This window comes from Saccopteryx leptura, chromosome 1 (assembly GCF_036850995.1).
Source record: "Saccopteryx leptura isolate mSacLep1 chromosome 1, mSacLep1_pri_phased_curated, whole genome shotgun sequence".
Taxonomy (NCBI): domain Eukaryota; kingdom Metazoa; phylum Chordata; class Mammalia; order Chiroptera; family Emballonuridae; genus Saccopteryx; species Saccopteryx leptura.
The window spans coordinates 246,194,872-246,261,767 of NC_089503.1; the positions used below are offsets into that span (position 1 = coordinate 246,194,872).

Below are 66,896 nucleotides of genomic sequence, written 5' to 3' on the forward strand. Positions count from 1 at the left end.
AGGGAAGGCCAGGAGGCCTGTGTGACTGCAGCAGAGTGAGCAAGGGGGAGAGAGGGAGGGCATGACGGCAGAGAGGGGATGGAGGCAGGTCGTGTAGGACATTGAGGACTGCACAGAGGACCCAGATTTAATTTTAGAAAAAATTTTGGAGAGTTTTAAGCAGAAGTGACATGATGTCCATAGAGTTCTTGGTCCAAATGCATCAATATCTTCTGAAATATTTCGAACACTGTGTGCACATAACAAATATGACCAAAAAATGTTACTTCTGGTTGATATTGATGTAACGCAATTGCTATTTCTATTCAGTAAGTTATAAATTTAAAAGTGCTGAGCACAGTGCTTGGTACATAGTATTATCAAGTGCTCTTTTGTTGTTGTTACTACTACTACTGATGAGGTTTTTTGTTTGTTTTTGTGAGAGAGGCAGGAAGACAGAGACAGGAATATCTAGCTGCTTCTGTATGTGCCCTGACTGGGGAATCAAACCAGCAACCTCCTCACTCTGGGACAACGCTCCAATTAAACGAGCCATCCGGCTAGGGCTTACTTTATTCATAGAGACAGAGAGAGGAGGGGAGAGAGAGGGGAGGGAGAAGGGAAGCATTCATTTGTTGTTCTACTCAGTCATGCATTCATTGGTTGCTTCTCATGTGTGCCCTGATGGGGGATCGAACCCACAACCTTGTCATTTCCTACCATGCTCTTAATCGACTGAGCTAACCCGGCAGGGCCGAGTTGTATTCTTAAAGTGCCAAGAGCAGCCCTGTAAATGCCTGGCTCTGCTTTTAGAGATTTTCCTGTTGTCATCAGTGGGAGGAGCCAGTGACACCTAGAAGTCAGGTCTGTTCTGCTCCAGGCTCCACCGTCACCTACCCAAAAGGTGGGGTTTGAGGGCCCGTTGGCCTCAGTTTCCCCGCCTGGACTGGGCGCTGGACACGGATGTGGAATGAGGAATGAAGAGTGCAGAATGCGTGCGGGAGGCGAGAAGCGGGATGGTTATGAGAGCGCCGGTCGCCAGGGGCCGCTGCGGAGCCGCCCTTTTGTGGTCCTGATGCTGGAGCGAGCGGGCGCGGAGGAGGGAGGAGGGCGCGGGGACCCGGCGAGAGGGAGGCGGGAGGCGGCGTCCGTCGCTCTAGCTGCGAGTCAGCCCGCCGCCCGCCGCCGCCGGCTCGGTCCCGCGCCCGCCGCCCGCCTTCGCCCACCATGGCCCGCCTCACGGAGAGCGAGGCGCGTCGGCAGCAGCAGCAGCTCCTGCAGCCGCGGCCCTCACCGGTGGGCAGCAGCGGGCCCGAGCCCCCCGGGGGACAGCCCGACGGCATGAAAGACCTGGACGCCATCAAGCTCTTCGTGGGCCAGATCCCGCGCAACCTGGACGAGAAGGACCTCAAGCCGCTATTCGAGCAGTTCGGCCGCATCTATGAGCTCACGGTGCTCAAAGATCCCTACACGGGCATGCACAAAGGTGGGCGCCCCGACCCCCTCCCTCCCCTCTCCTCTCTTCCCCATCCCACCTTCTGGCATCTTCTCTCCCCCAACCCTCCTCTCCTAACCTCCTCCCTCTACTTGCCTCTGCTACTGCATCATTCCTCCCCCTTTCCACCCACCCTCTCCTCCCCCCTCTGGGGGTGCAGCTGACAGATCCGATCTGGCCCCCTCCCCTCCTCCGCCCCCACTCTCTCTCTCTCCACCTTCAGGCATCCTCTCTCTCTCTCTCTCTCTCTCTCTCCCCCTCTCCCTTTCTCTACTCTCCCATCTCCCTTTACCTCCTATTCTCCACACCCCCAGCATCTCTCTCTCTCTCTCTCCCCCTTCTCTCCCATTCCTCCAGACCCTCACCCCTTCCTCCCTCCCTCACCCACTTTCCTGCCCCTTTGCTGGGGTAGCTACCTGAACACTGCTACCCTCCCTGTGGCCCCCCCCCAATTCATTTGGCTCCCCCAGGCCCCGTCGGGGAATTTTGCACCTCTGGACTCCATTGCTTTGGTCATTTTCACAAAGCCAGGCCGGTGGGGGCAGGTCCAGCTGGCCTCCGGGGACACACGGATGCCCAGGACCCCGGGCTAATCGGTAACTACAAAGAAAGCAGGAGGGGGGTTGGGGGGCACAGGGAGCTGAGCCAGGCTGAGGGGGGAGCACCAGCCTTGGGTGGCTCAAATGCTACCATTCACCCTTCCCCCTGCCCACCCTCTCTGTTTGGATTGTTTGGATTAGCATCCCCCCTCCATTTCTCGGTACTCCCCCTCCCTGCCTCCACCTTGGCTCAAGTTAAAACTGGCCGATCCTGTTAGCAATGTGTTGAGGTCTGAGGCCAATGATGATGAGCCTGGGCTGTCCATCTGGTAAAGCCCAGATCCTGAGGTGGACAGGGGAGGCGTGGGTGTCCTGCAAACCCAGCAGGGAAGCAGGTGGGGTGGAGAGGCCTGCCTGTCCCCCTCCCACTTGGTTTTCTCTGATGGCATGCTGGGAGCAGGTGCCCAGGGACTGTGGCCCCAGCCCTGGGCTCTGATCTTGAGCCCAGTCTGAATTGGGGTTGCTTTGACAGCTCTCCTGTTGGGTGTTGGAGACTGGGGCTCTCCTGTTGGGTGTTGGAGACTGGGATAGCAAAGGCATTGCGTTGGACACCCATGGAAAGACCCTGGAAGGGCCTTAGGGGTGGGCCAGGGCCCATGACCTATTTCAGACCCATTTATTCCCATCCTCCCGTCAGTGTTGTAGGCATGGTAATTAATACACGTTTGTTGAATGAATGAATGAATGAATGAATGAATGAATAGGAGTCTGGTAGGGTGGAGCTCAGGCCAGTCACTTCAGCTAGATTCTCAGCTGGTACTCTTGAGAGGAAAGAAACCTCTCCCACCCTTAACCAGTTTTTAAAAATTCTACCACTACAAAAAAAGGGGGGGGGAGGGGAAGCCTGGAAAATCTAACTCCTCCATGTGGCCTAGGAGGGCAGAGGGCTCACTCTTGCCCATGAATCCAGCTCAGGTATCCATGGCTGTTCTGAGAGCTCTGCCTACACACCCCCAACCTTTGGTATGTCTTAAGGGCCTAGAGATATTCTGATGGGAGTCAGGGTGTCCATGTGGCCTGCCAGACGTTGAATTGGAAGGCTGCTGGTGAGCTCTGGGTCAGGGAATAAAATGGGTTGCAGAGGTGCCCCTTCCCCATTTTTAAATTTCCCTTGGATATCTCCGCCCAAAGGAGAAGAGATTACAAGGACTGTGGCTGAGTGTTCACCTGGGCCAGAACCTCAGTTTCCCCATTGTCAGCAAACCAGGACCCTATGAATGGGGGGTTATTGTTTTATAGCTGGAGAATGTTGAGATTGGGAGATGTCTCAGAGTCTTTCCCACTTCGCATCTTTCATTGGAGGCTTAAAATTAGAAAGCAGCATGTCCATGACACTCAGTCCTCACCCTCCTCTTTGCAGGGGCCCTGGGCTGGTCTGAACCCTGGAATCAGGGCCTGAGGGCAACAAGGGAGTGAGGGGCTTTCCTTGTGTCTGCTTTCACCCGAAACCCTCAGGTCAAGAATAGATTCCCCTCCTAGTCTCACCTTTGCCGGGCCTGGAGGGACCTCACCTGTGGGAGGCAAGCTGGAATAGGGGTGTCATGAGGGCCAGCAGCTGGATAGAAGCCTGTGTGACCTCTGGCCAGTAGTTGCCCTCTCTGGTCCTTAAGCAAAAGGAGGTGGAATGATAAATAGAAAGTGGGGGGCAGGTACCTCCTGGACAACACTTATCTGATGTAATTTCTGGGGAGCCAACTAAACAGGGTGGCTGCTGTTGGTGCTTAAGGAGTTAAGGAGAGTGGAGGGGTGGAAGGTCTGGGTCCCAGGGGTGGAGAGAACCCCCCCCCAGAGCCTTCTGGGCCCCTGGGTGCTGGGGAAAATCCCATGAGGCTGGGCACCAAGGCAGGTGAAAGGACCATAATTGGGTAAAGTAAAAACACCATGTGGTCACTGTGCTTCCCTCCTCAGAATTGTCATTTTCGTCATGACCACCTCATCCTTAATTGTTATATTCACGGGCCTGTTTGATTTTTCATCAAAGGGATTTCCAGTGAGAAAGGCTTATGAACATCATCACATTTTATATAAAAGGGGAAAATGAGGCTCAGAGGGCCAACTACTTGGTCATAAGAACCAACCGGGACTGCCCTCCCCACCATCACCCACCTGTCTTGCTCCCAGGCTGGGGAAGCAGAAGCATATGTGAGTGATGAAGAGGTGACAGGTTCCCCCAAGCTGAGAATGAGACTCCCCAAAGATGGCATGGGGGAGGTGGCTGTGACATTTGATGGTCACAGCCAGTGGTGGGACAGGGCATTCCAATTCCTAAGGGCCTATGCGGTACGGGATCTTGCTGGGACCAAGAGAAAGGCAGGGAGATCAGCAAATCCCCAGGTTCTAGGAATTGAACAGGGCTTAGGGGAGAGGGCAGAAAGTGAAGGGTCCTCAGAAAGAGGACAGGCCTATGGGTGCTGAGTATTTTTTCTTTTAAGAGAGATGGAGACAAAAAAGAGAGAGAGAGATGGCGATAGAGACAGAGAGAGGGGAAGAGAAGGAGAGAGGGAGAGAGAGGGAGCCCTATCCTCCACCACACACACACACACACACACACACACACACACACACAGAGGCAGAGAGAGGATGGGAGTCAGGGAGAGAGATGGAGAAGGGGGAGTAGGAGGCCACAAGGCTGCTTCCAACCCCATCCCCCAGATCTGTGCCCCATTCAGAGGAAGGGGACCTCCTCCAGTGCCCCCAGAGCAGCCAGCAGCTCAGGCCAGGAACTGAGGGCTGGGATGGGGCTTACAGTGGCCAGTGGCTAGTCATCACTCCTTCCAGTCCTCTGCTGGGGGACAGGCTCTCCAAGGACCCTTGCTCTGAGGTGACTGGGTTCCTGTAAGGACCCTGAGGTGCCCTATCCCCTGATCAAGGCTGAATATTAATGCCCATTCTGCCGTTAGGGTTCGCTGTAATCGCATATGCATTTGCATGTTAATGACAATATTTATCTTAAAGCTGAGATTGTGAGGGGGGCCTGGAGCTGGTGCAGGTGGGGGGTTGGGGGTGCTGTGGTTTCCATGGGAGCACCAGCTGCTCCACTCAGTGGCAGGAGGGGAGGCTGGAGCACACTGAGCTCTGAGGCATGAGATTCCGAGTGTGATGTGCCAGCCCCAGGGAGACAAGGGCTGGGCAGCCGGCAGGCACTGCCTGGGGCAGGGGACTGAGGGAGGAGTCAGTCTCCCTGAGGTGTCAGAGAGGACAGTGGCTGGGGGCAGAGGTTAAGCAGGAGCCACTGTGGTTGGCTCTGTGGCTTTGAGCCAGACACACTGCTGTGTGCCTCAGTTTCCCCAGATGCCCATTCATTGATTTTTTTCAGGCTTTTATGAGGTCCCTGGAGCCTTAAAAGTAACTGTGACATCTCTTCTGCCCTCCTTTAGGCAGAGGACATTGATTTAATACCTACTGTGTGCCTGCATTTGAGCAGAACTGAAATGTCATGCAATCAGGAAGCTCTGTGAGAGTGAGCAATATGTGAATCCATATTCCAATATGACCAACATTTATTGAACTGCTGTGTACCAATCCCTGGTCTAGGCCTGGGATACAATGATAGACAAAACAGATAGATACATTCCCCCCACCCCCAGACCCTTCTAAGTTCAGAACCTGTCTGGTGGGGAGACACAGTGACAAACCAGAAGGTTACAGGTATTAATGTCAAGACTATGATGGCAGAAACACACACCGGCAAAGACAACCTAGAGGAGGCTTTGTCCTTGCTTGTGTGGAGGCCAAGAGGGTTTTCCTGGAAGGGGCGGACAGTGTGGGAGAGTGGTTAAGAGCTTAGTGTTGATATGAGTTTGGTTTCTCTGCACCTTATTGGCTATGTGGACTTGGGCAGGCACCTTCGTCTCTCCAAGCCCCAGTGTTGTCATCTATAGAATCAGGAGGCCAGAGGAGCCTCCCATCTCAGAGGGGGTAGGGGAAGGTGAGGATGGGGTTAGAAGTTCAAGTTTTTGGCACAAAGTTCCTGCTTGGTCAGTGGGAGTTGGGTCTACTATGTGACTAAGCTGAGACCTGAGGGTAAGAAGGATTTGTTGTCAGGGGAAGGTATTCCTGGTGGAGAGAATAGCATGTGTGAAGGCCCAAAGGAGTGCTAATGCTGGAAGCTTCAGTTAAGGGAGGATAGAACTTTTGCCCTGACAGAAAAAGATCAAAGGGTCTTGGGAGCCCCCAGTCCCCTTCTGATGTGGGGCTTATCTGACAGATCTGTTTGAGAATTTCTGGCATTGTAGTTGGAACTTGGGACTATCTCTGAATTAGGCTCGTGTCTCTCTCTTTCACCCCTGATATTGGCAGATGAGAACCTGGCCATAAGAAACACTCAGTAAGGCTCTGGTTGGAGAGCTTGGTTGGTTGGAGCACTATCCTGAAGAATAGAGATTGCCAGATTCGGTCCCCGGATGGGGCACATGCAGGGGTGGTTCGATGTTCCTCTCTCTGTCTCTCCCTTCCTAAATTGCTAAAATAAATAAATAATTAATTAAAATTTTTAAAAAAGAAACAGTAAGACCACACTCATTAATTCACTCATCCAGTCAATCAACACTTCCTAAAAGCCTTTTGAAGACTTGCCTTATACTGGGGTAGTGAGGTTCAAGGGTCCTCTGATGGATAGAGGCAGACATTGGCATCTATAGCCATAGTGCTCAGTGTTGGATCTGAGGAAGGGATGCAATGTTGAGAGAACTAGATAAGGAATCAGGGATTCTGCTTGGGGAATCCTGCTGCATAGAAGAGGAGCGTTAGCACTGGGGCTCTGAAGGATGAACAGGAGCTTGGCAGGTGGAGAAAACATTTCATTTATTTGTTAACAGAAGTATTTTCTGTGTTATGGGCCCTATGATGGGTGTGAAATGCAGCAGTGATTCAGCTAGATGGATGTCTCTGACCTTATAGATATGGGCAGAAGGAACTGGGTTTGCAAAGTCCTGGAGGTATGAAGGGGCACAGCTGAAGTTGATAAAGAATTAGGTGAGACATGGGAGATGAGCCCAGTGAATCAGCAGGAGCTAGAGCATGAAGATCCTCTGAGGCTAGACTGAGAGCAGTTGGGAGCCATTAAAGAATTTAGAGCAAGAGAGGATCTCAGTTAGACCTCCATGGAAAGGGAACTTTATGTCTTGTTACCTGCCACTGTCACCACCAGCCTCTTTCTAGCCTCCCAGGATTATTCAGAAAAGACCCATTTCCTACTCACCCGCATGGATGAAGTGGGAGCTTCCCCATGGCATGAGGTCCACAGCATGGGAAGAGAGGCATGGAAAGGAGCAGTCATGTGTTCAGGTTACAGTAGTTCTTAGACAGCCAGATTTCGCTTGGCCACATTGATCAGGTGAAGAATTGGGGCTCAGAGAGTGCCAACACCCAGCCCCAAGTCACAAACCATCACACCTCCCAGCCTGAGTCTTGACCCACTTTGGAAGAATAATAGAGGAGGTAGAGAAAGATGTGATTGTGAGATGTAGACTCAGGGTGAAAGCCATCCAGAGAGGTTGGTTGTCCTTTGACTGAGGGTGACCAAAGCCAGAGGGAAGGGCTGCTAGATTTGAGAAACACTGACCTAGCAATAGTCTTGTTGGTCTGAAGTTGTGGTAATCATCACTGAGACAGAAGGGAGCAGGGACTGCATCTTGTTTGCCATGTTGAAGTGGAGCATGTAGATGAATGAGGACATGAAAGGATGGGGGTATGGGGAAGATATGAAATGTGGGAGGGTGGACTGGCTAACACATAGATAGATAGATAAGTGAGAAGATGAATGTAGGCATGAATGAATGGATGGATAACAATGACTCAGTGGATGTATAAATGAATTGGGTGAAAAAAGTAGGTGGATGAATAGAATGCTGAATAGATTGATGGATGGGTCAGTGAGTGGATAAATGGGTGGATGAATATATATATAAATGGATGGTTGGAGGAATATATGGATGGATGAAGTAATGGATAAATAGATGGAAAGATGAATGAATGGATGGATGGATGGATAGATGGATGGATGGATGGATGGATGGATGGATGGATGGATGGATGGATGAACAAGTAAGTGAGTGGCTGAATGAACAGATGGACGAGTGGATTGAAGAATGGAAGATGAATGCCTCCCCAACATTTACCACCTTCCTCCTCAGCTGGAGAATGGGAATGGCCCCCAGCTTTGCAGCCTGACAAACTTGATTTCCATTCCTGGCTCTACTTTTTGTTTCTGTATGATCTTGGACAAGCCACCTCATTTTTTCTTAGCTTCTTCATTTGTAAGAAAGAAAGAATATTGATAGCTGTCTTTTTTTTTAATATTTTATTTATTTTTTTAACAGAGACAGAGAGAGAGTCAGAGAGAGGGACAGATAAGGACAGACAGACAGGAACGGAGAGAGATGAGAAGCATCAATCAGTAGTTTTTCATTGTGACACCTTAGTTGTTCACCGACCACCCTCTCATACGTGCCTTGACAGTGGGGCTACAGCAGACCGAGTAACCCCTTGCTCAAGTTGGTGACCTCGGGGTCTCGAACCTGGGTCCTCCACATCCCAGTCCAATGCTCTATCCACTGCGCCACCGCCTGGTCAGGCTATTGATAGCTGTCTTACAGAGTAGTTGTAAAAATTAGAATTCACTTATATAATGTGATTAATGTAATTATTCTGAGTAAAAGTCTTGCACACTGTTGGTGTCAATACATAGTCAGGCAGTTAGATAATCAACAATTGTTTACCAAGTCTCTATGATGTGCTAAGCACTGAACTAGGCCCTGGGGACACCAAGAAATCCAGCAGGAATGAAGAACTGACAATAAACTTTAAATACATAAATAAGATTTAGAGAGGAATGAATTGCTATGAAGGAAAGAAAACCAGATGTGTGTTAGGGGATGACAGCTTACCTTGGGTGGCCAAAGATGGCCTCTCTGAGGTGACATTTGGGGTGAAACCTGAATGACAGATGGGAAAGCTGTTATTCCAAATCCAAGAAAAATGCTTTATAGGAGGTGGACACAGTACGTGCTAAGGCCCTGAGGTCAGAATGAGTGACATGTTGCAAAAACAGTGAGGACAATTATGTGACTGAAGCAAAGTGAACAAGGGTAAGAGAGAGAAGGGAGGGCAGGGAGGTGATGGGAGCAGGTCGTGCAGAGCCGTGTGGGTATTGGGAGGACTTGAGGTTCTACCCCAAGGGAGGTGGGAACCGTGGAGGGCTGTGGGCAGGGGAAAGATAGGATCCCTTAGGGAGATCATTCCTCAGAATCTATAGAATGTAGATTACTGATCTTCCATTTACTAGATGGGAAAATTAAGGCACAGAGTCCTAGAACATAGCTAGATATCAGGCATCTAGAGGCATGAAGGGGGCAACCAGTGTGTCTGGGAAATTACAAGAGGATTGAATTTAAGGGCATTGGAGGGAAGTGTTGAGAAAACAGGTCAGAAGACAACAGTAATTAGGTTGGGAGGGCTGTAAGGACTGACAATCTTGGCTTTGACCTGAGGGCACTGGGGAGCCATGACATGACTGAAAGTTAGGGAGGAACATAGTTCACAGCTGACTGCGGGGATATTCCTTTGGTGGCTTGTGTGGAGGAAGGATGGAGGGAGGATGGGAGGCCAAAGACCAGAGAGGCAGCCAAGCCACTCGGGTGGGAGAGGTTGAGGCCTGAGCTGGGCCTGGGCTTTAGGCGTGGAGAGAGGGGATTGCTGGAGACGTATTTAAGATGTCAAATTATTAGTTCTTGGCAGGGGAGGGTGGGAGATGAGGAAGAGGGAGGGTTCTTGTGAAGTGGGTGTCACCTAGGCTGACCCTGCTCCCAAGGGTCACTGGATGATGTCTGGAGACATCTGTGATTGTCACAACATAGGATGCTCCTGGCATTGAGTGGGTGGGGCTAGGGATGCTGCTCAACACTCTGAAGTGCTCCGGATGGCCCCACAGAAGTGAGCTAGCCCCAGTGTTAGCAGTGCCAAGGGGAGAGACCCTGCTCTAGGATGAATGAGTAGCAGATAGATGGATGAATAGATGTATGCATACATGCATGGGTGCATGGGTGCGTGGGTGGCTGGCTGGCTGGCTCGCTGGCTGGCTGGCTGGACAAGTGAAAGGGTGGGTGCAAGGATGGATGAATCACTGGTGCAGCAATGATGACTAAAACCTGGGAGGACTCAAGACGACTGTGGGCAGGAGATTGGGGAAGGGGGGTCCAGAAGAGCTCTGAGAAACCCTGATATGGAAGGCTGGGGCAGAGGAGAAGGCAACAAAAAAGTTTGAGAAGTGGTAGCCAGGGAGGTGAGAGGACAGCCTGGAAACAGTGCACCCAATGGAGGGGTCCAGGAGTGTAATCTCTGAGCCTAGGGCATTGCCCTCTTGGACAGGAACTGGTGAGTTTATAAATGTAGGGAGGAATAGTGAATAGGGGAGAGGGCTCATCAGCCCCATTGTTTTCTGTGAAGTGGGTGACAGCCTCAGGATGAGAGGAGTAGTGGAGAGGGTGGCCAGGAGCATTTGGGTGATGGAGAGGTAGTCCCACAGCAGAAGGGATGTCTCTTATAATCCTAAATAAATAGTATTGTGACTCATGTTTTATGAATGATAAAGTGGGGGCTCAGAGAGGTTAAGTGGTTGGCCAAAGATCACACAGTAGAAAGGCATTGGGCCTAGATTAGCCACTAGATTACAGAGCTGAAGTTAAGGACCAAGAATGTGAGGTATCAATGTGCAGGGGGTTTGGGATCAAAGGGGTTTAGAATGAGGGGTTCACATGATTGGTTATGGTTTAGGTCCTGGCCTGGGAGAGAGGGAGATGTTGGGGATCAAATAAAAGATGAACAAGGTTCTTTCCTGCATTTGTTACCCCAGCAAAGCTGGCACACAATAGGTGCTCAAAAAATAGTGACCGGCAGGGGGAAGGTAAGGGATAAAAATGAATCAAATGTGGTCATTGACCTCAAGGAGATGGTTTTGATATTAGCAGATCAGTTCAGAAACAAAATAAATCCATTCAGTTAGTCAAAAAGCATTTATTGAGCACCTGCTGCATACCCAACAGTATTTAGGTCTTGGGGATGCTGAAAAACGTAAAAACTTCTGTCATTGTGGAAGCTACATTTCAGTGGGGGAGACAGAGATAAACAAATAGAATATATGGCATGTGAGATGGTTATAAGGGCACTAGAAAAAAAAGAACAGGGTGGGAGATGGTTGAGGTACTCAAACAGGGTTTCACTACGGGGATGACATTTGAGTCAATACCTGAAGGAAGCAAGAGTGAGGAGACCTGGTGAGGAGCACATTTCAGAACAGCATGTACAAAGGTTGTGGGGCAGGACCATGCCTGGCCTGGTGGAGTAATGAGGAGGCCCGTGCGGCTTGAGCAAAGTAAGTGAGGGAGCAAGGGAGGGGATGAGGGCTGGGAGTGGGCGGTGGAAGGTTGTGTAAGGCCATGGGGGCTTAGGGAGGACTTGGCCTTTTACCTTAAAGGAGGTGGGAGCCCTGGTGGGCTGTGGGCAGCGGGGGGCAGAACCTGACTCAGGTGTACACAGTTGCCTTCTTGTGGCTTCAGTGGGGAGGACACTCTGGGGGGTCAGATAGAAGTTGGCAGACTAGGGCAGAAGCAACTGCCCTGGTCCAGGTGAGAGATGATGGACCTGGACCAGGATGATGGCCATGATCAGTGGCCAGATTCTTACTGAGCACACACTGTGTTCTGGGCCCAATGCTGGGCACTGGGGACATGTCAGTGACTGGGATACACCCTGTTCTGACCCTCAAGTACTGAGGGGGCAAATAACACATGACTAGGCAGCTACAGCACGAGTAAGCATAACTGTGGTGGGGGAAATACAGGCACAGAAAAAGCCCATGAGATGCCTTATCCACCATTGGTTGGGGGTGGAAAGGCTTCCCAGAGAAGGGGTCAACTTAGATGGGACCTAAGGTTGAGGAGAAGTGAACCAGAGCTGAGAATTAAGGTGTGTGGACCAAGGAAATATGGTTTTCAACGATGGTCAGTGAAAAACCGAGCATGGGTGTGGCCAGGGTCAGTGCAGCCAGGGACATGGCCAGCCAGGGTCAGTCCCCAAGCTTCCCAATAAGTGACAACAATTCCAGACTTATGCATGAGAATAAATATTATAAATATTAAGAAGGAAAAGCCAATGTTTTTTTATTCATCAAAAAAATTTTAGGCCATCTAATCAGTGTAACAAGCTTCAGCAACTTAAGTAGTCCCCAGTGTGTTGGAATTTTCTGTAACTCAGAAACTGCTGGCCCCTTTAGCTCGGTGACATCAAACAGATGACTCAATAGCTGATGTCTCAGTTTTCCCATCTGTAAAATGGGGATAATAATAATAATATCATTTTCTTAGGCTAGTCTCAGGATTCAGTTGATATGGGTGACATGCCCCGTAAGATGCCTGATGCTCAGTGGACATCGACTATTATTGTTATTACGATTTCAACATAAAATCCCAAATGACCCCAGAGCAGAGATCAGAGGATCTTGACATGAGGAGGGACCCTAAAAATTCCCTGACGTATAAATTTCCTCTATGTGGAGCTGCTTACTTACTTTCAGGAACGGGGAGCCCTCTCCTCATCAAGAGAGCCGTAATGAGGCAGATCTAGTTATTAGGAAACTTTCATACATGGAGAAATCTCTTGCTCCCCAGAGATCCCCCCATTAGTGCCACTCTGTCTTTGGGTCTTGAGACATCTGTGGGCACTGTCCACCCCTAAGCTAAGTCCTGGTCTGAACTTTAGATGTACAGGAAACCATAGGATTGTTGAGTGCTAAGCATTCTGTCTACTGGTTCTTGAAGGAGGGACTGCCCTCTCTACTTGCCCCACCCATCAGTTAACCCCTCAGGGTTCAGCCAGTTTGGGGAGGAGCTTATGGACACCCATCCCAAGCTCCCGTGTTATCAATGGGGCTGGTGTGTGGTGTGGTGTGGAATCAGGATGAGAGACTTGCCTGATGTGGGCATCGGGTGGGGTGAGGTTTCCCACAGAGAGTACAGTTATGGAGGTTGGAAGTGTGATATCATGATATCAGTTGAGTTGGTTCCTTCTGAGACTGTGGGGGAGAACCTGGTCCAGGCCCCCCTTCCAGCTTCCAGTGCTGCTGGCAATCCTCACTGTTCCTTGGCTTGATGATACATGCCTTTGTTTTCACATGGCCTTCTCCCTGTGTGTGTGTGTACGTCTCTGTGTCCAGATTCCTTCTCTCTTCTGAGTACAATTCTATTGCATTAGGCTCACCTTAATCTAGTATGACCTCTTCTTAACTAATTACATCTGCAATGACTCTATTTCCAAATAAGGGCACATTCTGAGGTCCTGGGAGTTAGGAAAGCAACGTATGAATTGGGGGGGGGGGGGAATCCAATCCTACTAGGAACTGAAAACTCTGTTTACCCAGAAGGCTCTATTTATCCAGACACGGGTAAACATCACACATTTTCAGCACCAGGGATAGCGGCCCGCGATTTGTTCCTCCTGCAACAAAACTTCCAGATGTAGAGGCTGATGGTTTATATGGGAGGGTGCTCCAGGGTCTTTCTCTACCCTCCCAGAGTCAGCACATTTCATGTTCTGCAGGGAGGACTCCACAAGCAAGAATGGACCCAAGGAGGAACCTTGGGGGAGTAAATTCAGAAAATAGAAACATACATACAGAAAAAGAATAGAAAGATAATGGATTGAGAGAAAATGTTTGCATCATCCATAACCAAAAACAGATAAATACACACAATATATAAAGAACTTTTACAGAGCAACAATGTGCCTGGCTTCATTAATAACTCTAGGAATGTATGTCAAAATTTCAAGGAAATGCAATGGCACACGCATCATAATGACTAACATTTAAAAGCCTGGAAAAACCAATTTGGTGAGAAAGAAGCACTAATAAGATTCTCAGACCCTGTTGGTGGAAGTATACATTATACATGGGTGCAACCCACTTTGGAAAACTGAAAGAATTAATTAAACTTAAACATACACCAACCTATAACCAGCAATCCCATTATTGGATATGCATTTGTGCATCAAAATATGTATATATGCAAGAATGTTCCATAGCAGCTTTATTCATGATAGTCCCAAACAATGAACAGGCTAAATGCCTTCCACGGACAATGGATAACCATTTTTAGTGTATTCATGAGATAAAATATTACATAGAAACAAAAAGAAATGAATCCCTGAGACACACAACCACCCCTTGTTGAATGGAAGAAACCAGACACAAAAGAGAACATGGGCTCTGATTCCACTTATGTAAGTTCAACACAGGGAAGCACTCAACTACATTGAGTAGTGATGCATGTGGTGTGGAAAGCCATATGAAAGCAATGACCTGGTTATCACAAGGGCCAGGGGAATGGTCACTTTTGGGGGAAGAAAGATTGTCGTAGAGTAGGAGGAACATTGGGGCTTCTGGTATGTTCTATTTCTGGACCTGTGAAATGGTCACATGACTTTATAATTATTTGTTACATTGTATCCTTATATGTTCTGAACTTCTTTTTGGGGGGAGGGAGAGAGGAGGTTTGTAATATATATATATATCAATTATGATTTTTTTATTGTGGTAAAATTCACCATTTTACAGTGTACAGCCCAGTGGCATTAAGTACACTCACATTGTTGTGCAACCATCACCACCATCCATCTCCAGAACATTCTCATCTTCCCAAACTGACACTCTGTCCCCTTTAAACATGGATTCCCCATCCTCCTCCCCCTGGCTCCCACCATTCTACTGTCTGTCTCTGTGGATCTGATTCCTTTTGGAACCTCAGAAAGTGATATTATATAGTATTTGGCCTTTTGTGTCTGGCTTATTTCACTGAATATAATGTCCCTAGGTTCATTCAAGTTGTAACATGGGTCAGAATTTCCTTCTTGGCCCTGGCCAGTTGGCTCAGTGGTAGAACGTTGGCCTGGCGTGCAGGAGTCCCGGGTTCGATTCCTGGCCAGGGCATACAGGAGAAGCGCCCATCTGCTTCTCCACCCCTCCTTCCTCTCTGTCTCTCTCTTCCCCTCCCACAGCTGAGGCTCCATTGAAGCAAAGTTGGCCCGGGAGCTGGGGATGGCTCTGTGGCCTCTGCCTCAGGCGCTAGAATGGCTCTGGTTGCAGCGGAGCAATGCCGCAGATGGGCAGAGCATCGCCCCCTGGTGGGCATGCCGGGTGGAGCTCGGTCGGGCACATGCGGGAGTCTGACTGTCTCCCCGTTTCCAATTTCAGAAAAATACAGAAAAAAAAAAAAGAATTTCCTTCTTTTCTAAGGTTGAATAATACTTTATTGTACATACATCTCACATTTCATTTATCCATTCATCTGTTGATCAATATTTGGGTTGTTTCTACCTTTTGGCTATTGTGAATAATGGTGCTGTGAGCATGTGTGTGCAAATATTTCTTGAGTCCCTGCTTTCAATTCTTTTGGGTATCTGCCCAGAAGTGGAATTGCTGGATCATATGATAATTCTACATCTAAGTTCTTTTTGAAGAACCACCAAACTGTTCTCCACAGTGGCTGTAGTATTTTACATTTTACAAATTTTTTTTTAAAATGCTATGAACTCTCATCAGCTCTCCTGGTGCCCCCCTCCTCAGGATTCTGGTAGATGTCTCAGGCCTGGGGCAGGGACCCCACCCCATCACCCAGCCAGCTGGTAGGAGCAGCCATTGTGGTGAGCATAGCCTATCAAAACTCAGCTTTAATTAGCTCCTGCCTGGGACAGAAGTGGGCACCCTAGAGCTCCTCTGCACAGGAGGCCAGGAGTGAAGGGAGGCAGAGAGATAGGGACCATAAATGGGAGGAGGTGGGGATGAGGAACTCAGAGACCAACAGCATCAGAGCAGCAAATGATGGTCTTATTTCACAGGCATTGAAAACAAGGCCCACAGATGTTAGAGAGGTAAACCCCAGCTCTGGGCCCAGACCTCTGTGTCCATCCCAGGGTACCTGACACCTGCCTGCAACCCTCACCCCCTCCTCCTGCAAACATCTTTCAAAATACCTTTGGTCTATTGGTCTTTCTCTGGGTGCTTCTTTCTCATTGCTTATTTTTGTTTCTGTCTCTCAGTGTTTCTTGCCTCTGTCACTTCCAATGCCTCACACTGCCTCCCACCCTTATACCCCACCCCCTGCCCCAATCCCAGGTGGTCATCCATTCACACCCTGGCTTTGGACCCCTTCAGGGCTAGCCCTGACCCGTGCCTCTCCTGATGGACCCTGCTTTTTGCCACCGACCTATGCACCATCTCACTCCGCTGATGCCTTTTGGTTGGTCCATTTCATGGTGCTCTCAGATCATTCTCTCTGATTGGGGACACTGAGGCAAAGATGGAGCAGTGTCTCATTCAAGATCAAAAGCAAATCAGTGGCAGTGCCCATTGCTTCTCATCCCAGTGCTGGGACCTCTTCTGGCTTCTTGGAGCTGCTGGTGCCCTCCCCACTGTCTTCCCACCACCCCTTCCCCAGGACACAGCTCTGCCCACTCCCCTGACCCCACATCACCCAGCCCACAGTTCTGAGCATCTCTTTATCAGTGTGAGCCATGGACTTCATTAATAGCTGGGGCTCCTCTCATCCCTTCCCTGTTTCACTCTATGAGAAGAGGCAGTAGGGGGCACTGAATCATTGCTACTACCTTCCCAAAAGGTGGTCTCAGGGTCCTCTTTTTATTATTTTAATTGTAGTAAATTACACACAACATAAAACCTACCACTTTAACCATTTTTCTCCTTTCTTCTATTTTTTTTTTTTACTATAGTAAACTGCACAATATTAAATTGACCAGCTTAACCATTGTTAAGTGCACAGCTCGGTGGCATTCGGCACAGTCACATTGTGTGCAGCCATCACCACCATCCATCTCCAGGACTTTCCCACCTTCCCAAACTGACACTCTCTCCCCATTAAACACTAACTCTTCAGCCTCCTCCCTCAGCCCGTGGCACCCACCATTCTAATTTCTGTCTCCATGGATTTGACTCCTCTGGCCACCTCCTATGAGTGGAATTATACATTATTTGTCTATTTGTGTTTGGTTTATTTCACTGAGCAAAATATCCTTAATGTCCATCAATGCTGTAGCAGGTGTCAGAATTTCTTCTTTACAGACTGAATAATATTCCACTGTATGGCTGGACTACATTGGGTTTATCCATCCATCCATCCATGGGCACTAGGGGGTGTTTCCATCTCTTGGCTATTGTAAATTATGCTGCTGTAACCATGGGTATACAGAATCCTCTGCTTTTAACACCTCCATTCTCTCACCTCCAGGCTGTGCCTTTCTCACTTACTGTGCCAGGGATTCTGCCATCAAAGCTCAGACTGCTCTACACGAACAGAAGACCTTGCCCGGGGTGAGTCTGGATGCTGTCCAGGGGGCTGGGGGAATAAAGGGGCTTCTCTCAGCCCTGGAAGGCTGAAGGCTTTTTTGGGATCAGCTGTGAAGGCCATTGTATCTGGACTCAAAAAGAGGCATAAGGTTCAGAGGGACAGAAATGATCACCAGAGTGAGTATTCATTGAGTGCTTACTGAATATCTGGCCCTATGCATCATACCAGAGTGGTTGTGAGTGGTAATGCAGATGGCACCTGGCCCAGGGTATGAATGTCATTGGCCTGAGACATGAAGATGAGGAAGCATAAGCAGGTAGAAGGAGTAACATGTGCAAAGGCCCTGAGACAGAACTGTGCCTGGTGTGTTGCAGGAACATAGAACCAAATAGAGCTACAGCACCTTGATGCAGGGGTTGCTTGGAAATATTTCCATCTCCAGGGGAGGCCAGCACAGGCTGTGCTCCTGCCACGTGTTTCTTGCCAGCCCTGTCCTCTTTAGGTAAGCAAGAGGTCCCTGCCCCAGTGAAGAATAGGGGTCACCTAAACCAAGTGAGGCTTGGCCCCCAGGCAGCGCCTTCTGATGGAAAGTGAAGGAACCATAATGAGATTTGTGGCACTGGGAGTGGGGAATTCCTTCTGGAATTCTCAGGGACCCATCAGCATCAAAAGCATTCAGGTACTGCTTGGGGCATCTGTGGCCATCAATGCTGGGAACATGAGCACAGCACAGCCGATAGTGGGAAGTCGGGGGTGTGCCTGCCAAGTGGGTTCTAGATAAACCGGGTGGTTAGGGAAGGCCTTCCTCTCTGAGGAAGTGACCTGATGGGAGGGAGCCAAGCACTATCTGCAGGAAGGGCATTCCTGACAGAGGACACAGCCAGTACAAAAGCCTTGAGGCTGGACCAAGCTCGATACATTTGAGGAGCAGCGAGGTCAGCAGAGTGAAGAGTAAAGCCATGGGAGTAGGGAAAGGTGGAAGGAGGATGGGGAAGGAGAAAAGGGCAGGACCACGTGAGGAGTTTAGATTTTATTCCAAGGGTGGCTGGGCCATGGGACAGTGGCAGGCAGAGGAATGACCTGGTCTGATTTTCATTTTCAAAACCCCCTTCCAACTACTGGAGTCCCGGGGCTGCTTAACAAAGAAATGCAAGCTGGGGGGTTTAAAGCAATAGAAACATATTATCTCACAGTTCTGTAGGCCAGAAGTCTGAAATCAAGGTGACAGCAGGGCTGCACTCCCTCTGGGAGAATCTTTTCGATGACTCTCTCCTGGCTTCTGGTGGCTGCCAGAAGTTCCTTGGCTTGGAGATTGATTCATCACTTCACTAACTCCTGCCTCTACTGTCACGTGGCTGTCTCCTCTGTGTCTACATCTTTCCAATATCCCTCTGCCTTTCTCTTATAAGAACATCTATCATTAGATTTAAGGATCACCTTAATTCCAGGATGACGTCATCTCGATATCCGTTGATTAATTCCACCCATAAAGACCCCCTTTCGAAATAAGGTCCTGTTTCATTCACAGATTACAGAGGTTAGGACTTGGACATATTTTAGAGGAGCCACCATTCAACCCACTACAAAGGGCTACCACAAAATGAATGGCCAGATGTAAGGCCGACCCGGGTCAGCATCGCCAGGGAGAACCAGCTGGCCTGCATAGAGGACTTAGTAGAGAGCAAACAGGATGGCTTCTTGGGAAAGGGTTCGTTTGAGCTGAGTCTTGAGAGATGGGGAAGATAGCAGGTGGAGATGAAGATGGGGGTGGTGTGAGGACAGAGTGTACCAAGACTTGGAAACTTGCCTGGCGTGTTGTTGAGAACACACAAGAGTCTCTGTCATCTAATGGAAGAGTTTACATTAGGTTAGGAGGAGTTTAAAACTCAGGGCAATTCTGTTCCCAGGGGGACATTTGTCATTGTCAAAACTGGAAGATGCTGTGGGTAGAGGCCAGTGATGCTGCTCAACACTCTATAGGGCACAAGACAGTCCCCTGCAACAAAGAATTATCCACCCCAAATCAATAGTGCCCGGGTGGATAAATCCTCATCAGGAGACTAAGGAGCTGGTGAGCAGCACTAATAGAAATACAATGCAAACCACTTAGAGTAGTTAAAATTTCTACCAGCAACATTTAAAAAGGAAGAAGGGCCCTGGCCAGTTGGCTCAGTGGTAGAGCGTCGACCTGGTGTGCAGAAGTCCCAGGTTCGATTCCCGGCCAGGACACACAGGAGAAGCACCTATCTGCTTCTCCACCCCTCCCCCTCTCTTTCCTCTCTGTCTCTCTCTTCCCCTCCGGCAGCCGAGGCTCCACTGGAGCAAAGATGGCCCAGGTGCTGGGGATGGCTCCTCGGCCTCTGCTGCAGGCACTAGAGTGGCTCTGGTCGCAACAGAGCGACGCCCCGGAGGGGCAGAGCATCGCCCCCTGGTGGGCAGAGCGTCGCCCCCTGGTGGGCGTGCCGGGTGGATCCCGGTCGGGCGCGTGTGGGAGTCTGTCTGTCTCTCCCCGTTTCCGGTTTCAGAAAAATACAGAAAAAAAAGAAAAAAAAAAGTAAAAAGGAAGAAGGAACAGCTAAAGTGAATTTTAACACCATATTTTATTTTAACACATCTGTGAAATCTTACCATTTCAACAGTCAACATAGTTTATTAATTAGAATTAAACAAAATTTAAAATTCCATTCCCTAGTCACACAAGCCCCATTTCAAGGGCTCAGCAGCCATATGTGGCTGGTAGCTACTATATTGAACAGTATAGTTCCAAAATGTTCTGAGTCCAGGATCAGCAAAGTTATTTATTTAATTAATTATTTGTTTATTTATTTATTTTATAGAGAGAAAGGTGGGGTGGGGAGCAAGAAGTATAAGCTCATAGTTGCTTCACTTTAGTTGTTCATTGATTGCTTGTCATATGTTCCTTGACTGGGCAAGCCCAGGTTTTAAAACCAGGGACTTTAGCATTGCAGGTTGACATTTTATCCACTGTGCCACCACAGGTTGGGCAGGATCTGCAAAATTTTTCATTTAAAGGATCAAAAAGTATATCTTTTTGGCTTTACCAGCCAGATGGCAACATAAAACCTCAGACAACATATAAATGAATGGGTATGGCTGTGTGCTAATAAAACTTTATTTACAAAAACAGACAGGGGATCAGAATAATCAGGCTATAATTTGCCAAACCTCATTCTAGACCAGGCTTCCCCAAACTACGGCCCGCGGGCCACATACGGCCCCCTGAGGCCATTTATCCGGCCCCCCACCACACTTCCAGAAGGGGCACCTCTTTCACTGGTGGTCAGAGAGAGGAGCACTGTATGTGGCGGCCCTCCAATGGTCTGAGGGACAGTGAACTGGTCCCCTGTGTAAAAAGTTTGGGGACCCCTGATTGCTATCCAATAGAACTTTCTCCAATGATGGACATGTCCTGTCTGTGCTGTTCACTAGTTATATGTGACTTTTAAGCCTTTACAATGCAGCAAATAGCCCTGGCTGGTTGGCTCAGTGGTAAAATGTCAGCCTAGCATGTGGAAGTCCTGGGTTCGATTTTGAGTCAGGGTACACAGGAGAAACAACCATCTGCTTCTCCACCCCTCCCCTCACCCCTCTCTCTCTCTCTTCCCCTCTGGCAGCCATGGGTCTAAAGGTTCTAGCAAAATTAGCCCCGGGTGCTGAGGATGGCTACATGGCCTCAGCCTCAGGTGCTAAAATAGCTCTGTTGCTCGGCAACAGCGCAGCTGGGCAGATCATCACGTTGTAGGGGCTTGCTGGGTGGATCCCCTGTCAGGATGCATGCGAGAGTTTATCTCTGCCTCGTTATCTTTCACTTAATTTTAAAAAATGCAGCAAGTATGACTCAGGAACTGAATTTTAATGTTATTTAATTTTAATAAATTTAAACTTAAATAGCTATGTATGGCCAGTGGTTACCACATTGGACAGCTCAAATCTAGAATGTTCTATATCAGGAGTCAGCTACCATGTTAGACAGTACAGACCTAGAATGTTCTAGACCCAGGAACATGATGCAGTGTCATCATATGTCTAGATAGCAGAGTTCAAGGTCTCTCTTTGATACCAGCTTACAGTTGGGTGGTGAGGAGTATCAGGCAATACCCTTGCCTCTCTGGGCCTCAGTTTCCCCAGTCTCCACACAAGGCCCGGAGAGTAAATTGTCACCATTGTTGGGCACTGCTAGGGTCCCTCATCTAGATGCCATGTCCACTACAGGGGCTAGGGCTGCTGCCAGTCCTATTCGACAGAGGGGGAGACTGTGGGTAAGACAGAAGGGACTCATGCGAGGTTACCCAGCAGGTGAGGACTGCAGCTACATCCACCCCATTCTGCAGGCTTTGAACCTCTGGCTTGTCTGCTTCAGTTTCCTGCAAGCTGGTCCCTACCCTCCTGGGGGTGAAGGTTGATGTTTGATAAATAAGGGGCGGTGGCTCAGGACAGCCTGGGGAAGGAGGGACCCCTGGAAACCTCCCCCCAGGCCTGGGCAGCATTTTGTGGGAGTAAGTACAGCCTGATTTTTAAAAAATATTTCTTAAAGTTTGCAAAATACCATAGAGATAAAAGAACACACAAAGAGAAAAGTGCAGTCACACAAATAACAATAAAACAAGCACCCCCATTATTACTACACAGTCAGACACCAGAACCCTCCACCCCATGTCCTCGAGTCACAGCCTCTCTCTTCCTGTTGGAGAAGCCACTATTCTGACTTTTATGGTATCCAATCCCTGTTTTTCTCCATGGTCTCAGCACTTATAAATACATTCCTAAAACATTAGATAGCTTTCGCCTGTTTTCCTTTTAACCCAATATGAATGGAATCATATTCTACTCAGGCTTTTCCACCTGCGTTTTTTCCCACTTTGCATGAGAGTCAGCACTACGTGCATCCCTAATCGGTGCTTTTTTGTTGCCATGTAGTATTCCACGGCATGAATACATAACCTATTTGTTCATCTTCCTGTTGGTGGACATTTGGGTTATTTCCAGTTTCTGATGTTCCAAACAGAGACCCTTGTCTGTGTTTTGGTTCTGGTGGGAGTGTGCCATGGTCCCATCAGGCACATACTCAGGAGTTCTGAACCCTAAGTGTGTGTACCTTTAGCTTCTGGTTAGTGAAGGGGTTGATTTTCTGGTTAAACCACCGTCTTCCAAGGACACCATAGATGTGGGATCAACCTTTCAGAACCAGAGCTGGAAGCTCATTTTCAGGTTGCACAGAGTGTGTGTGTGGCTGTTGGGGCAGAAGGCACCCCTCGCCTGTCAGCTGCATCTGAGCACCCATGTCTGAACCCCACTTCACCCCCTGCCCAAGACATCTTCACCAGAAGATGGAGCTGCATGAGGTTCACCTCGTGCTGGAGAACCCCTCCCCCCCGCCCCCACACCTGCTCTTGTGCCTGCACATGCTTGCATGCACAGCCAGGGAGTTAGGGGCCAGAGCTGAGTCACTCTAGAGATCAAGACAGCCATCATCTCTCCTGTCCCTTGCACACCCCTCCCTCCCAAAAACCCATGTGCATGTGTGTGTTGGGGAAGGCAGTGAAGAGTGGACATTTCGTCTTTTTATCTCTTGATAAACCAGGAAGGGAGTGACCTGAGTCATTTGCTTGTCTTGTGTCCCCCCCCCACCCCGCCCCGTCATGGCACAGCCGAGCTCCCCCTCCCTTAATGCTGCTTTCTGAAGTGAGAATGATGCCCTTTTCAGTCTCCTCCTCAAGTGTGCCAGTGGGGTCCATGAGGGACACAGTTTAATCAAATCTCAGCATTCTGGAGTAACATCCTAAATTGAATAACAGAATCTCAGAATAGAGTCTGGAATGGACCCAGGACTCTGAATTCAGATTGGGCAAGTGCCTCAGATCCCAGTGGAAGATCTCAGCTGGGCTAAGATCCTGGTGGTGGAATGGGTCCTATGGGGACAGTGGAGGCCAGTGGGCCACTGTCTCTTGGACAATAAGGGGCTGAACTGTTTAAGGCAACACCATCTCTTTCATCATGAAAGCCACACTTCTGCCCACCTAAGCACCCCAGAACTTGATGTGTCTGTCTGTTCGGCTGTGGGTCCCACCATAGACCCTTCTTGAAAACCTCTTCATACACACAGGGTTCTCTGAGGTTGCCCCCTTGCAGGACTCATGCCCACGCCCCATGACTTGGCTCAGGGTCAAGCCAAACCTGCAAATGAATCAGGGGCCCCAAGGTGCCAAATCTAATGAGTTGACCTTCCTGGGCCTCAGTTTTATTACCTGTGAAATGGGACTGTAGGAAAGTTTTTAGGATTCTGTGAGGTCATACATGCCAGGTGCTAAACACACAATGGGAACTTGGGAAATCTATGCTGAATGAATGAATGGACCATCCAAGGCAAGTCAAGCTTCAGGATTCATGGCTAGTCGTGTTATCCTTCTGAGCCTGTTTGCTCCCATGTAAGAGGGATAGTGTAGACACGGCCTGGCACAAACTCTTGGGTTACCTCTCCTGATGAGCACTGTGCCCAGCACATATTCAGCTTGCTCTGTGCCCATGGGGACAGGGACTGGGTTTCGCTTTCTATAAAAACCATAGATCTTGCTTCATTTCATTTCAGTTGTTAGTTGTGGACCCTGTGCTGGGTTTTTTGGGTAAAGAGGCATAGCCTCCTCAGCCACTGCTCCAAGGAGCTCACCCAAAAGAGCAACAGTATGTGTGTATGTGTGTGCTCGCGTGTGTGTGTGTGTGCGTGTGTGTGTTGGGGGATGTGCCATGATCAAAGCAAGGTCTGGGCAAAGCAACCAAAGCAAATGGATAGCAATGGGAAGGCTTCAGGAAGAGGTAGCATTTGAGGGGCCTCCTTCAAGGCAAGGATAGGGTACAGAGGGGTGTATTCTAGCCCAATTAATACAACACCAGTGTCCTGGGGGCTTGGGAGGAACGCCTGGGGCTGAGCAGTGAATTTGGCTCTAATGCCAGGATGAGGAGCTAACATGCTACTCCAAAGGCAATAGGGAGCCATGGCAGCATCTAGACCAGGAGAGGGGATTGGCCTGGGCCCAGGTGGGAGAAGAGGAGGCTGAAATGGTGGCCTAGGCAGCCCAGAGTGGGAGTCTACCTTGCTTCCTTCCTCTCCACACCCCTTGGAAACAACACATTTGGGGCTTTTCCTGGGGTCCCTACATCTTCTAGAGGCACAACTTTGCAAATCCAGGACACTCTGGAGCCCTGGTCTGACCACTAGAGACTCTTCTTGCAGTCTCTCCCCCCCCCCCACTGGCCTCAGTTTCTCCATCTGTAATATATACAGGTCAGACTTAAGGGACCCTATTTTTCCAATGGTGTATGGCTTAGTTGAAGTCACCCAGCAGAAGCTGGAGGGGTGATGGGCGGAGCGAGGACTGGATCCCAGGCACTTCACGTGTGCCCGCCCTAAAGACAAACACTCCTGGAGTTCCAGCCCACAGGACCCTTGGCTGGAGACACTGAGGAAATCAGCAGGATTAGGCCTCTGATTCTGACTTTCTTCTTTCACTTTCTGATTTCCCCATCCATAAAATGGGAATGTTTCCATCTCACAAAGTTGGAGATTAAATGAGACAGTGGCTATACATATTGTTCCAACATGAGAAATTGTCTCCCCGTCAAACTCCTATTCAAAACTCTATACACTTCAAAACTCACTGCAGACTTTCCATCGTCAGTGCAGCCCCAGGATAGCCTTTGCCTCTTCAGTGTTCTTTGCTCTAGGCTCCTCCAGCCTTTGATTCTGCCCTCTTCCCCAACCCTGAACCTATGAGTTTGGGAGTATCTATATCTGCCTCTGTCTCTCCCTTTACCAGACAAGTAAGATCCTCCTTGGGACTGCAGAATCACTCAATATGGGGCACACTGGGAATGCTGAGGAATACGTAAATGAAAAGAGGAAGAGAGGGCAGGGAGGGAAGAGATGCAGCATTGGGGAGCTAGAGAAAGTGGAGGGGTAGGGAGAGCACTTGGCAGAGACCTTCGTGGGACAGATGGAGAGAGGGAGATAGAAGGAGGTGGGAAGAGCCAGTTGGGTGGGTAGGGACAACTGGAGAGGTGGGTTATGGGGAGACCTGCCTCCCTCCATGACTCATCTCCTCCAGGCTCCATGGACAGGCAGGGCCTGGCCAGTGGCTGGTGGAGCTCCTCAACATCGGACACAAGGAGTGAGGCGGTGGGCCTCAGCATTTGTGTGGTGTATTCCTGTGAGCCCTGGGATGGCCTTGCAGGCCACATCACATGGATGCCAGTCTGGTATGGGTCTCCAGGCCAGCGGGTAAGATGGGGTACAGGGTTGTGGGGTACAGACAGCTGCGTCTCTGAGCCTTGGCTTTCAAGTAGGGGGCTGGAGAGAAGGAGGTTGCCTGCTTGGCTTCTGGGACTAGATCAGGACCTCTCCCTGCTGTCAAGCTGACCCAAGAGGAAGGAGGAGTCTCCCAGTAGGAGGCAAAAGGTTCTAGGTTGCACAGCAGGCAGAGCAGGTGAAAAGCAAGTACCCAGGCCACAAGAAAGGGGTGAGGGTTGAGGGTTCTGGGATGGGGGCAGGTTCCCTCTCTGTGGCCCCCTCCCAAGTTCTCTCTCTTGGCTCATCCATCTATAGAAGATTATATTTAAATATCTCTTTTGTGCAAGGCAGGAGCTAGGCTCACCCCTAAGAGGTGGTTTCCATGGTAACAACAATTGCCAGCTTCCATGTGGTGAATCAGTGTTGCCACGGCAACCCTATCCTCATCTGCCCAAGGTGCTGGTAGCAGGGAGGATGTGCAGGCCAGTGGAGGTGAGGTGGGAGGGGTGGGTGAGCAGGAGGCTGATACTCAGGTGCCCCCTTTCTCCCCACCTCCCTTTACCACCTTAGTCTGACCCCAGTCCAGAATCTGGTCCCTCCCAGCTGGTTGAAATAATCTTCACTCCTGCCTCCGGCTAGCAGGGTATGGTACCCAGGTGGAGAAACCTCAGAGAGAGAGACAGAGAGAGAGAGAGAGTGTGTGTGAGAGAGACATGGTTCCCCTTTCCCTTTGAGGGTGTGGCTGGGTGGCTATAGTAATTGAGGACACTGGGTTGGGGAGACTGAGGCCTCTCTGGTTCTGAAGCTCCCTAGGCTAAATTTAAATTGAGGCAGCTGGGCCCATATGTGCCTGGGACACACACTGAGAGAGGGAGAGGTATCCAAAGTAGGAGGGCTCAGATAGGGCAGGAAGTGCAGAGAGACAGAAAGGACTCAGAAGGAGGGGGACTCCGAGAGGGGAGGGAAGCTAGAGACAGAAAGGGCAATTTCCGAGGGGAAGAGGCTCAGGGAAAGTGGGTGCTGAGTGATGGAGGGGGCCAGGAAAGAGGTTCAGAGCTGGGATACAGCCTGAGAGAAGTGGAAGGAGTTCAGAGGAGAAGCATGTGATTTTCAAAGTTGCAAAGGGGTCTTTATTCATTCAAATTTGATCTCTAAGAATCCTTAGTGCCTTAACTCATCTCCCATGACCTTGATGGATATAGTAAATTACTTCTCCAGGGCCTTGATTTAGACATCTGTAAAATGGTGTGAGGCCCTGGCTAGTTGGCTCAGTTGTAGAGCATCTGCCTAGCATATGGGTGTCCTGGGTTTGATTCCCAGTCAGGGCACACAAGAGAAGTGGCCATCTGCTTCTCCTCCTCTCCCCCACTCACTTCCCTCTCTCTATCTATCTCTTCTCCTCCTGCAGCCATGGCTTTAATGGAGTGAATTGGCCCCAGGCACTGAGGATGGCTCCATAGCCTCCGCCTCTGGCACTAAGATCATCTTGGTTGCTGAAACAGAATAATGCCCCAGATGGGCAGAACATTGCCCCCTAGTGGGCTTGCTGGGTGGATCCCAGTTAGGGCACATGTGGGAGTCTCTCTTTGCCTCTCCTCCTCTCACTGAATAAAAACAATGGGGTGAAAATCATGCCTCTCTCTTGAGCTTGCTGTGTAACTGCACTATGATTAGAAAACTGACATTTATCAAGCACCTTCTCTGGATGGGTAGGGATCTACTTTAAAATTGTCTGATGTAGGACCAGGACTCGCTGACCCCAGGCCTGTTGGGGAAGGAACAGGTGCCTTTCTGTGCTAGCAGATGTTGGCTACTTTCTTCTGGTCAGCTCAGTTCACCAGGTTCCTCTGATCTTCCCATGTCCTCTGCCCTCTGTGGGGTGATGCTGTAGTCCCAAGACTGGAGGAAGAAGAGCAACACATAGACATGTCCTGCCCTGAGGCAGAAGGAGGAGGGAACAGAGGGGTAGAAGAATTGCCTATGTGGGGGCTCTTGAGTTGGGTTTTGAAGAATGAGACACCAGGTTGGGAAGGGGATTCTGTCCTAGGACCAATGGAGAAGCAAATGCCACCCTCATTCTACATCTCTCAAGTCTGTTGTCAAATATTCACATTAGCTTATATCATACCCATGGCTGGGTAAGTTTAGAGATAGGGGCTAGTGGAGGATTTCTTCTGTTAAACATAATTTTCAGTGCCAGGGGTGGGAGATAGAAGTATCCAGAACAATGAGTCCAGATTGCAGGCCAGTCCACTCAAGTATGACAGTCCTCCCACCAAGGCTCAGAGAGCTGACTAAAAGTAGCAGCCTTGGTGTATTAACTACTTCTGAGTAACAAACCAACCAAACCATTTTATTTGTTTATGATTCTGTCGGTTGGTATTCCTGACCTGCTCAGCTGGGTGGTTCTGCTGGTCTCTTCAGGGGTCACTCATGCAGCTGCTGCCAGGTAGGTCTTGACTAGGGCAAGTTGGGCCAGGATGACCTCACTCCTAAGTCCTGTGTGTCAGTGGGGCCTCTGTACATGAGATCTACCATTCCTCCAGTAACTTCCCTGGGCATGTCCAGCTGGTAATCCCAGGGTCACAAGGTCTCTTGAGGCCAAGATTGGAACTTCCACAACTTCACTTCCATCATATTCTCTTGGTCAGAGCAAGCCAAGTTCAAATGCAAAAGGAAAATAGACTCCAGTTATTGATGAGAGAAACCACAAAGTCGCATCACATACAGAGACTGGAGGAGTCGGGCCATTTTTGTAAACAGTCTATTGCACTTGGGGAGGAAAAGCTTCCTGGAGGAAGGGATATTGTTACTGAGTTTAAAGGGCTTAGTAAGAGTTTTCCAGACAGTGTGAGCAAAGCCCTGTAGGCGGGACCATGTGTTGTTTGGTTTGAGTGGAATGTTAGTTGCTGCCAGGTGGTTGGCGGGATGCTGAGGCTGGGGAGGTAGGCAGGGTTGCCTGGCAGAGCTCAGGCAAAGTCCCTACCCACGCTACTCTCACTGCTGACCTTGACCTCCCCCTCTCCCTCTCTTCACAGATGGCGCGGCCAATCCAGGTGAAACCTGCCGACAGTGAAAGTCGTGGAGGTAGTTGTCATCTCTCCATGACCTCCAGGCTGGGGGTTGACAGAGGAAAGGGGAAGGAGGGAAGAGCCCTTCACAAAAGGCTGCAGCAGTCCTGCCTGCTCACACACCTAATAAAGTAGGGACAGGGTAGCAGGGGGGCGTGTCCCCTCTTCCCAGCCATAGAGCCACAGGCCAGTTGCAGCTGCTTTTCCCTGGAGCTTGAAATACCCTACACCTCTCAGGGAGCAGTAGTGGGATCTTCAGACGCAGAGGGGATGCAGTCCCTGAAGGGCAGTGGATTGATTTCTGGTGTGTGTGTGTGTGTGTGCATGTTTGCACATCTGGACAAGTGCGTATGTGTGTGCATGTAAGCATGCATACTTGGGCACATCTGTTTGCAGGCATGTGCTAGTATGTGCACATATGCATGTGTGTTCCTGCAGCTTGTGTGGTGGGAGTGTGTGCACGACTGCACACCCAGCCTATGCATGGGCATGTATGTTCAAGTGTGTGTACTTGACTGTAACAGCCTGGGTATGTGGGCATGTAGGCTGGGGGCCTGGTGTCTTTGTGGGGGCAGACTGTGTGGTGGGTGTGCCCATAGTGGGTGATGCTTGGCTATCCCCAATGGGATACAAAAACTCTTGGAGATTTTTGTCCTCCCTTCCCATCTCAGGTGGATTAGGGACTGAAGGAGAACAGCCAGCCTTGGGGATGGTGTGTGGGGTAGGGCTCTTAGGACCCTGTGTATGTGTAGGAACCTGGTAAAGCCTGTATGGTCTGGGAGCCTGTTTTCATACTGTTCAACTTCGTTGCCAATGTGGGTCAGAAATTAGAGGTGGGGCCTGCATGTTTTCATTTCTTTATTCTCTTTTCTCCCTCCATATCTGTTTCTCTCTTTTTATCTTTTCTCTCCTGTCTTTTTGGTTCTCTGCTGCTCTCTGTGTCTCTCTTTGCCTCTTTCTCTCTCATTCTCATCTGTCTCTCCCTGATTTTCAATCTCTCTGCTTCTGTGTTTCTCCTTCCCTCCCACCCCCATGAGTGACAGCTGCCAGAAAACTGGTCTCCATAGTAACCTAGTTTACAATCTCTGGGAGAGGAAGCTGCCACTGTTCCTGGTTACAGGGGAGCGGCACAATTAGCCCAGAAAGCAAGGATTTGGTGCCTCACACAGGAGAGGCTGGCCTACACTGACTCTCAGTCTTACCCTTGGGCAGGTCCCAGCCAGGCATTCAACCAGGCACCCACTCCAACCCCACCCGATGGGGCCTGCAGGCTCCCTAGGCACTTGGTCTTCTGCACACATGTGCCCCTCACTCATTCAACATTGATTGCCAGGCCCCTCCTGATACCTGGCAAGGTTGGGCAGGGAGCTCTGCTGGACACTATGAGGCCATCAGGACTCACCCCTCCCTGTAAAATCTAGATGGTAGACAGACAGACCAACAGGGACCTATGCCAGGCAAGGCAGTTCCTAACCCTGGTACTAAGTGTGGGCTATCTAAGGCCACAGGAGGGAGAGACCATCTTTGCCTCCGAGAGAGTGGGGGCAATGGAGCAGAGGCCCTAAAGAATTGAAGAGAGGGCATTCCAGAAGAGGTATACTGCATAAGCAAAGGCGTGGAGATTGGACCGTGCAGGAACGTGGGAGGATGGAGAGACCCAGGGCAGGGAAAGCGCCTGGCTGTGATCTCCCTTGCACACGCAGAACAGGCTGGCCCAATGGAGAAATTCCCAGAGGCTTTCAAGCCAGGACTCGGCTGAGGTGGTGTCTCCGCCCACAGGGGACCGGAAGCTGTTTGTAGGGATGCTGAACAAGCAGCAATCGGAGGAGGATGTGCTGCAGCTGTTCCAGCCCTTCGGGGTCATAGACGAGTGCACGGTGCTCCGGGGGCCTGATGGCAGCAGCAAAGGTGACAGGCCAGGGTCTGGGCTGGCTCCGGGGCCGGGGGCCGAGGAGGGAGGGTTGAATCCCTTGATGGGGCGGCTCTGGAGGCGGGGCTTAGTTCATTCGCGCGGAAAGGGACTGGTGGGTGGGGCTCACCAGTGGTCGGGACCAGCTTTTTTGGCGGGTGGGCGAAGACTGGTCCTACCTACATGCATAAGTCCATCTGGGGATGCCTGTTTCTACCTAACTCTGTATGTGGAACTGTTTACGCCTGGATTTGCCTGTGGACGGTATCTCTGCTTGATCCTACCTACTCCACCATTCCTATATGGCTGTACCCTCTAGGAATGATTATTTAATGACCTCCAAAGACTTATTTTCCTGTCTGCCCACGTGGCTGTATGTGAAGAGGGTTGATTATCACTTCTGCATCTATTAGTCTCTGACTCTTTCTGCCTGGGTGTCCAAATGACTGTTTCTGTCTGGGTCTTCATGTGTCTGGTAGTGTCTGGCAATCTGTCCACCTGATTCTGCCTGTGTGACTGACCAGCTGGGTCTGCACTTGTCTGGTGACTATCCCCATTTCTCCAACTCTGGTCACACGAGCCTATCCATCGGATTGCGTCTCTGCCTGAGTGTGCACACAGGACTGTATCTCTCTGCATCTGTGTCTCATGGTTGCCACTTTAATTCTGCACATCTGATTACAACTTTGGATCTCATGGTGTTGGTGGCTGGTGGATGTTCTCTAAGCCTGTTCCCTTAACTTGATTGTGCATTTGACAAGCAGCTATCTGGCTGGCTTTCTGATTAAATGGATGGCCAATTGGCTTACCGTCCAACGATATGGCTGGCTGTATGCTTCATTTACTGCCTGATCCTTCATTGTCCAGCTCTCTGTCTGAGCAAATGGTTGGCTAGCTCTGTTGTCTGGATTTCTGACTTTCTGGCTGCTTGTGTCTGATGCTGACTGGCCATCCAGGCCTTGATGCCCCTCTCTGGTAGCCCCTGCCTACCCAGAAAGACCCCACTGCCTCTCACCTGTTCTTCTCTTGGAGTAGGCTGTGCCTTCGTGAAGTTCTCCTCCCACACAGAGGCTCAGGCGGCCATCCATGCCCTGCATGGCAGCCAGACCATGCCGGTGAGTAGGAGCTGCCCTGGACCATTGTGGTGGGCATGGGAAAGGGGTGAGGGGACCTTGGGTGAGGGGACCCTACCCCTAACATTCCGGCCAACCAGTATAGTCCCGAGCTCTTTTTCAGAGAGAGCACAGATGGAAAAAGGAGCAGTTTTTGATGGTGCTATGAGTGGGCGTATGCATGTGTGATTGTGCATGTATGTGAATGTAGATTTGAGTGTGCAAGGATGTACTTACTGCCAGTGGGTGGCTGCATGCGTGTCTAAGAGAGCATATGGGAGTGCACACATATTTGTGTGAGTGCACGTGTGCAAGCATGTCGAGTGCACAAGTATGCTTGGGTGATGTGGAGGGAACAAGTGCATGCTTATGCCTCTGTAGGTGTGTATGTGAGGGTGTGTGAATATGTGTGTGGATGAGTACGTGTGTATGGCTGAGGGTATGTGACTATGTGTGCAGAGTGACTGTATATGCTTATGTGTGTATGTGTGTGATTTTGTGCATGAATATGTGAATGTATGTGTGCAAGTAAGTGTGTATGTGAGTACTGTGCATGAGTGTGAGTTACATGGTGAGTGTATGTGTATATGTGTAGAGAGCATTTGTGTATGTGTGTGAGTATACAGGAAGAGTGACACCTGAGTGTGGGTGAGATTTGCCAAAGCCAGCATGGACACATGAGGGTGTGGGAGTGACAGGATCAAAGGTGGGTGAGAATAGGCAGTCCCAGAGGAGGAGGGTAATATGGGTTAGAGAGGCCTGGGGTTCAAGGCTGAGGCACACAGATTCCCCCTATGGCTATGAGGAGCTACAGAGTGGTTTGACAGGAAAGGGAAGGGGCCAGGTTGGTTGGAAATGTCTCTTTGGGACCAGAGTAGGGGCTAGGCAGTGGCAATACTGGAGCCAGGAGCTTGTGGGTCAACAGTGGGTGAGGCTGGGGAGGATCACACAGGCACTGGGTCAAATCTGCATGCGAAGATGAGCCTTGGAAAACAGCTCTCCTTTCAATTGTTCTTGAAAATGGGTGTGAAGTGCAGGGCAGTCTCAGAAGAGCAGGCATCAGTCTTGGTCCCTGGGCAAGGAGGGTTTAGTTCATCACCAGGTCAGGCTTCCCCCTACTCAGAGCTGGGGCTGGCAGGCATAGTTGGGAGTAAGCTCTCCATCAAAGGGGACATGTCAACCACTATGATGTTTGGAATCTCACCTGTTCTTAGGTGCAAGGTGCCATTTGCCAAATTATGCATCTGTGCCCTGTTGTTCCTCTCTGGTGACTGGATTTTCACCTGTTCTCAGGTGTGGGTGACAATTATAGGGTCCTTCACCTGACCATCATTGTTCCTCACCAGCAGTTGGATTCTCCTCTCCTGTTTTTGAGAGTGTGACTGAGAGCCAGGGTCCCCTACTGTACCCCAAACACAGCCCCCTGTGCCAGTACTCCACCTGAGTGCAGGGTTGGCTGCATGGCCAAGTGCAAGACCCAGGACTCTGATTTTCAGGTTGTCTTGCTGTAGTGCCTGAGGTCTGCAGTTGGAGGCTCATGGATAGGGCCAACAGCTGTTGCCATCTACACCCCTCACCCAAGGGCCCGAGCTAGTGTGGTTGTAGGGACCCGAGTCCTGGTTACCTCCCTCCATTTTTTCCCTTCCTTTTTTGCGGCTACCACTACAGGGTGCCTCCTCCAGCCTGGTGGTCAAGTTCGCCGACACGGACAAGGAGCGAACACTACGGCGCATGCAACAGATGGTGGGCCAGCTGGGCATCCTGACACCATCTCTCACACTGCCCTTCAGTCCCTACAGTGCCTACGCCCAGGCTGTGAGTGACCCCAGCAAACATGCTTTTGTCTCCAGTAGGGTTTCCAGGACCACTCTGAGGATCCAACTCAGTCTCTCTCTCCATCTAGTCTGTTAAGGGGTTTTGCCTCTCTCCCATCTTTCTGTCTTTTGCCCAGTCTCTCTGACTCAGGGTTCTATCCTGGTCATGGCTAAGCCCACAGATCCAGGCTGATTCTGATTCCTGAGCTCCTGGCCTGAGCCAAGATATCCAGCTTGACCCCCCTGGTTACTTGAGGACGAGGCCTCCCCCTGGGAGCTATGATCTCAGCTGAGCCCCAAGCCATAAACTGAGCCCTAAGCTTAAGCTGAACCACAACTCTGGACTGACATGACCCCATGCTCAGTCCCCAAATCTAGGCTGAGCCTTAGCCCCAAACTGAGACCAAACCGAGACTGAGCCTCTAAATCCAGGCTAACTCCAAAGTAAGTCCCAATGCTAGCTGAGTTCAGTGTTGGCTGATCCCTGATCCCAGACCAAGACCAAACTCTTAACTGAACCCAGATCCCTGGAAGAGTCCTAATTCCTATAAGCCCTGAACCTAGACTGAGTCCTAACCACAGGCTGAGCCCCAATTCCTGATTGATCCCTGACCCTGGCCTGAGCCAAGATATCCAACCTGACCTTCTAGTTACTAGAGGACCAGTAACTAGGATCTATGATCTCAGGGTAGGTGCCACCCTGACTGTGCGTGTTGACTCACTCTCCATCCCCAGCTCATGCAGCAGCAGACAACAGTCCTGTCCACCTCAGGCAGCTACCTGAGCCCTGGCGTGGCCTTCTCACCCTGCCACATCCAGCAGATCGGCGCTGTCAGCCTTAATGGGCTGCCTGCCACGCCCATCACCCCTGCCTCTGGTGAGAGCCTGCCAGAGGCCCAGGGACGGGTGGGCAGGGCCGGGGCCTGACCAGGCTCCCCATGACATTCTTCTGCTCCACAGGACTGCACTCACCCCCACTGCTCAGCACTGCCGCCATGCCCGGCCTCGTGGCTCCCATCACCAACAGCTTTGCTGGTGTCGTGCCGTTCCCTGGTGGGCACCCTGCCCTAGAGACAGTATATGCCAATGGCCTCATGCCCTACCCAGGTAACTCAGATGGCTCCTCTAGGCCTAGGAAAGTGTCAGGAGGCAGGGACAGTGTCTTTAGGACAAACATAATTTCCTATGTCTTGGTGCCACAGAACAGAGGGTCACAACAAAGGGAGTCTCAGCTGAGCTGATAGGTGCTGTGAGCACTGAGTAAAATGTTAAACATAGGAACTTTGTATCCAGACATTTCTGGGTCATGTTCAAGTTTAGTGGCCCTGGCCCTGGGTGATTCCTCTAAGTCTTTGAGTTTCAGTTTGCTCATCTGTGAAATAGGTAGGTAACATCAGTCATCTCATGAGGTTGTGTTGACAATGAAATCATAGGTAAATGTTTAACATGTCACCTAGCACCAAGAATGGCACCATCTATCTTAATTATTTATCATTACTATTTGGGAAGATATCAGTACCCACATTCATTCATTCATTCATTCACTCAATATTGACCATGCACTGGTTTGGGCTGGGCCCTGCCTCATGAAGCAGCATTCCTACCTTTCCCTACCCTATACCATGATTTCAAAACAAACATCTTCCAACACCATGCTGAAGTGAAGTAAGTCATCTGTTCCTACCGTTGAGGAGAATTTGTTTATTTTCATTTTGAAATGATTAGAGGCTCATAAGGAGTTGCCAAAATAATACAGAGAAGTCCTGTGTACCCCTCACCCAGCTCCCCCCAATGCTAACATCTTACATAATCATACAATATTGTCAAAACCAGAAAACTGATAAGGATATGTACAATGAACTCAACTGGAGTAGGAGAGCTTATTCAGATTTTGCCAATTTTTACATTCACTTTGTGTATGTGTGTGTGTGTGTGTTTCTACACCATTTAAACACAGCTATATAGGTTCGCGTAATCACCACAACAATCAAACACAAGAATCAAGATACAGAACTGTTCTACAAAGTAATTTGTTCATGCAACCCCTTTACAGTCATCTCCCCACACCATTCCATCCCCTAGCAACCTCTCTCTCCATTTGAGCAGAATCTTTTGGCTGAACTTTTTCAATTCATCAGCTCTGGTGACCTGGACAAACTCTCCCTTCTCTTAACTTCTCCACTAGGCAGTTGGAATGTCACAGCCACATAGAGGGTTCATAGGGTATTTGATGAATGAGGTGTGGGGAGCAAAAGTGGGGAAGGGATGGGAGTGAGTGGTGGTCTGAGCAGAGGTGTAGAGTCCTGGAGAAGCTAGAAAATAAAGGGAAGGAGCAAGGGGTCCAGGATGGGGAAAGAGAAATGGAGGTGATGTTTCAACCTCTTTGGAGTCCAAGAAACCTGGATTCCAGTTTAGCTTCTGCCATTTCTTGAATGGCCCTGTGCCAGTTACTTCACCTCTTTGAGCCTCAGTTTCCTCACCTGTAAAATGGGAATCGTGCCTGTAAACCGTTTACGCAGAGGTGAAGCTAAGACAGATGTCTTTTGCTCTCCTTCCGCTTTTTTTTTAAATGACAGAGACAGAGAGACAGACAGGCAGGAAGGGAGAGACATGAGAAGCATCAATTTTTTTTTTTTTTTTGTATTTTTCTGAAGTTGGAAACGGGGAGGCAGTCAGACTCCCGCATACGCCCGACCAGGATCCACCCAGCACGCCCACCAGGGGGGATGCTCTGCCCATCTGGGGCGTCACTTTGTTGCAACCAGGACCATTCTAGCGCCTGAGGCAGAAGCCACAGAGCCATCCTCAGCGCCCGGGGCCAACTTTGCTCCAAAGGAGCCTTGGCTGTGGGAGGGGATGAGAGAGACAGAGAGGAAGGAGAGGGGAAGGGGTGGAGAAGCAGATAGGCGCTTCTCCTGTGTGCCCTGGCCAGAAATCGAACCCGGGACTCCTGCACGCCAGGCCGACGCTCTACCATTGAGCCAACTGGACAGGGCCCAATTCTTTTTTCATTGTGGCAGAGACAGAGAGAGAGTCAGAGAGAGGGACAGATAGAGACAGACAGACAGGAAGGGAGAGAGATGAGAAATACCAATTCCAATTCCTTGTTGCGGTTCCTTAGTTGTTTATTGATTGATTTCTCATGTGCCTTGACGGGGGGGGGGGGGGGGTACAGCAGGGCGAGTGACCCCTTGCTCGAGCCAGCGACCTTGGGCTCAAGCTGGTTAGTCTTGCTCAAACCAGATGAGCCTGCGCTCAAGCTGGCGACCTCGGGGTCTCGAACCCAGGTCCTCCACATCCCAGTTCCACGCTCTACCCACTGCGCCAACTCCTGGTCAGGCCTGACGCATCAATTCCTTTCGTTGCGGCTCTTTAGTCTCCTTAGTTGTTCATTAATTGCTTTCTCATATGTGCCTTGGCGGGGTGGGGGGGGGGGCTGCAGCAGAGCGAGTGACCCTTGGGTCAAGCCAGCGACTTTGGACTCAAACCAGCGACCTTGGGCTCAAGCTGGTAAAATCATGCTTAAGCCGGCGACCTCGGGGCTTAGAATCTGGGTTCTCTGCGTCCCAGTCCGACGCTCTATCCACTGCGCCACCGCCTGGTCAGGCGCCTTCCGCTTCTTAAGAATTGGGGATGGATAGAAATCTTGTGATGCCCGGTCCCATTCATCCTGTCCGTCTGTCCGCAGCTCAGAGCCCGACCATGGCTGAGACCCTCCATCCTGCCTTCTCCGGAATCCAGCAGTATACAGGTAGGGAGGCAGTCGGGCCCGCCCCGCAAGTGGTCCCACCCTTTAAGAAGCCCCGCCCCCAGGACCCGTATCTTTCTTTTCTAGCCAAGCTTCCTACTTCTGGCCCAGTCCCCTCTCTTCTGCGTCTGGTCCCTCCCTTCACGTCCCGCCTGCCTCTACCAAGGTCCCACCCCATCTCTGGCTCTTCCAAGGCCTGCCTTGGCTCCTCCCTTAGCTCCTGGCCTGCCCCCCAAACTCTGGCCCCACCCCCAAGTTCTGGCCCCGCCCCTCTTCCCTGATGCGTTGGCCCCACCGTTCTGCGTTCTGCCGTTTCTTCGTTGTGGCCTCGCCCCTCCTACATCCCAAGACCCAGTTTGGCCCCGCCCTCATCCTTGGCCCAGCTTCTCGAATCAGTCCCGTTTGGCTCACGCCGGGCGCCCACCGGCCTCACACCGAGCGCCCACCGGCCTCACGCCCGCTTCCGCTCCGGGTCTCCACAGCCATGTACCCCAGTGCGGCCATCGCGCCCATCGCGCACAGCGTCCCACAACCGCCGCCCCTCCTGCAGCAGCAGCAGCGAGAAGGTGAGGGGGCCGCAACCTCCCCTGGGCGCCAGCCCCGCCCCGTGACTGCCCCCTCCACCTCCAGAACCGCACACCTCGCAAGGCCTCTGGGAACCGCGCGGCTAAGAACGCGGGCCAGGGGTTCAAGCCCTGACGCAGCCCCGGGGTGTTTGGTGGCCTAGTGAATTTCCCTGTCTGAGCCTCAGTTACCTCTTCCGGAAAGTGGGAGACATGCTAGCCCCACCCCGTATTCATAGAGGGGCCCTCTCCAAAACTGAACGATTCTCCAAATTTTTGGAGAAGAAACTTGTTTTGAGATTGGGGATGGGGTGAGGGGGTATTTCGGGTAAACTGAGGCCTCCCCAGTAGAATCGAGGAATGTAAGAGTTAGATTCTGGAGTTGAACAACTGAAATTCAGACCCACCCAGTTCTGACTTGTGACAAAAAGAAGACACGTCACTGCCCTGTGCCTCAGTTTCTCATCTGTAACACAGGCGGCTATCTCTGCCTAGAGGCGTTACTGGGCAGTAAAAAGTGGCCGTTCCTGACACATAATGAGTGCTCATCACCGGGGAGCCCCTTCTGTCTTTAATCCAGCTAGTGGAGGCGGGGACGGTGGGCATGACTAGGGAAGCTCTGAGCCTGGCCCACAAACATGGCAAAGAAAAAAAAAGAAAGATAGAAGCCTAATAAAAATGGTAGCAGTTTTATCAATGTTAGGTGGCTAGGAAATAGGTGGATGCTACAATAAATATGACACTTTATCTTGGAAAAGAGCTAAGATGTGTATGTTGGAGTGACATCAGCAGAGTTGCTGCATGTGAGTTACAGTAAAATAATGGAAGCAGGTTTGTTCAAAATCAGCCAGAAAGTTGTAACCCTGGATGGGGACAGATGTGGCTCATAACACACTTGGGGAACTGAGGAAGTTGCTAGGTGTTTGAGCCTTGTGTGTGAGCAGGAGTTTTGTTTTCTTATGAGGCTTGGTTCAGCTGAGTCCAGGTTTTCTGTATTCATCCAGTGTTTCCTGGATACGAGATAGCCCATAAGCAAACATAGAATTTGTTTCATGCTCAAAATTGTTCTGTAACATATCAATCACATTAGAACACACTTGCATTTTATTTTGTAGTAAAGATTTTATTGATTTTAGAAAGAGGAGAGAGAGAAAGAGAAAGAAAGGGGGTGGGTAGAAGTGGGAAGCATCAACTTCTAGTAGTTGCTTCTCATATGTGCCTTGACCCAGCAAGCCCAGTGTTTTGAACCAGCGACCTCAGCACTCCAGGTTGATGCTTCATCCACTGCGCCAACACAGGTCAGGACACACTTGCATTTTAAAAATAAGCATTATAACAACTGTAGTCCTAATCAGAAAGGTAAGGGGCAGGTGTAATTGTGTGATCTTGAATTTTGTAAATTCTGAGGTGGAGAATATTCATTGCAAGGGTGGGGGCAATTCCTGATGGTTTGACCATTACCTTTGTTTTGGGGAACATGAGTGATGGTTTGGGAACTGTTCATGGCTTCAGATAAACAGGTTTTTATTATTTTGTTATTTATTTTATCTTGTATTGAGTTTATTAGAGTAACATTGGTTAATAAAATTATGTAGGTTTTAGATGAGCAATTCTATGATACATCATCTGTATATTGTATTTTGTGTTTACCAGTTAATCAGGTTTTTAAATGGTATTATTTACAGTTTGTACATAAGCTATGCACCGGGGATTATATCAGGAAGGGATATTTTGAGAGTTAGTCATGCTATTATGGAAAATATGTCTGAATATTTGGAGTTTGGAACCAGAGAATTACTTGTCTTGTTTTATTATGCAATCATCAGACTTTTTTTTTTTTAATATGAGAGGAGGGGAGATAGTGAAGCATATTCTTGCATGCAACCTGACCAGAATCCAGCCAGCAACCCCATCTGGGGCTGATGTTCGAGTACTGAGCTATTTTTTAGCACCTGAGGCTGATGTGCTCCAACAGAGCTATCTCAGTGCCTGGGGCCACACTCAAACCAATCGAGCCACTGACTGCATGAGGGAAAGAGGAAGAGAAGGGGGAGAAGAAGCAGATAGTCGCTTCTCCTGTGTGCCCCGACTATAATTGAACCCTGACGTCCATACCCCAGACCAATGTTCTATTCAACTGAGCCACTGGCCAGGGCCTCTTCGAACCTTTAAAAAAAAAATTTTTTATATTAGAATCAATTTTAGACTTAAAGAATAATCACAAAGATAGATTAAGTTTCCATATACCTCATACCTAGTTAACCTGACTTTTATAAATAATCTGGAGTTTGAAGTTTAGGAATTTTCTGGGAGTTTGGAGTTCCTGAGATTTATCTTGGTTTGAGGGGAGGGGTAAAGATCATGTTAATTTTGTAAATTATCTGGGGCCTGAGTATCATTAGAGGTTTGGAGTATCTACCTATGGAATTATGTAGAGCAGGGGTCAGAGCGCCTTGCTTCCTTTCCCCTCCACTCCACACCCCTTCTTTCTGGATATCATAGGGCACCCCTCTCCTAATAGCTGGAGGTGCCAGATGTGGGTCTGGACCCATCTCTCCCACAGGAGGGGGGCGGCCCGCCTCCTCTCCTTGGGGGCTTTATGTCTTTCTCTCCCCTACCTGCAGGTCCCGAAGGCTGTAACCTGTTTATCTACCACCTCCCCCAGGAGTTTGGAGACACGGAGCTGACGCAGATGTTCCTGCCCTTCGGCAATATCATCTCCTCCAAGGTGTTTATGGATCGGGCCACCAACCAGAGCAAATGTTTTGGTAAGTACATGTGAAGGGTGCCCCTTCCTGCTGGTCATGGGTGGAAGGGGTTGGTCAGTCATAAGATAGGCCTGGTCCAAAAGAATCACATTAAAAAAAAAGGGAGGATCCTATTCATAATCAGAGTGAGCACTTACTAAGCACCAAGTGAAGTGTGCCAGACACTTGCCACACATTCTTTCTAAGACTCATCATTCGTTCATTCATTCCACAAATAGATATACTGTGTCTCTGCTGTGTGCTAGATTCTGTACTTGGTGCTGAGCATATAGCAGTGAAGGAAGCCAACAAACCCCTGTGCTCAGAAAGCTCTCAGTCCACCTGTGCCGTCTGACAGAACTTTCTCTGATGATGAAATGTTTCTACAGTCCCAAGTGACTACCAAGCACTTGAAATGTGGTCAGTGTGACCAAAAGACTTTTAAATTTTATTTATTTTAATTAATTTAAATTTAGATAACCGTTGTAGCCAGTTGCTACTGAATTGAAAAGTATAGATTTAGGGAGAGGAGATGGAAATAAAGAAACATAAGTTATAGGCCAGGGAATTATAAATGGTATGAAGAAAAATAAACCTGACTGGTGATAAGCCAGCATAGGGAAATCTGCAGGAAAAGTAATCTAAGAAGAGGGAACAGCATGTGCAAAGGCCATGAGGCTGGACCATACATTGTTGGAAAAACAGCGAGGAAGCCCATGTGAATGGAACAGAGTGAGTGTTGGGGAGAGAGGGAGGAGGTAAGGGCACATGACAAATAGGGAGAGATCCTACAGGGCCTTGTGAACCTTGGGAGGACTTCTTTGTCCCAAGAAACAGAGGCAATTGGTGTTCAGGGTGGCACTGACACTTGTTGAAAGTCACACAGCAGCAAAGAGATAGAACCTAGATTGGAACCAGTCTTACTAGAGAATCTAGACTGTTAAACCCACTTTATTCTCTTTGAAAGCATAACTCTTGACTGTTTATTAAGTCCCTTCTGTATGTACTCACTATCATTTTGCTGAGGGAGGAAAGAAAGGAACGGAATGGTCAAGTGACACACTTGAAGTCACACAGCAAGTAAGGGACTCCCACCAGTGCCCAGGCCCACTCTTCTGTATCCTGCTTCCAAGAGGAAGGGGAAATTTCTGGAGGAAAACCTACTCAATCACTTTCAACAACCAGGGGTCATATTGATTCTCTGAGTCAGTTTGCTCATCTATATAAGGGGAGTAATTAGAGGAGATAAATATGATATCAACCCCCCAGCTTTAAATTCCCCCATGGCTCTTCATGGATGGAGCCCAGTAATATCCTTCAACCCTGATCCTCAACCCTCTGCTTGACCCCCGACGTGGCCTCTCACACACAGAGCTTAGGTGAACCCAATTCCAAATGTTTGCACATGTGGTCCCCTCCCCCTGGAAGGCCCCTGCCCCTGTAGCCTCCACACAGTCCCCTGCGAAGCCTGTGAGGACTGAGAGGTAAGTGGTAGGGCCAGGTGGCCTTGAGGTGGCAAGAGGAGGGAGTTTGGGCTGGTGACAGTTTAAGGAGGAGGAGGCTTAAATGTTTCTGATGGTCTCAGGGGAGACTAGGAGTAGAGAGATTGACAGAGATAAAGAGAGAGAGGGAGAGAGAGAAGAAAGATAGAGGGAGGGAGAGATGGAAAAAGAGGCAAAGAAGAGATGAAGACATGCCACACAAAGATAGTCAGGTGGATAGAGGTCTCAGAGGAGGCAAAGGTTGCCAGAGGAGGCAGGCATCATGGTGGGAGAGAGAAAGTGGCCTTCCTGCGACCTCCAGAGGTCCTACCTGTCCGCAACTCTAGATAGGAAGTCTCAGCAGAGCAGAACCCAGGTAAGGAGTGAGTGCCCTGTCCCCAGAGATATGCAAGTCTAGGGGTGTCAGAACCAGGCTAGGGTTGCTGTGTGTTCTCTGGAAAGCTTTGCCATGCCACATCTGTGGGCTGCTGCCCTTGTGAGTGCACATCCTGCCTCTAGGGCCCTGTGAGCCAGGAAGCCAAGCGGAAGATGCCCACATTGCCCACCATCACGGGTCCACCCTGGTCTCTGCAGGCTTCGTGAGCTTTGACAACCCGGCCAGCGCGCAGACCGCCATCCAGGCCATGAATGGCTTTCAGATCGGCATGAAGAGGCTGAAAGTGCAGCTGAAGCGGCCCAAAGACCCGGGACACCCCTACTGACCACGCCCACAGCCACCCAGAGGCTGTGGGCTTGGCCCAGGTGAGCCGCCAGGCGGCCCCACCACCCCAACCCTGCCCTGCCTAGTGTTGTCTGTGCCCCTCCCGATTCTCCAACCCTCTCCAGGCCAGATCAGGGGGAGGGAGGGCAGGGTAAGGTTGCTGCAGGAGGCTACAGGACCCCCAGGTTGGATTGGTAGGGACAGGGTTGGATGAAGACACCCCCAATTCCTGTCATGGATGGGAGGGCAGGATTGGGGTGGGAAGGTGGGAGAAACCAGTGCCCACCCATGGTGGTTAGGGAATTCTTTCAGAAGGCTTTTAAGGATGAGCAGAAATTTGCCCAAGGGGCCAGGTTCTGTCTGGGGTGGGGAATGTTCTGGGATGGCTTCTGTCCTGTCCTGTTATTCTTCCAGCTGGGCCCCTCTAACAGCTCCCTTATTTGGTATAATTCATACCTAATGAATTGATGGGAAAGTGGGATTTTGCCTTGCCCACCAGCATGCCGGAAAAAATGTCCCACTCCCCAAACAAACAAATCCCCAAGAGTGTATTTTGCCATCAGAGCGAACCACTTTATCAACTAACCACCTTCTTCAGGGAATGAATAGTAAGCTTTAGGGACCAATAAGGAAACTAACTGCTGACCTCAAGCTTCCATGGGCCTCATCTGTGAAACATGCTCATAAAAGTCATCTTCCTCAGAGGCAGTGGGGGGCTCACACAGGTGATGCAGTGTTTTCCCATTGAGTTCAGGACCCACCACCTATAAGGTTCTCAATAATTTCTTTTGATTTTTTCATCTTTAATCACTATTGCACTTGTCATCAGAGAACCTCGCCTGGGGTCTGGTGCAAAGTAGGTGCTCAGTTAGGGGATGGTGGTACCTTTCAGACCCTGTCAGGTCAGCACCCACAGATTTGACGGTGTGTGGTCAGAGTGCTGAATCTTGGAGTGCACATTTGAAAACCTGCCACGTTTGGAAGCCAGCTCACGCGCCTGGATAGCACATCCTTCCTGAGCATCTACTATATGCTGGGCACTGTTTCCAGGGCTAGGGGACATAGCTGTGAATGCACACAAACTGGTGGGTGTGTGGGGAGAGGAACTACCTTCCTGGAGCTTCAGTGGCAGGCAGCCGGTGAGAGGAGACACAAATAAACAGGAATGTTTGTCCCAACTGCCAGATAAGGACACAGGCTTGGTGACCCTAAATTTGTTCCAAGCCAGGTTTATCAGCTTCCAGACCCCAAAATGGACTCTCTCTAAAAATATTAGAGGCCTTGCAGTCCAAGACCCCAGCCTGGCCAGGGCAAGGGAGCAGATGGGAGGTGAAGTTGTCTGCCTGTGTGCCCTGGCTCAGAGCTCCCTAACGCCCCTCCCTTCTCCGCCAGGTGAGGGGCCTTCCACCCCAGGAGGGTTTCCCCGCTTCCAACTGATCCAGGACTTTTCCGTAAATTACACCTGAGTTTGGACACCAGCCCTCCCTCTCCTCTCCTGTCTCCCCTTAGCCTCCTTCCTAAAATGTGAATTGCTACTGAAGGGGACGGAGTGGGAGTTCCTGAGTTGGGGGCTGAGTTCACTGCTTCCTCCTGGGAGATTTCCTCACTCCCCCCCCCCACAACTTGGTGGCTTCCCCAAATGAAATCACAACTTTTCCTATATATATATATGCATATATATATAGAGAGCTATAGACAGTATATATATATATTTTTGAGTATAGATCATGGGACCAAACTTTTCTGACTTCCTTCCATCCAAGAGAAGGTGACCCTAGGCTGGTCACTCAGCAGGGACATAAGAAGGGCTGAGGCTGGCCGGGCAGCCCAGTGTCTCCCGCCTCCCGGCTGTCATGTCATACCAGAATGCCGGAGGAAGCACTGGGAGTCATCAGCCAACCGATATACCTCCAGGACTTTGGGCCGCTGACACCGATGATTCTCTTGGGCCTCTGGGCTTAGCCGGCTTGAGTGTTCCTGGTCCTAGCTGCAGCTTCCGGGACCCCTTAACCCCCTTCCTTGTCCCAGGACCCTACCTTCCCCAGCGCAAAAGAGACTCCCCGGCCTCCTCCCTCAGCGCTTCCCCCTCCCCCATCATAGCCTTACTCATGTGACCAATAGCCCTTAGCTTTCCGTTGGGGGTAGATGGGGTCTGTGGGAGCCCCCACTCCTCTTGCCCCCTCCCAAGGGCAGGCAGCCAGTCCTCCCTGCCTTCAGATCACCAGCCTGGAATTCACAATCTCATAACCAAGATTGCCACGCTCGTTGGACAAGCCCAACTTGCACTGGCCAAGCACCCCTTTGCCGAAGATACCTCTTCAAAGAAATTTTTTTTTTTAATTTTGATCTTTCTGAGCAGGTACAAAGAAGAATAGAAAAGAAAAGGGGGGGGATCAAACAACAATGGATTTTTGTTTCCTAGCTGGGGCTGGGAGGGAGATCATGAGGGGTGCCTCTGTATACCTACCCAAACCGTGAAAACCCACCTTGAAGCACAGAATCAAGTTCGTTTGGTCATCCAGTGGGGCCTATTGCCAAACAAGGTGCCAGAGAACTTAAGAAGCTCAAGAAAAATAATTTTTGAAAAAAAAACAACAGCATTCCCATTTGTTTCTACCAAAATGTGTTGACTGACCCAGGAAAAAAAAACAAAACACATAGTAAAAAACAAAAAAAAAAAAAAGGAAAAGAAAAAAAAAATCTGACCAACTTGTTTCGATATTCCAGAGTTTGATAATTGTTTCAAGACATTCTCTAGTGTGCCTGTGTCCTGTGTGTCTGCGTGTGCAAGCGTGTGCTCAGGGGCCGAGAGGAGGCCTCGTCTGTGTCTCTTGGCGCCCACCAAGCTCCCGCCAGGCCTGGCGTGCAGTGGTGTGTGCCCTTCTGGTCCATGTTTACTGGCTGTAAATACCATTTTTATACCCCACACTGAAGATCTACATGATTTGTACAATGTACTTTATTTCTGCTACTAGTAATTTCATGAAGTTTCAACTTGCAAACCGACTTTTGGAAACAGATTTACACACACACACACACACACACACGAAAGACAAGAAAAGGACTTAGAAGAAACTCTGGGTTGATGAATTTCGTGGCTGGAGAGGTCTTTGTCACTGTGGCGTGTTTCAGGTGAGAAGCTGCAAGCATCATCTTTATGTCCAAAATGCCTCTCTTTGGTCTGGAATAACTGAAAGTTTATTTAATAAAAGTTTTACTTGCTAAAAGACAATCCTCCATTATTTGCCCTTTCACGTCAATAAAGACCAAGTATATCTGGCCCCACTGAGTTCCCAGCCTTGAGAAAAATCCAGATTTAAAGTTGAGAGACGTGGGAGGAGATATTCTGAGAAGGCAAGTCCAAAATTCCTGTAGCCAAGATTTTATCTGATTGACCCAGAATTTGAAGAAATGGAGTGTTCTTTCACAGGAAAAGCAGGTGCCTATGTTTCTTGGTTCCCATATTCATTCATTTATTCAGTCCACAAATTTTTCTTGAGCACCAACTGCTCATCTATCTCTTAATTGGCCACCACAGACACATCAGTGACCAGATGGCTTTGGTCTCTGCCCTCACAGAGGCAGCCCAGGAGAGGAAACACTATACTATACACATTTTTTTAATGGGGTAAAATTTACATAACCTAAAATTCACCATTTTTACCATTTTCAAGTGTACAATTCAATAGTATTCTATACATTCATACGGTTGTGCAGCCATCACTTCTATCTAATTTTAGGTCGTTCCATCACCCCAAAAGCAATCTCGTCCCCCTAGCAGTCACTAGGGAATCACACAGGAATGAATACCAGAAGGTAGGGACATTTGGGGTCACTTTGGAGGATGGCCCCCACAGGGAGCACTCCCACTGTGCAATCCCATGTGGCTGTTAGAGAGTGAAATCATCTCTAGGTCACACTGTTAGATGAAAGTGAGAGATGCAGAAAAATACAGTAGGAAATAATCCATGAGGAGTGTGTATTTTTCAAAAAGATATTCGTTCTCTCTGGAGCCACGTATATGATTATAAGAATGAGAAGGAAGGGCTGGAAGTATATTCACCAGAACGATGAAGGTGGTAGCTTTGGGGAGTGAGAAACTGGGGGCACAGATGAAGCAGAGTTGAGCCTTAGATGCAATCCTTACAAGGTGAATATATTCAGGTATTATTCAGGAAATTAACAATTCATTTTAAATACATTTTTTATTTTCAAAAGGATGAATGGAAAATGCAGGTATGAAAGACATTTGGGGCAAAGTACCTACATTTAACACAACTACCCCCACTGCCCTATGGAGAGACCCATGTGGCAAGGGTCAACAGCCAACCAAGAACTGACTCTTGTCAACAACCACATGAGCTTGGAAGTAGACCCTTCCCCAGTCAGGCTTTCAGATGAGACCAGCCCAGCTAACACCTTGATTGCAGCCTCTGAGGGACCCTGAAGAAGAGAACCAAGCTAAGTACTACCAGATTCCTGACTCACAGGAATATGAGATAAATGATTTAAGTCTTTAGTTTTAAGGTAATTCATTATGTAGCAATGATAACCAACACATTAGCAAAACCTCATCAGCTACAATGACAAAAATTATAAACCTAGAATATGACTCAGGAAAACATGGTAACATTTTGTAGAAACACATAAAACAAAAAGAACTGGTCATTGGTACCCAGGGCAACTCACAATTTTAAAGGGTCAGTTCTCTTCTGGATGAACCTTGAATTTCTTCAAGTTCTGATCATCCCCACAGTACTTTCTACAGAACTGGACAAACTGGTTCCCAAATTCATGTGGATTATTAGATAAGGGAGAACAAAACTGAATGGGCCAAAATGAATGATTGTTTATTGAGCATGTACTATGTACCAGTCACAGTTCCCAGTGTGTCATGTCTCATTTAATCACCACAGCAGTCCTAGGAGGTAGGATCTAGCTCACAGATGAGAAAATACAGAGAGGTTAGCTGGTTGACCACAGAACCTGCCCACTTAACCTCTATGCCATACTTCTCTATAAAATACTAAGACACATTATGAAGCTATAGTAACTAAATAGCATGCCATCAGTGCCTGTTGTGTCTTATTTACTTTTCTATTCCCTAGAGTCCATATATATAGTCGCTGTTTACTAAATGCCCTAAAAGCACAGTAGTTAAGTCTGGAGGTCGAGTTCCCAGCATCTGAATCCCGGTTATGATATTCATCAGACCAGTGGCTGATCTCTCTGCAGTTCAGTATCCCCACCCCACCCTCCTTCTGAAAAATGAGGCTAATAGGGCACAAGCTTTTGAGGGATGTTATGAGAGTTACGGCTTAAGCTTCCAAAGTGTCAGAATAATCACTTTGAAAAGTAAAAAATGTACTTTCCAAAGACTTCTCCCCTGACCACCAGCAGGGGCCAGCAGAGACTCATGCCTTCAATTAGTATTGCAGCCTTCATTTGAATGCCTCAATCATTTATTGGGCACCCAGCGTGTGCCACCTGCTGTGTAGCTGGGTGAGGTTATGAGGGGACGTCTCTCATCTGGGACACAAAAAGCTACAAAAGCAAATTTCTTAGCTCGTCTCTTAAATACTTTCTCACCTCCCTTCTCTCCCTTTCTCTCACCAGATTGAATGTAGTCTGAACACTCTCCCTCCTCCCCAAGTTCCAGAGTTCTGAGATGCTAAGTTGGGATAGAGGCACACATGATATTTCAGGCACAGAGAACAATACTAGCCAAGATATAGAGGTAGGAATTATCTAGGTCCTAGTCTGGGAACAGGAGGCCATCAGCCTGGTTGGCCTCAAGGCTGCACAGAGGATGGAAGCAAGGTATGTGGTGGTCAAACTGAGATTGAAATTAGACATGAGGCCTAGGAGGACAGAGACTGACATGCCTTCTGGGTTTTCAGTCTTTGTTGAGCAATTCAAGGTTTGCATGTCCTTGAACAATCTTGTTTTCTCTCCAAGCCTCAGTCTCCTCATATGTAAAATGGGACTCATGAGAGTATGCACTGTCAGTTGAACCAACCAGGAAGGTTAATTAATGCACACAGAATAACAGCCTTGTTATTATCATATAATATTTTGATAAGGCAGAATAAGAACTCTTTAAAAACCATAAAGTGAATATTAGACATCATTCTTACTGAATTCAAGTAGCAACAAAGCATTTATTTTATTTTATTTTATTTATTTTTTTTATTTTTGCATTTTTCTGAAGCTGGAAACAGGGAGAGACAGTCAGACAGACTCCCGCATGCGCCCGGGATCCACCCAGCACGCCCACCAGGGGCGACGCTCTGTCCACCAGGGGGCGATGCTCTGCCCATCCTGGGCGTCGCCATGTTGCGACCAGAGCCACTCTAGCGCCTGAGGCAGAGGCCACAGAGCCATCCCCAGCGCCCGGGCTGTCCTTGCTCCAATGGAGCCTTGGCTGCAGGAGGGGAAGAGAGAGACAGAGAGGAAAGCGCGGCGGAGGGGTGGAGAAGCAAATGGGCGCTTCTCCTGTGTGCCCTGGCCAGGAATCGAACCCGGGTCCTCCGCACGCTAGGCCGACGCTCTACCGCTGAGCCAACCGGCCAGGGCCGCAACAAAGCATTTATTGAGCGCCTGCCTGCCATGTGCCAGGCACTGCGGTAGGTATTGGAGACAGATCAGGGACCAAAATATTCAGGATTCCTTGACCACTCCCCCCCAGAGCCCCGCCCCCAGCCCTGCCTTTTCTCTGTCCCCTTTTACTGAGCCTACCAGAGCAAGTTGGATGTGAGGGTGATCTACATATTCATGAGTCCATCAGCAAACCCACAGTCTGAAATTAGGCTTGACTTCAGAGCCTGGGTGATTGTGATGACAGGAGTGATACATTCAGTGCTCCTTAAAGAAGCAGTAAGTGGTAAGTCGGTTCCAAACTTCCCTATAGAGAAGGGAGTTTGGAACCAACTTAGAGACATACCTGCCTCTCTTTGGGGAGGTCAGTGCAATTCAGGCTGGGAATGCGAGGCATAGAAACCAGCACAGAGTAACGGCACTGAATAGTTTTGTCATCCTGGGTGAAGTCCAGGGATACATTTTGAGCGCTCACTTCCACCAGCTGGGCCTCCAGGTTGCAGCAGAGAGCTGGAGTTTCAGCACCGGGGGTCGTGGACAGCTCCAGGGTCTGGCCCTAGGGCTGCTAGTTGTGTTGGTGGGTGAGTGGGTGCATAGGCGGTTCTAGGGGCAGGGTCCAGAAGGAAACCCAGACCCTCAGCCCGCCCATGGGGACAAGGGCTTAATCTTTCTCTGCCTGTCTACCCCCCATCGAAGCCTCCAGTGAGCCCTGCCTGAATCTACCAACCCACCTAACATTTCCAAGCAGATGTTACTCAGATTGAAACTGTTCCTGGTCCCCAATCCTGCTTCTCCACATCGTCTTTACCTCAGCAGATGACTGTTCTATCCTTCCAGGTGCTGGAGCCAAACAGCACCTTTCTATCTTGTTCACTTCCTATCCAATCTATTAGCAAGTCCTGTTGCCACTGCCTTCAACATTCTACACTGGATCTGCTCACTTCTTCCTACTCCTCTGCCTCCACCTGGTGCAGCCCCATCATCTCCCACCTACACCTGTGCAATCCTCCCTTCTGGACCCCAGGCTCCTTTCTTTGCACCACTTTAGTGCATCTCCCCAAAGCAGCTACCAGAGGATACGTGTGAGCAACCTCCCCTGACCCTTGGCCCACACTGCTTCAGGGCTCCTATCTTCCTGGGGGTAAAAGACTAAGTCCTCCTCTCCACCCACAAGGCCCTGCATGACCTGCCCCATCTTCTCACAGCCTTCATCTCCTCCCTTACTCCACCTCGCTCAGTCTGCTCCAGCCTTACAGGCCTCCTTGCTGTTCCTTCCACAAGCTAGGCATGATACTGCCTCAGGGCCTTTGCATGGGCTAGGCCCTTTGCCTGGAACCCACTTCCCTCAGAAACTCACCTGCAAACTTGTTCTCACCTCCTTCTCACTCACTGGAGATGGGAGAAGTTAGCAGGGAGCTAACTATGAAGGCATCCCATGCCCGGAAGACCCAGTGAAGATATTGATCTCTATCCCAAAGGCAATAGAGAGCCATGGGAGGGTTTTATGTGGGGTAGATGTCAGAAGTCACATCTGCTTTTTTAAGTCTCCCCCTAGCTTCTGTGTGGAGAACATGATGCAGGAAAGACTAAGTAAAAAGAAGAGGCTTGTGCTGGATTTTAGGCAAGCAAGGGTGTGGTTTAGATGAGACCAGAGCCCTCCAGAATTCCCCCAGAATCTGCCTTCTTTGTCATTTAAATATGAATGTTGCCTGACCGGGCGGTGATGCAGTGGATAGAGCGTCGGACTGGGACGTGAAGGACTCAGGTTCGAGACCCCGAGGTCGCCAGCTTGAACACAAACTCACCGGGTTTGAGCAAAAACTCACCAGCTTGAGCCCAAGGTCGCTGGCTCAAGCAAGGGGTCACTTCATCTGCTGTAGCCCCCCCCTCCCCCCATCAAGACACATATGAGGAAATCAATCAATGGACAACTAGGTGGACAACTAGGGAACCACAACAGAGAATTGGTGCTTCTCATCTCTCTCCCTTCCTGTCTGTCTGTCCCTATCTCTCCCTCTCTCTGACTCTCTCTGTCTCTGCCACACACAAAAAAAGAATATATATAATTATTTACTAATGTTTATATCCTCTAGCATTCTGTGAGCTTCCCAAGGGCAAGATTGGGGTCTGCCTTGGTTCTGCTATGTTCCCCAGAGCTCAGTATAGGACTTGGCATAAAGCAGGTACTCAGTAAAAGTCTAATGAATGAATGTCGCATGCTCAGAGCCCTGGCTTGGAGACATCTGACATCACATTAAATCTCACACCAAAGCTGCAAAGAGGGTGTCATTGGACCTACTCTATAGATGGGAAATTTGAGGCTCAAATAGGGGAAGGGATTTGCCTGAGCAAACCCAGGCCATGCAAGAAAGTCCTCTGGTGGTCATGGAAGGTTTCCAGAAGAAGGTGGCATTTGGGTGGGGAATAGAAGAGTAAGGATGAAGGTCAAGGGACAGAGGAGGTCACTCCTGCTAACAAGAAGGGAGTAAGCAAGAGTCAATTATGCGATTGTAGGAGGATGAAATTCAGCTGGAAACCTGATGAGCAGACCATGTGGGGCTTGAGGCTCAGAAAGATGGTTCTGAGCTGGGAAGTTTATGGGCCACAGAGAAGAATGCTGTGGACTGCCAACTATCAGGATATATGCTCAACACCACCCTTGGGTCAGCCCACACGCTTGAGTGGGGGCGAGACCTGTGACTTGCTCTAACCAATAGAGTCTGGTAAAGGTGATAATGTCACTCTTATGGTCTGTTTCCTCCCCCCTTGTGTTATCTATTGTGGTAAAATATATGAAATATAAAATTTATCATTTTAACTCTTTTTTCAGCAGCATTAAAGTACATTTACATAATTTATAATTAAGCATGTATATTATATGCAATATAAATATAAAATGCTATAATATAAGCATTTATATAGAAAATAATATAAATAATAGTAAAAGTTATACTTTTCCTCCTAAGCACTATTTTTAGCTGCATCTCACAAAGTTTGATATGTTGCCATTTTCATTTTCATTGAATTAAAAGTATTTTCTCAGATCTCTTAAAGATTTCTCTTTTGATCTAGGTTATTACAAAGTTTGTTTAATTTCCAGATATTTGGAGATTTTTTTTCCATGTATTTTTGTAATTAAATATCTTGTTTAATCTTGTTATGGTCAGAGAACATAATTTGGATGATTTGCATTTTCTTAAATTTATTAAGTTTCTTTTTATGGCCTATCTTGGTGAATATGACTAAAGAGTATTGTCTATCTTGGTAACTTAAAAAAAGTATACTCTACTGTTGTTGGATGGAGTGTTCTATAAATGTCATTTCAAGTTGGTCTGTAGTGTTGTTTAGGTCTTCTATATCCTTACAAAGTTTCCATTACTTTTTTCATCAATTGCTGAGAATAGTGTTGAAGTCTTCCACAAAACTACAGATTTGCTAGTTTCTCTTTTAAGCTCTATCAGTGTCAGCTTTGTGTGTTTTGATTGTATATTTGATTGGATTGCAGTGATTAGACGCATATGCATTCACAGTCAGTGAACTGACCCTTTTATCATGTTACTTGCCGTAAGGTCTGCTCTGTCTGATTTTTTTATTTTAATTTTTTAATTACAGTTGACATACAATTGCTTTGTCTGATAAAATGTGTCCACTCCAGCATTTTTTGAATTAGTGTTTTCTTGGTATATTTTCCTCACCCTTTGAGTTGTAACTTATCTATATCTTTTATTGAAAGTGGGTATCTTGCTAATCAATTATTTTTCAGCTTTTGTTTGCTGAAAAAACCTTTGTTTCTCTTTCATTTTTAAATAACATTTTCAGAGTATAAAATTCTGAGTTGAGAGTCTTCCTATCAGCACTTTGAAGATGTCACTCCACTGTCTCCTTGCTTACAGTTTCCAATGGGAAGTCTGCTGTTATTCTTGTTTTTGTTCCTCTACATAATGTCTTTTCTTTCTTTATTTCTTCCTTCCTTTCTTTTTTTTTTTTTTTCTGGCTGCTTTCAAGAATTTTCTCTTTCTCTTTAATTTTCTGCATTTTGAATATTATATGTCTGGGTATGTGTTTGTGGAGATATTTGTTCCAGTTGGTATTTTCTGAACTTCTTGGATCTGTGACTTGATGTCTTTAATTTTGGAAAATTATTGGCCATTCTCTCTTAAAATATTCTGCTCTCGTCTCATTCTTCTCCTTCTAGGATTCTGATTACACATATGTTAGAGCATCTGATCTTGTCCCACAGCACTTGGGTTCTCCTAACCTGTCTGTGACACCTAATTTGAATCATTTTTTTAAATTTTTAATTTTTTATTTATTTTTATTTTTCTGAAGTTGGAAACAGGGAGGCAGTCAGAAAGACTCCCGCATGTGCCCGACTGGGATCCACCTGGCATGCCCACCAGGGGGTGATGCCCATCTGGGGCATCGCTCTGTTGCATCCAGAGCCATTCTAGCACCTGAGGCAGAGGCCACAGAGCCATCCTCAGCGCCCGAGACAACTTTGCTCCAATGGAGCCTTGGCTGTGGGAGGGGAAGAGAGAGACAGAGAGGAAGGAGAGGGGGAGGGGTGGAGAAGCAGATGGGCGCTTCTCCTGTGTGCCCTGGCTGGGAATCGAACCTGGGACTCCTGCACGTCAGGCCTACACTCTACCACTGAGCCAACTGGCCAGGGCCTCTAATTTGTCTCTTTTTAACAAAGATAGGAAGCTTCAGGCTTGATCTCTGGGTAGAATTGGATAAGATTGAGGAGGTTTTTATTGCATTTATCTTTACAGCTGACCTTGACTCATGGCAGCCTGTAGTTGAACTTTTCTCTTTGAATGCATCCAAGCCTTTTTATATAAAGGGTTCAATTGAAAGAAAATTTTTAGTAATACCTGGACAAAATGGGGATGATGGTCTACGAGTGACAGAAGGTTGAGAGAGGCTTCCCTGTGTAGCTTCATCATTTTAAAGCTGAGGAAACTGAGGCACAGAATGGAATGGGGCCCTCTTCCCTTAGTACTGGGGGATGGAAAGTGGGAGAGGAACTGGGAAGCCCTCACAGAGATCCAGGCCCTGGCCCAGCTCAGCTGCTGCTAGAGGTTTGGGCATTGAGCTGCCCCTCAGGGGTCTCAGTTTACTTGAGTGGAAAATGTAGCTGATAAACCAGGCCTCTCATGGTGGGAGTATAGGGGGTGTGATCCAGAAACCCCACAACCTGCACCATGGGATGGAGTATGTCTGGGTCTCTTGACCTTTCTTGTTCTGTCTTTCTATGTGTCTCTGTCTTCTCTGTTTAAATTTGTCTCTTTGTCTTTCCTTGCCTCTATTTCACTCTGTGTATATCTCCCTCCTCTGTCTCCCTCTCACTCTCTTTACATCTCTTGGTCCCTCTGTGTGTCTGTCTTTATCTCTTTGTACATGTCTCTGTCTATCTCTATTTTAATGTATGTCTCTCACTTTCTCTCCCTCCTTCCTTCTCTCTTATTCTCCTTCTCTCTTTCTCTTAGTTTCTACTTGTCTTCTATGTGTATAATTTCTTAATTTCTCTGTTTCTTTGTGTGTGTCTCTGTCTCTCCTTCCTCTCTCTGTTTCCTCCTCTCCTGCCAATCTCTCTGTCTCTCCATTTCTTTCTTCCCTGTCTCTATCTCTCTCATAGTTTGCTCTCTCTCTCTCTCTCCCTTCCTCCCTCTCCCCTTCTCCTTCTCCCTTTTTTTCTCCCTCTCCCTCCCTTCCTTCACGTTTGAAGGCTGCCTCCCACATCTGCCTTCTGCCAAGGCCCAGGCTCTGACCCGCCATCTGAATGCCTCACTCCAACCGCACATCTGTGGGGTAATTGTCTCCTAGACCACAAGGTACTGAGGCAAATTATAGTTATGGGGCGGGGGCCTCCATGTGGGCGAACCGCGTCCGCTGGGTTGGGCTCTGTTGGCCTCAGCTGGGTGAGATGGCCAAGGCGTGGCCCCACTCTGGCCATAGAAGCAATGCCTGGCTTCTTGCCCCTCCCCACCTCTTTTGCCAAACCTGCATCTTTGCCAAGATGTAAATGCCTTTTGTAAAAGTCAGCAGGAAATGCCAATGTTTGCAAAACGCTGGACCCATTATTCATTCATTCGTTCATTCATTCAACAGATATATTAATGAGCACCTACTCTGTACCAGGTGCTGTTCTGGGTACTGAGGACAAAGCAGTAAATAAGACAGACAAAAGCTTCACTCCACTGGGGTACACAGACAAGAAATAAATAATAGTGATAAGGAAAAATAAAGCTGGTGGGGAGCTGAAAATGCTGAGGGGAGAGAGAGCTATTTTAAATGGGGGTCAGAGAAAGCTTCCATAAGAGAGTTACATCTGGGCTGAGACCTCTCGGAGGTAAGGGGGGAGCTGGGTGAATATTTGGTTCTCCTGCATCACAAGGGTGAATTCTACTTAGTATGTATTCCTTGGCCTCTTACTAAATATTTCTGAGCCTATTTCCCTATCTGTAAAAGAGGAACAATTGAAGTACTGACCTCGCATGGCTCTTGGGAGGGTTGGGTTTGATTGTGCACTTGGCACATAGTAGGTGGTTGATCAACAGTTGCTGTTAATACCATGATTCAAATGACTGGGTCTAATCCACATGCTTGCCCTTTGTCAGTGATTTTTGGAGCCTAATGTGTGCACAGTCCTGTACTGGGTCCTGGGAGTCCCAAAGAGGGCTCAGACCTGGGGCCTGTCTTCCAGGAGCCCTTGTGTGCTCAGGGCTGGGGCTTGTGGCTGGGAGGGTGTGTGCTACACACACATATTTTCTCAAGGAAAATATGGCTGATAATCAAGGCCTCTTGGGTGGGTTAGGAGTATGTGACCTGGACAATGGACATGGCTGTTTCTAACTCTCTCACTGTCTCTCTCACTTTCTCTGTCTTTCCATCTCTGTCTCTTCATCTCTGTATCTGTTTCCCTTTGTCTCTATCTAACTCTCTCACTCTGGGGGTGGGTGCGGAATATTGGGCTGGGTTTTAAAGGATGCATAGGAGTCTCCAGGTGATGGAAGAGAAAGGGTGTACTAGGCAGAGGGCATGAGAGAAAAGCCAGCCCCAATCCCAGTGGGGCCTTTACCCTGGCAACATTGGGGATCAAGCAAGGGAGGGAACTAGTCAGAATTGTGTTTTAGAAAGATTTCTCCTGGTTGTTTTGGGACACAGAAGAGGAGGCAAGCCTGCAGCAGCCACATGCCTACCTGCCACTCTGTCTTCACTCCCTGATTTCACCATTTATGTCCAGCACCTGCTGCTCAACATCTCCCACTTCCTCTGTCTACTGCTAGTTCATAGCCTGTAGGGCCACGTGCAAAAACAGAGGCCAAATGCTTTACAGCCAGACCCTGTCAGCCATTTCAGAGTTCATGGCAACCTCTCTCTGGGAAGTTCTTCCTGCTGTCTATCTTCAGTCCTTCCTACTGCCAGTGTGGGGCCAGGACATCCAACCCACAGAGAACAGTGACCAGCCCCTTCCCGTCTAGCTTAGACACATACTCAGCGCTCCATTAATTCATGATTTCATGATTAGTTCATGAAAACAAAAGAATCCCCCTGGCTTGCCTCTGCTCAGAGGTTGGAAGAAGGAAAGAAAATTAAATCATGACAATTACATCCCCTTCTCTGGGCTTTGCATTCTGTCTCATCCCCTACCCCCACACCATTCTTGGTGATTATCTGTCATTAAAAAAAATTTTTTTTATTTTAGAGAGAGGGGAAGAAAGAGAAAGAGAGAGAGAGAAACATTGATTTGTTGTTCCACCTATTCATGTACTCATTATCTGATTCCTGTATGTGCCCTGACAGGGGATCAAACTCACAACCTTGGTGTATCGAGATGATGCTCTAACCAACTGAACTACCTGGTCAGGGCAATCATCTGCACGCTTTTAGGGTGGGTAGAGTGAAGCCCAGAGAGGCACAGCAACTTGTCCTAGATTACACAGCCAGAACCCAACACTCCATCTCTTTGTAAATCCAGGGCCCTTGCCCCAACTCTCTTTGCACACTCACAGCACCTTTTTACTTCTCAAAACATACTGGTTTAGCTCAGGGCTCCACCTGGAACTAACAGGGCCCTGGGGAATGTTCAGAGGTGCTTTCCCCCGCTGGCACCTAGCATAGGGTGGTGGGTGAGTTTCAGCCCCAGGCTTGCCCTGATGGAGTTGATGGGAGGCAACTTGGTGGGGGTGTCAGGGGGAGATGGGACAAACAACACTCCTTCCAGAGCTGGAGGGGGGTATTCCCAATCAGAGTCTCATTCACATATCCATGTTTTGGTATGATCATACTGACTGCACACACACACACACACACACACACACACACACACACACACACACACACACGGTTTTTGACAGCTTCCTTGGGCTGTGGGTGGCCACTTGCATGAGACTGGTGGCCTGGTGTGTCTCAGATTAACGTATCTCCATTCCTCCGCCTCTCCCTCCCTTCCTCTCTCTCTCCCTCTCTCTTTCTTTCTCTCTCTCTCTCCTATGATCTCCAGCTCTGAACGTCCCAGGCACCCTTTTCCTACTCCCCGAAGAAAGCCCCCTTGCCCAGGGCCATGGAAGCAGGATCCCTGCACCCCGGGCAGCTGGCCCAGCCCTCAGTTCTATCTGAATAAGGCGACGTGGGGCTGCCCTCCCCCTCCATCCAAGCATGGAAGTTGCCGGGGCCCCGGTGTCCAGCAAACCTGGAGAGACCTCCATCAAATGGCAGCTCTGCTACGATATGACGGCCAAAATGTGGTGGATGGTGAGTGGGGAGGTGCCCACCAGCACCCGAGCGGGGACTCAGGCGGCCATCCTAGGGGCAGGAGGGGAGAGCGGGCAGCAAGGAGGCCTCTCAGATGTGTGGACACTTGAGCATTGGTGGTGGGGTGTCAGGCGTCGTTGGCTGTGGCAGCGACCCTGCCCTGGGCATTTGAAAATGGGAAAGGTGGTCCGAAGTGGAGAAACCGAGACCAGACAATAGAGAGAAAAGCAATTCCTGAATCTTGCACTTGAAAGCATAGCCGAGACTCCCCAGATGTGACTTAGGGTCCGAGACTCCCCAGATGTGACTTAGGGTCCAAGTATGCCAGTGTCTGTGTGGCCGGGGAGGGCACCAAGGGCAGCCGCTCTCTTGGAAGATTGGCAGTGAGTTAGCCGGACCTGGAGAACTTGCAATGGCGTCACTGCAACTCCTGTGGCCCCAGGGTCTGCAATAGGAACTTGTGAGTGCAGTGAGGTCTGGGGATTGAGGGGTGCTGGGGAGCACCCAGGTTAACTGGCTAGGAAGCAGGAGGCTCAGGGTCCGAGCTGCTGTGGGACCGTAGCCATTTCTGTGCCTTCTGACCCCAAGGAGGGAGTGGGCACCCCGCAGCATCCACCCCTAAGACTCAGCACTCTTTCTGAAGCTTCCCAGACCCAGCCAACGAGGGGAGAAGCCAGAGCAGGGCAAGCCATGGAGCCTGGGCTGGAAGTTCTGTCTCTCAGGCCAGCAATGTACTAGTGTCTGCCCTGCTGCTATCCATTCGTCCACCCAGGAATTGACCGGTCACCCATAGTGGAACTCTGAAACTTCTGTCAACATGGTTCTCGATCACACATAGCCGGGTTTGAACCTGGGTGTGCTGTGTGACCTTGAACCAGGGGCTTACTCTCTCTGGTGTTTGGTTTCCCCATCAAGAAATAGTGTGGAGACTGAATGTCTTGGGCTATGTGGCCAGTGCTCTGTGAGTCCCTGAGGACAGTTGTGCCTCAGGGTAAGAGACAGCACCTTATGACCTTCTGCAACCCCTAATAGCTGACACTTCTTGGATTCATCTGACTCGGCATGCTGGGGACAGTGGGACTTGTCCCCCCAGTCTCTGAGTATTGTGGTCTCAGGGTCCCCAAGGACAGAGATTTTCCTAACATTCCTAGGGAGTATCATGAGTTATGTTTATTTTTCATTCTTTATTCAGCCAGCATTCATTGAACACTTATTGTGTCTCCTGTTCTCATGTTGGGGACACAAGAGTGACCCAGACTGACAAAGATCCCTGTCCTCTTGGGGTTGATGTTCCAGTGGAGGAGATAGAAAATAAAAATATTGGTGCACAAAGTAGAAGTTAGTTATGATTGTGTAAGAGGTTACAAGGAACTGGGGGATTTGAGACTGGGCAATCAAGAAGGGCTTCACTGCCCTGGCCAGATAGCTTGGTTGGTTAAGCATTGTCCCAAAGCACGGAAGTTGCTGGTTCAATCCCCGATCAGGGCACATACAGGAGCAGATCGGTGTTCCTGTCTCACTCCCTCTCTCTGTCTCTGGCATATGACAGAATTTACCAGAAGAGAAGGGGTAAGGTGTTCTAGGACCCGTGAACAGCATATGCAAAGGCCCTGAGGCAGGACCATGCCTGGCCTGTTGGAAGAGCAATGAGGAGGCCGATGTAGCTGAAGCAGTGTGAGTGAGGGCGAAAGGAAGGAGGTAAGGGAAAGAAGGGAAGGGGTGACAGGTTCTGTAGGACCTTATAGACTGTAGGAACATGGGCTTTTACCCTAGGGGGGCCCAGGAGGGCTATGAGCAAAGGAGGGATGAGACCTGTTTTACATTTTTAAAAGCTCCTTTGGGCTTCTGTGGGTAGAAGGGATAGTCTGGGGCTGACGTGGCAGCCAGAGACCAGGAGAAGCTGAGGCAGTGTCCAGGCCAATGATAATGATGAGGATGGGTTTCAGATGAGGAATGGTGGGGACTTGGTGCTTTTACTGGAAGCTCAGATAACAGAGTGACTTGCTCAAACTCATACAGCAAGCAAAGGGTAGAGCTGGGAATGGGAGAAAAAGCCTGGGGTTAGAGGTGAGAGTAGCAATTCCCCACCTACCATCTCCAGGGGCTCAGGAGAGTCAAGCAGAATTGGAAATTTGAAAAAAGGAGAATGTTTCAGAGCAAACTTGAGGTCTTATCAATAGAGGTAGAAGCCAATACAAGGGAGGTTATGGAGCCACTAATCATCCAAGGGCAGATGTCAAACTGGAGCATATCAGGAAGAGGAAAGAGGATGGAGTTCAACAGCCTGAAGGGAAAAAAAAGAGAGACTTGAGCTTCGGCCCCAAAAAGATGCCTGGGGGAATTTGGTTCAATTCACCATGTTCTTCCTGACCCTGACCTTTCTCTGGGCTCAGCTCTGACTGAGTTGAGTCATCTGGGTTCTCCACATATCAGTTCTAGCCCCACACACAAAGAGCCCCCAATCATAAGGACTGAAAGAGCCAGACACAAGATAGGTCTCAAATCTTCCCAGCAGGGTTGCCGTGGGCAGAGGAAGCTGATGAGGTGGGTGGGGGAGGAATCTGTTCAACACCAGAGGTCAGAGCTTAGACTCTGCAGAGTCAGTTCAAATTCCCTGAGGACTTCCTAACTGGCTGAAAGGTAATGAGGTATTCATCACAGGAGGCATCCAAGCCCCAGGTGCTGGGAATTTCATTCTCTTAAGTAGAATAAACCAGGTGATTCTGAAAAGTGCTCAGAACATCAAAGATCCCAGGGGGTTGAAGGGTCCAGGCAGCATTTAAAATGGGGGAGAGAAGGTAGGGGGTCAGAGACTGCAGCCTCAGCTCCCGAATCCTAGACAGACTAACGCTTCCCACAGCCACGGGAGGCATGGGACTGGGGTCTGCAAGACATCCAAGGTCCTTGTAAATATTTTAATTTTTACTTGTTTTGCAATCAGAGGAAAGCAGTGAATATGATATAATGAATATATAGAAATGAATCCAGCCTAGATTACATTCATCTGTATACCAATGCAGCCTGAAAAGACAATGTAAACAATTTTATTTTCACTAAGGAAGGCAAAAGCATCTCAGGCCCTCAAAAGCCATAGTGCAGCCCTGGCCGGATAGCTTGATTGATTAGAGCATCATCCTGAAGCACAGAGGTTGCTGGTTTGATCCCTGGTCAGGGCACATACAAAAACAGATTGATGTCCCTCTCTTCCTCTCCCTCTAAAATCAATGAAATAAACATTTTAAAAAATGTTTCTTAAAAAGTCATAGTGCAGCTCTAAATTCATTTAATCTCTGTTCATTCATTCAAAGAGCAAGTTATCTCACCACCTCTCTGTGCCTCAGTTTCCTAATCTCTAAAACAAGGGGTCATTAATAAGAGAACCTCCCCCTGCCCAACTAGGGGAAATCCAATGAACTGTGGAGGTATCTTGCAAACTGTTAAGGACTGTGCCCAAGTCGGAAAATGTGTGATATTCACGGAGCTAAAGCAGAAGAGATTGTGGTCAGATTCCAGGAGGACTTCCGTGGTTGCTCCATCTATTCAGTGAGTGCCTGTTATGTGTCTGTGGTGAATGAGACCAACCCAGCCTTGCCCTTCCTGGGCTCCACAGCCCAGCGTGGGGAACAATAAAAGAGAAAATGAATAAGTGCATGAGATAATTTCAAATTGAGAGAAAGGCTGCAGAAACTTTAGAAGAGGGTGATGGAAGCCAGGTGGGCAGGGAAGGCCTCTCTGAGGAGGTGACATTGCAGCCTACATCATCTCAATGGACCAAAAGTTCTGGGGGCAGAGAGAATAGCACGTGCAAAGGCCCTGGCATAGGATGTGCTTGGCATGTGGGAGGAACAGTGAGGAGGCCCATGTGGCTGGAGCAGAATGAGCAGAAAGAGGAGAGGGAGGAGGTGAGAATACATCAGGGCAGGGCTTTGTGGGCTGCAGTGAGGACTTGGGTTTTATTCAAGGGGTACTAGGGAGCCCTGGGAGGGCTGTAAGCAGGAGCAGTTCTCCCCCATCTACACAAGCAGGTCCCTCTGCCCCTCCAGGAGTGCCACCCACCGCCTCCCCCACCGGGTGCCCGGTGCTGGAGTGGGGGGTCCGGGGTGCGCAGTCTCCCCAGCCCCCGGCCTGCGCCCGCCTGGCCGCCGCCCACTCTGCCCACATCTGAGGCACCGAGGAGCCGGACAGTCTGCTGCAAACCACGGAATGTTTCCCGGAGCGCCTGGGCTGGGAATGTCAGTGGTGAGGAGGGGAAGGGTGGGGAGCCCCAAGAAGAGAGTCGGGGAGACACAGAAAGCAGGACAGGGCAGGGGGTGGGCCCAGGCAGTACCACGGGCCAACATGCAGTTATTGTCACCATGATGCTCCCTCTTTAAAGCTGAAGAAACTGAGGCATGGAGTGGCAAATGGACTTGTTCACAGATATGGGGAGAGGCAGCACTGGGATTCAAACCCAGACCACTCGGCTGCAGAGCTTAGGGACTTAACTGCTAACCTATAGTAAAGGAGTCAGTGTAGTTCTTTCAGTGAATGAATGAATGAATGAATGGGTGAATGAATGATATAAGCAAGTGAATGAAAGCAGAAAACACCAGCTAGCTCAGCCGCTCACTTCAGCCTGACACAAACTAAAATCCTGATGGCACCCATCAGACCCCGATTCTTCAGTTCCTGGCACTTCTACCTTCGGAAGTCCTTCCTCATATCCGACCTCAGCCCTTTTTGATTCGTTTTTCTCCAGGGCAGACAAACATGGGTTGTTCAGACCTTCCCCTGGGGGCTCTTGAGGCTCTTCATCCAAAAGAAGGGTAGAACCGGGCTCTGCTGCTCATTCTAATTTTTCCATTGATGAGAGAGAGAGAGAGAGAGAGAGAGAGAGAGGAGGGGGGGAGAGAGCCATCAATTCATTGTTCTACTTAGTTGTTCCATTTCATTGTGCACTCATTGGTTGCTTCTCGTATGTGCTCTGACTGGGGATTGAACCTACAACCTTGGTGTGCCAGAATGACTATCCATTGAGCAACCCAGTCCAGGCCCTGCTGTTCATTCTAGAAGTCATCAGAGAAGAGAAAGCCAAGGCATAGAGAATGACAACACATTTTATAAGATCAAACAGCAAATATCTGTAAGCTCACAGTTCTGAGCTGAGACCTCAGATAATAACCAGTTGTAGTCACAGCCAACTGAGCCTCCTACCTTATGTTTTGTTTCATCTTCACAACAAGCTTATGAAGAAGGAACTGTTATTATCTTATGGATAGGGAAACTGAGGCCCATAGGGGGCAGTCGATGGGCCTGTGCTAGGTTGCAGGGTAACATGATGGTTCAGAGTTCACCTGCTGGATCAGAGTGAACAGAGGTATTAGCATCTGGCATTGCCATCTGCCAATGGATGATATTCTGGGAGATTGCATCACACAGGCAGTGTATGTCACACCCTAGTTTCATACCAAGCACTCATGATTTTCATGATACAGTGCTTTTGTCCAACTTTGCACCTGGTGGCCTTGCAAGCCTCTGAGAGCCTGAAGAGCAGAGCCATGGGCAGGGTGGAGGCACCTGATTTTTTTTTTTTTTTTGTATTTTTCTGAAGTTGGAAACAGGGAGGCAGTCAGACAGACTCCCGCATGCACCTGACTGGGATCCACCCGGCACGCCCACCAGGGGGCGATGCTCTGCCCCTCTGGGGCATCGCTCTGTTGCAACCAGAGCCATTCTAGCGCCTGAGGCAGAGGCCACAGAGCCATCCTCAGCGCCTGGGCCAACTTTGCTCCAATGGAGCCTTGGCTGCGAGAGGGGAAGAGAGAGACAGAGAGGAAGGAGGGGAGAGGGGTGGAGAAGCAGATGGACGCTTCTCCTGTGTGCCCTGGCCGGGAATCGAACCCGGGACTCCTGCACACCAGGCCGACACTCTACCACTGAGCCAACCGGCCAGGGCCCTGATCTTTTGATAGAAAGTCACAAGCAGGGAGCTGCTGGCTTTCTGGAGAAGGAACTGCTCTAAAGTGGGAAAGTAGGAATGTCCTGGGTGTAACAGCTACAATAGGGAGGAGGTGAGAGAGACGTGCCAAGCCAGACCATGAAGTCCTTGAATGCCAGTCTGTAGAGCAGGGACTTTCTCCCCAGGGAAATAGGGAGTCATGGGAGGTGCCTGAGCAGGAAGTGGCATGGGCAGATCTAAGGCAGGTGTGGGAATTTGAACGGGGGCCAGGAGGAGATAGAAGCTGTGATCCAGATGGAAGGAGAGGAGACATGAGCTGAGACCGGGTGGGTCAGGGAAAAGCCCCAGGGGGAGAGTGGGCAGAACATGGGAACTGACAGGCTGTGGGGAGTGAGGGGGAGGGAGGAAATGAGGCCAGTGCTTGGGCCCTGCCTCAGGGATAGAGAGCGATGGTAGAATTGTCTCTGAGATGGGGACACAGGGAAGAGTGGGTTTCATGAGGAAGATTCTGAATTCAGGGCCCCTGGGGAATGTGGTGGGGGAATACTGAGTAAGTATGGAGAAGACCACTGGGCTTAGAACAGTGCCTGATACCGCCTATGCGATCAATAAATGCTTGTCAATGGAATGGAGGGAGGAATGTGTGGATAGTAGAGGGATGGGTGGATGGATAGATGGACAGATAGATGGATGAATGGATAGATGGACAGGTGAACAGATGAATAATGGATGGATTGGTGGGAAGGTGGGTGGATGGATGGGTGGGTGGGTAGATGGGTAGGTGGGTGATGAAGATAGGAGTGCTAGCTCTGAGTGTAAAGGGCAAAGGGTCCAGCACAGTCCCAGGAATCCCCCACTTCAGGGCCAGGCAGGGGAGATTTGGGAGCCCCAGAATCCATGCCGGTTGCCCCCCCCCCATAACTGCCCCTCAGTGAGTTCTCTTCACCCAAGTCCTTTCCTCTGCCCTCACTCCTCATAAACGGCATTGGAACTTGATGTTCCTCTGCACACACACATGGCTCAGCTGTGGGGGGCTCACCGCAGACAAATCAGTGGAAAATTAAAATAGTCCCTGTGTGCTGGTGATCGGCGGCTTCAGCTGGGCCACTTAATGACCCCTTTCTGAGGATTGTTACCAGCTGGAGGTAGTTGGGGGAGGGGGTCAGCGCCAAGCCACCCAATCTGCAGGGAGAGGGAGGAAAACAGTGCTGCTGGGGAGATCCTAAAGGTGGTCCCGACTGGTGAAGAGGGTCAGTCAAAAAGATGACCCTGGGCTTTGGGGATGGACCCACTTGTGCCCCTGCATTTCTGTGGGTCCTCCCTCAGGTCTTTTGCCCATGCAATTCCTCCTGCTGGAGGTGCTCTTTCTTCCCTAATTTACATGAGTCATCTTTTTGGTCTCATCTCCAATGTCACCACCTCCAGGAAGCACCCTCCAGACTAGGTCAAATTCTCCAATCATTTACTCTCAGAGGCATTTGCCCTGCCCACCTACAGTATCAACCTCCTAGATGCACAGGGATTATGAGCAAGAACCCCACTTTGCCACTCACCAGTTGTGTGTCCTTGGGCAAGTCACTTTCCCTCCCTGTGCCTTGTTTTTCTTGTTCTAAAAGATGGATAATAATAATCCCTTCCTCATAGGGCTTTTGGAGGGAATAAGTGAGCTATTCAGGACAAACTGCTATTTGCTGAGCATTTGTGATGTGCCTGGTTTAGGACTGTCTAGTCACCAAACCCTTGCAATCCCACTTTAGAAATGGGGTCACTGAGACTCCCAGAATTTAGAAAAATTGATCTGATAGCATCGTGTGTGCCTGGACTCGTGCAATTCCTTCTGCCCTGGTCCCTCACTCCCACCCTGAGCCCCCCAGTCTGTCCTCCCTGAAGTTACCAGAAGGCACCTGTGAGTACCTAAGTCAGGTCCTGCCCCTTTTCTGCCCACAGCCCTCCAGGGCTCCCACCTCAGTGGGGTCAAAGCTCCCCAGCCCCTAAGGCTTGCACGATCTTCCTCACTCATCTGAGGCCCCTAGAGGAGTCAAATTCAGAGACTGAACACAGAATGGTGGATGCCAGAAGCTGGGTGTGGAGGATGGGGAATTAGCGTTAATGGGGACAGAGTTTCAGTTAGGGAAGATAAAAAGATCTGCAAACGGATGGTGTGATGGCTGCACAACAATGAGAATGTACTTCATGCCACTGAATTGTACAATTTAAAATGGCTACGGTGGTAAAATTTAGGATACATATATTTAGTCACAATTTTTAAAAATTCTGTGGTGTATCCATGCCGTAGGCCACTGCAGCCATTAACGGGCTTGAGTTTTACCTGTTCTGATGGGCAAACAAACCACCTGTAAAATAAATCAAATGAAAGAGCTGCGATACTTATCAGTGCCGCTAGAGGGCAGCACACGAGCGGGAGACCCGCCTTCAAGCTTTGATCTTCCGTTTGCCCGTAATCGAAGGTTTTTTTCTCCGGTTCCTACCCCCGACCCCGCTTTTTTTTGGGGGGGGGGGCGGTTATTTACCTAAGTAGTTCTACCATTTTTCCCCCATTACCTTCCCTCCATAGACGAACGTTTCAGTGGTTCAGTGTGTGTCCTTTTAGTTTCCATGTATCGTCGAAAAATATATTTTATTGTTGCAGGTTGCACATGCTCCTAATATTCCTGAAAAGGTGATACATAGGTAAATGGGTATGTCTGTG

At 49.2% G+C, this 66,896-nt stretch overlaps 1 protein-coding gene across 7 annotated transcripts; it reads left to right on the plus strand.

Annotated features, from left to right (window-relative positions):
- The first annotated feature begins 1,197 nt into the window (after positions 1-1,197).
- CELF5 (CUGBP Elav-like family member 5) lies at positions 1,198-45,548 on the plus strand. 7 transcript variants are annotated; one of them, XM_066343432.1, is made up of 13 exons: positions 1,198-1,465; positions 17,367-17,449; positions 28,767-28,818; positions 30,579-30,707; positions 31,744-31,823; positions 33,489-33,635; positions 34,370-34,511; positions 34,595-34,741; positions 37,323-37,385; positions 37,766-37,948; positions 40,570-40,713; positions 42,768-42,935; positions 44,287-45,548. In XM_066343432.1, exons 1-12 carry the CDS (start codon positions 1,207-1,209, stop codon positions 42,893-42,895), a joined length of 1,557 nt encoding a protein of 518 aa, XP_066199529.1. In that variant the 5' UTR covers positions 1,198-1,206; the 3' UTR covers positions 42,896-42,935; positions 44,287-45,548. The 7 variants fall into 7 exon arrangements, with proteins under 7 accessions (XP_066199529.1, XP_066199538.1, XP_066199543.1 ...); XM_066343441.1 differs by having other exon boundaries at positions 37,865-37,948; XM_066343477.1 differs by lacking the exon at positions 1,198-1,465 and adding an exon at positions 1,796-2,070.
- Positions 45,549-66,896: the final 21,348 nt, after the last annotated feature.

Bases quoted from the DNA above. Each gene is read 5' to 3' on its own strand.
- CELF5 (XM_066343432.1), top strand. From the start codon at position 1,207: ATGGCCCGCCTCACGGAGAGCGAGGCGCGTCGGCAGCAGCAGCAGCTC. The intron at 28,819-30,578 runs GTTGTCATCTCT...CTCCGCCCACAG, and splicing joins CAGTGAAAGTCGTGGAGGTA to GGGACCGGAAGCTGTTTGTA. The intron at 34,512-34,594 runs GTGAGAGCCTGC...TCTGCTCCACAG, and splicing joins GCCCATCACCCCTGCCTCTG to GACTGCACTCACCCCCACTG.